This window comes from Callospermophilus lateralis, unplaced genomic scaffold (assembly GCF_048772815.1).
Source record: "Callospermophilus lateralis isolate mCalLat2 unplaced genomic scaffold, mCalLat2.hap1 Scaffold_1118, whole genome shotgun sequence".
NCBI lineage: Eukaryota > Metazoa > Chordata > Mammalia > Rodentia > Sciuridae > Callospermophilus > Callospermophilus lateralis.
The window spans coordinates 87,803-159,891 of record NW_027511439.1 but is presented as its reverse complement, the minus strand read 5'-3'; the positions used below and the strand labels follow the sequence as shown (position 1 = coordinate 159,891).

The following is a 72,089-nucleotide window of genomic DNA, read 5'->3' as shown; positions in this document are numbered from 1 at the left end:
TGTGAATTGTGCTGCTATGAACATCGATGTAGCAGTGTCCCTGTAGCATGCTCTATTTAGGTCTTTAGGGAATAGACCGAGAAGGGGAATAGCTGGGTCAAATGGTGGTTCCATTCCCAGCTTTCCAAGAAATCTCCATACTGCTTTCCAGATTGGCTGCACCAATTTGCAGTCCCACCAACAATGAACAAGTGTACCCTTTTCCCCACATCCTCGCCAGCACTTGTTGTTGTTTGACTTCATAATGGCTGCCAATCTTACTGGAGTGAGATGGTATCTTAGGGTGGTTTTGATTTGCATTTCTCTGACTGCTAGGGATGGTGAGCATTTTTTCATGTACTTGTTGATTGATTGTATGTCCTCCTCTGAGAAGTGTCTGTTCATGTCTTTGGCCCATTTGTTGAATGGGTTATTTGTTATCTTGCTGTCTAATTTTTTGAGTTCTTTGTATACTCTGGATATTAGGGCTCTATCTGAAGTGTGAGGAGTAAAGATTTGTTCCCAGGATGTAGGCTCCCTATTTACCTCTCTTATTGTTTCTTTTGCTGAGAAAAAACTTTTTAGTTTGAGTAAGTCCCATTTGTTGATTCTAGTTATTAACTCTTGTGCTATGGGTGTCCTATTGAGGAATTTGGAGCCCGACCCCACAGTATGTAGATCGTAGCCAACTCTTTCTTCTATCAGACGCCGTGTCTCTGATTTGATATCAAGCTCCTTGATCCATTTTGAGTTAACTTTTGTGCATGGCGAGAGAAAGGGATTCAGTTTCATTTTGTTGCATATGGATTTCCAGTTTTTCCAGCACCATTTGTTGAAGATGCTATCCTTCCTCCATTGCATGCTTTTAGCCCCTTTATCAACTATAAGATAGTTGCAGTTTTGTGGATTGGTTTCTGTGTCCTCTATTCTGTACCATTGGTCCACCCGCCTATTTTGGTACCAGTACCATGCTGTTTTTGTTACTATTGCTCTGTAGTATAGTTTGAAGTCTGGTATCGCTATACCGCCTGATTCACCCTTCCTGCTTAGCATTGTTTTTGCTATTCTGGGTCTTTTATTTTTCCATATAAATTTCATGATTGCTTTCTCTATTTCTATAAGAAATGCCATTGGGATTTTGATTGGCATTGCATTAAACCTATAGAGAACTTTTGGTAATATCGCCATTTTGATGATGTTAGTTCTGCCTATCCATGAACAGGGTATATTTTTCCATCTTCTAAGATCTTCTATTTCTCTCTTTAGGGTTCTGTAGTTTTTATTGTATAAGTCTTTCACCTCTTTTGTTAGGTTGATTCCTAAGTATTTTATTTTTGGGGGGGATATTGTGAATGGAGTGGTTGTCCTCATTTCCATTTCAGAGGATTTTTCACTGATATACAGGAATGCCTTTGATTTATACGTGTTGATTTTATATCCTGCCACTTTGCTGAATTCATTTATTAGCTCTAATAGTTTCTTTGTAGACCCTTTTGGGTCTGCTAGGTATAGAATCATGTCATCTGCAAATAGTGATAATTTAAGTTCTTCTTTTCCTATTTTTATGCCTTTAATTTCTTTCGTCTGTCTAATTGCTCTGGCCAGTGTTTCGAGAACTATGTTGAACAGAAGTGGTGAGAGAGGGCATCCCTGTCTTGTTCCAGATTTTAGAGGGAATGCCTTCAATTTTTCTCCATTCAGAATGATGCTAGCCTGAGGCTTAGCATAGATTGCTTTTACAATGTTGAGGTAAGTTCCTGTTATCCCTAGTTTTTCTAGCGTTTTGAACATAAAGGGATGCTGTACTTTGTTGAATGCTTTTTCCGCATCTATCGAGATGATCATATGGTTCTTATTTTTAAGTCTATTGATGTGGTGAATAACATTTATTGATTTCCATATATTGAATCAGCCTTGCATCCCAGGGATGAATCCTACTTGATCATGGTGCACAATTTTTTTGATATGTTTTTGAATCCGATTCGCCAGAATTTTATTGAGGATTTTTGCATCTATGTTCATTAGAGATATTGGTCTGTAGTTTTCTTTCTTTGAAGTGTCTTTGTCTGGTTTAGGAATCAGGGTGATGTTGGCCTCGTAGAATGAATTTGGAAGTTCTCCCTCTTTTTCTATTTCCTGAAATAGCTTGAAAAGTATTGGTATTAGTTCCTCTTTAAAGGTTTTGTAAAACTCTGCTGTATACCCATCCGGTCCTGGGCTTTTCTTAGTTGGTAGTCTTTTGATGGTTTCTTCTATTTCCTCAATTGATATTGGTCTGTTTAGGTTGTCTATATCCTCCTGACTCAATCTGGGCAGGTCATATGACTTAAGAAATTTATCGATGCCTTCACTATCTTCTATTTTATTGGAGTATAAGGATTCAAAATAGTTTCTGATTATCTTCTGTATTTCTGAAGTGTCTGTTGTGATATTGCCTTTTTCATCCCGTATGCTAGTAATTTGATTTCTCTCTTCTTCTCTTTTTTAGCATGGCTAAGGGTCTGTCGATTTTATTTATTTTTTCAAAGAACCAACTTTTAGTTTTGTCAATCTTTTCAATTGTTTCTTTTGTTTTGATTTCATTAATTTCAGCTCTGATTTTAATTATTTCTTGCCTTCTACTTCTTTTGCTGTTGTTTTGCTCTTCTTTTTCTAGGATTTTGAGATGAAGTATGAGATCATTTATTTGTTGTTTTTTCTTTTTTTTAGGAATGAACTCCAAGCAATGAATTTTCCTCTTCGAACTGCTTTCAATGTGTCCCATAGATTCCGATATGTTGTGTCTGTGCTTTCATTTATCTCTAAGAATTTTTTAATTTCCTCCTTGATGTCTTCTATAACCCATTGATCATTTAGTAACCTATTGTTCATTCTCCAAGTGATGCATGTTTTTTCCTTCCTTCTTTTATCGTTGATTTTCAGTTTCATTCCATTATGATCAGATAAGATGCATGGTATTATCTCCACTCCTTTATATTGTCTAAGAGTTGCCCTGTGACATAATATATGATCTATTTTTGAGAAGGTTCCATGTGCTGCTGAGAAAAAAGTGTAACTGCTTGATGTTGGGTGGTATATTCTATATATATCAATTAAGTCTAGGTTATTAATTGTGTTATTGAGTTCTATAGTTTCCTTATTCAACTTTTGTTTGGAAGATCTGTCCAGTGGTGAGAGAGGTGTGTTGAAGTCTCCCATGATTATTGTATGGTGGTCTATTAGACTCTTAAACTTGAGAATAGTTTGCTTGATGAACATAGCTGCACCATTGTTTGGGGCATATATATTTATGATAGTTATGTCTTGTTGGTGTATGGTTCCCTTGAGCAATATGTAGTGTCCCTCTTTATCCCTCTTGATTAACTTTGGCTTGAAATCAATTTTATTTGATATGAGTATGGACACTCCTGCTTGTTTCCGAAGTCCATATGAGTGATATGATTTTTCCCAACCTTTCACCTTCAGTCTATGTATGTCTTTTCCTATCAAATGCGTCTCCTGTAGGCAGCATATTGTTGGGTCTTGTTTTGTGATCCATTCTCTTGGCCTGTGTCTCTTGATTGGTGAGTTTAAGCCATTAACATTTAGGGTTATTACTGAGATATGGGTTGTTCTTTCAGCCATATTTGTTTATTTATGTTACTAAACATGGTTTGTTTTCCTTTTTGATTATTTTTCCCCCCTTTACTGTCCTACCTCCCACTGCTGGTTTTCATTGTTATTTTCCATTTCCTCTTCCTGTAATGTTTTGCCGAGGATGTTTTGAAGACATGGTTTTCTGGCTGCAAATTCTTTTAACTTTTGTTTATCATGGAAGGTTTTAATTTCATCTTCCATCCTGAAGCTTAATTTCGCTGGATACATGATTCTTGGTTGGAACCCATTTTCTTTCAGTGTTTGAAATATGTTATTCCAGGATCTTCTAGCTTTCAAAGTCTGTGTTGAAAGATCAGCTGTTATCCTGATTGGTTTACCCCTAAATGTAATCTGCTTCCTTTCTCTTGTAGCTTTTAAAATTCTCTCCTTATTCTGTATGTTGGGCATCTTCATTATAATGTGTCTAGGTGTGGATCTCTTATGATTTTGCACATTCGGCATCCTGTATGCTTCTAGGATTTGGGATTCTGTCTCATTTTTCAAGTCTGGGAAGTTTTCTCGTATTATTTCATTGAATAGGTTGCTCATTCCTTTGGTTTGGACCTCTATACCTTCCTGTATCCCAATGACTCTTAAGTTTGGTCTCTTTATATTATCCCATATTTCTTGGATGTTCTGCTCATGGTTTCTTAACAGTTTTGCTGAGCTGTCTATGTTCTTTTCAAGTTGAAATACTTTGTCTTCATTGTCTGATGTTCTATCTTCTAAGTGTTCTACTCTGCTGGTAGTATTCTCAATTGACTTTTTAAGTTGGTTCATTGCTTCCTGCATTTCTAGGATTTCTGTTTGTTTGTTTTTTATTACCTCTATCTCCCTGTATAGTTGATCTTTTGCTTCTTGGATTTGTTTATGTAATACATTGTCAAAGTGGTTGAAGTGATCTTTCTTTGTCTGATTTTGCTGTTTAATGTCTTCCTTGAGACTCCAAATCATCTGCAGCATGTATATCCTGAATTCTTTATCTGAAATTCCATCTGCTGCAGCTATTACCTCTTCTAAAGTTGAGTTGACCTGCATTGCTTGTGGTCCTTTCTTTCCTTGTCTTTTCATATTGCTCGTGTTTCTTTCTGCTTGATGAAACTGTTGTGTTTTTGAAATTTTCCCCCTATATATTTATATTGCTCTTGTATAGTTGAAAAGTCTCCCTTGCAGGGGCGGGCGGCGGCTCTGCTCCTCCTCCAATTGGGGTGATCTGTCTACCACGCTGGCAGGCCGCTGGGACTGTTCTGCCAGTCGGTCGCAGGTCTGCCTATCTTGGAGGCGTGGGCAGCAGCTCTGCTCTGCCCCTCCTCCAATTGGTGTGACGTGTCTACCACGTCCATGAACCCCTGGGCCTGTTCTTCTGGTCAGTCGCAGATCTGACTACCTTGCAGGCGCGGGCTGCGGCTCTGCTCTGCCCCTACTCCAATTGGTGTGACGTGTCTACCATGTCCGCGAACCCCTGGGCCTGTTCTGCCGGTCAGTCGCAGATCTGACTACCTTGCAGGCGCGGGCGGCGGCTCTGCTCTGCCCCTACTCCAATTGGGGTGTTGTGACTACCATGCCTGCGGGTCGCTGGGCCTGTTCCAGAAGCGGGAGATGGCTCTGCTCTGCCCCTTCTCCAATTGGGGTGACGTGACACCACGCCGGCGGTTCGCTGGGCCTGTTCCGGGCATGGGCGTCTTTCTATTTTTTAATGTAGAAAATCAAGCTATAAATTTTCCTTTCAGAATTATCTTCATACAATCTCAGATATTTGGTATATTGTATCTCTTCTCTCATTTGTTTAAAAAAAAATCTTTTTTCCCCCTTGATTTGTTGTGGGTAAAGTCACTCAGAAAACATTCCAAGTCCCAGTTTTGCCCAAATTGAAGAGTCTTTATTTGTTCGGCCAGCTGTGACTTCTCCCCACAGGACCCATAACTGTTTCTAAAAGCAATAGGAGCCTGATCATTCTAGCATATTTAAAGACAAAAACCACATCTGAGTTGATGTAGCTGCAATCAAGCAGGTACAGAAGCTGGAATGAGCAGTTAGCAAGACAATGCAATGGGTACATTGGTATTTCCTGTGGGACCTATCAGGTTTGCATAGGAGCAATCTAGCAGAAGGGAAGTGGGTCAAAAGGACCCTAGTTGAGTACAAGTTTGAGAAAGGTAGTAATGTCTAGACAATCAATATCTGACAGGGTACATTGCCCAGGAAAAATGGAAACCAAGTCAATAATTTTACAGTGTATAAGAATTTTTATTTTGTGTTGCCAAGTATGTTATGCTAGGTAAGTATTAATGGGTACATAGCCAGGGATTTCCTATGGGAGAACTTTTCTTGCAGGATATGGAGTCTCAGGATAAATGGAGTATGTCTGGCCATTGCTCTATAGCTTGACCCACAGCAGGTATTTTTATTATTTATTCTTCTTTCGAATGTGTACAACGTAATCTTCAGGTGTTATAATGATTTCTGCTTTCAATCTTGTTGTTTTCTAATTTTATTCCATTGTGGTCTGATCAGATGCAAGGAATTATGTAATTTTTGTATTTGATAAACTTGCTTTGAGCCCTAAAACATAATGTATTTTAGGGAAAATTCCATGTGCCTGAGAATGAAGTGAGAGTGAGAATGAAGTGAATTTGGATGTCAGTGCATGAAATATTTGATGGATATCTGTTGGATCCTTTTGATTAATAATACTTTTTAGTTCTTTTTTAGTTCTGAAGAGTCTTTACTCAGGATGGCCTATCTAATGGTAATAGAGTTGTGTTGAAATCACTCAGTATTGTGTTCTCTGATTCTTTATATTGAGAAGGGTTTGTTGTATGTATGTAGTTACATGGATGTTTGGAGTATAAATATTTACAATTGTTATATTTTGTTGGATGACTTCCTTAACCAGTATGAAATGGCCTTGGCTCATGTTAAAAGTGCTACCATAAGGGAGGGAGTGCAGGCATCTCCTTGATATAAATCATTTCCTTTGAATATGCACCCATTACTGTTGTTGCTGAATCCTCTGAAAGTTCTACTTTCATTTTCTAAGGAACTCCCAGCTTTTTTTTATAATTGCTATACTATTTTACATTCCATCCAACAGTGTATAAGAGTCCCTCTTCTTCAACAGACTTGTCAGTGTTTGTAATAGCATTGTTATTAAAAATAGCCTGGCTATTATTATTAAAACTTGCTACCCATAATTAGAAGAGTAGAACAATACTCTTGTCTCTCACCCTATGCAAAAATCAACTCAAAAAAGAACAAAGTCCTACGAATCAGACCAGAAACTATGCAATTCCTAGAAGAAAACATGGGGTCAATAGACCAGCATACAGGCACAGGCAATGACTTTTTCAATAGGACACCCGAAGTTCAGGAAATAATGCTAAAAGTTTATAAATGGGATGCCATCAAATTAAAAAGCTCCACACAAAGGAAATAATTACTAATGGTTTAAAATATTTGCTAGGTACTCTTCTGACAGGGAATTAGTATCTAGAACATATGAAGAACTCACAAAACTTATTAGCAAAACATTAAACAACTCCATTAATAAATGGGCAAATGAATTAAGCAGATGCTTTTCAAAAGAAGAAACACAAATGTCCAAAGAATATATGAAAAAGAATCAAATGATTTTAATATATGAATTGAATGTTCCTGTCTCAATTCTCCCTTGTAACCATCTTAATTCTAAATACAAAGTCTACTACCAGGTTCAACAAATACAAATGAAATCACTTAAAGAGTCCTTCCTACATCATGCTGGGCAGGAGCATTCCTAGGACTATGCACCACGCTCAGCCCTGGAGGAAGCAGGATCCTGCTTTCCCAGCTCCCAAACTCAGCACTCAGGTTCACCACAGACATGGCCTGTGGGGCACAGAAGTGCCCTGTGTGCTTGAGTCTGCATTCTCAGTGACCTTGCCTCCTCCACACCTTTAGTGTCTGCTCTCCCCTCCCCACTGGCAATGCTGCAGCTGAGTAATCCAGGGTCTTCTCCCAGAGCTGTGCTGCTCACCTCCTAAACAGAAGCTGCTCTGTTTCTTCTAGAAGTGAGTCACCATCCAAAGCATTGTTCTAACACTGTGAAGGTATTATGACTCCTAAAAGATCACCCTAACTGTAACATGTTCCTTGAATATTGTCTCTTTCCTGATGAGGTTTCCATCTGTGGAAACTTTACAAGCTTAATATCAAATATTTAGGATTTCTTATATGTTATCCTTTTCTTCAAGTAAGCAAATTTCACATGATGAAATTGACAGAATAAATAATATACAATAATTACATTCTATAGTCACAGTGGCAAGCTAGAAGTGTGAAAACATTTTGAGAGCTGTCAGGTTGACAAGCAATGAGAGTGAAAAAGGCACCATGAGGAAGCCAACAGGAGTAGAGCATCACTGCACCTGAGAACTGATGGGATCACAGGTCCCTGTGCATCCAGCATGGTGTCCAGACAAATCTCCTGAGCCTACAGAGAAAGAAAACCACAATGTCCCCAGCACTGAGATGCATTCATCCCTTCAAAATGTGCTCACTGCTTCTGTTTTGTGACAGTGCTGCTGGGTTTGATTTGCTTTAGCAGTTTAATTATACAAGATTTCACAACCTGGAGTTGATCCTTAGTGGTTGACACAGACAATAGAGTAGTAGCTCACACATGCTCTGAGGTGACCCAGCCATTCATATGGGAAGGAACCATAGATCAGGGAGGAAGGACAGAGGGCCAGCTGGGCAGCAGCACTAAGCACCAATCCAAGGAGGTGCTGCTGGAGCCCTCAGGCTCCGGACCACTCTGCACGAACTGAGGAGCAGGACCAGCCCTGGGGGAGCCTGCCTGGGTCATCAGGGCAGCAGCAGGGACAAGAGGGCTCTGGAAGCTCAGGCCCCAGGGCAAGGGTGTAGGGAGGGGAGGATTCAGACTCTGCTTTGGACCAGTGAGAGGCCAGTGGGTGTGACATGAGGTCAGGTCCCTTTCTGGAGCTCACACAGGAGGATCTGGTTGAGGAGAGAGCTGAGAGGAGGAGCCCAGGGCAGAGACTGGGCAGTGGGCAATGAGGACAGCTGGGGCTACCCTGGGTTTAGCAAAGGAAGCCAAGCATGCCAGGGACCCCTGAGGCCTGGGCACATCAGCACAGTTGGGTGCCATTTAGGGACAGGGTGGGACACATTGAGTCCTCTGTCTCTGGTCCCCATCTCAGGGGCTATTGCATCATAGGCTCTCAGCAGATCTGCTGATTAAACCAAATGTGATCCTCAGAGTTAAATTAGCAATATAGATCAAACAAAGAAAATGTGACTAGATAATTTCATAAATCAATCTTTGACATACACACTCTGCAAATCAGGACATGATACTTGCTGGATACTTGCTTCATTCCTCAGTTTAGACCTATTTTAACTTCAGAAAGGGCCTAGCAGCCCTGGCAGTGCCAATCCCTGAACATACACTCTGCTGTACGTTTATGACTTCCTTGGGCCAGTCATTCTGAAGGCAAGCATTCTGTGGCATAAGATGTCATGAAAATGTGTTGATGGTAGTTACTACATTTTTTTTCTAAGTTGAAATTTTTTATTTTGTCAGGTAACTGATTATCATAGTTATTTTCCAGTCCCTGTAAGTCTAGGATTTGAAGTTTTTAGGATCCAGAACATTGGCTTTAAACATGGAACCTATTTTCACTGATGGAGAACAACTTTCTTAATTGAGTATGGGTCATTACTTCATGCATCAATATCCCATGAAACAGTTCCCTTTGGTTACATTATACCTTGGAGAATATTGTTCAGTGGCTACAAAGGGGGTCTAAAAATAGTGTTTCCCTCAATTTGCCTATAAGGCACATTGCTCAAATATACAGAGTGGAAAAAAGTCATTAGATAGGGCTTATTACAATAGGCATAGCAAATGTTGGACCCCAAGTTTATCTTGCAAAGATAAAAGTATTACCCAATTTTTTAAGTATTATGGACAACCAGCCCAAGAACAATAAGAAAATTGTTTGCATCTCAGCTAAATTAAACTCAAAATATTTTATGAAAAATCTAGAGATGGAAGTAAGTGAACTCTGTGTGTCTAGCACATACAGAGTTCTGAATGTGTGCCATTTCCTCTCTTCCTTCTATACTTTAAACACTGAGAATACTCAGAAGCAAAGTAATCACTGCCTCAACTAGGGTTGCACCCCTGGAGAACAGCACCTTGTAGAATCGTACCAGGTTTACATCACTTCATGTTTATACTTTTAAATTTTATTTTATTGGTTTTTCTTAGTTATGCATATCATTAGAAACCATTTTGATAGTATTATACAAGCTTGGAATATATCTTATTCTAGTTAGAAATATAGTCTATGGATGTACAGTTACATTAGAGCAAGAATAATTGCCTTCTACAGTCTGGTCAGTTTCCAGAGGAAATTGTTGGTGTTTCTGACAGAATTATATTATGCTATAAGAAGACACTTTCTTGTATTTGAGGAACAGTTGGTTCATGAAAATATAATGCAGCCAGCAATTTAACTAAAGGGGAAAGTAGACTCAGAGGTCTTTTGATAAAATGAGGACTTAGAGTCAGAGAGAAAAGTCCAGCCTGCCAGATCCAACCTGACTAGGAAAATGTTGAGACAATTTCATAAGACACTAGTTTTTTTTCCAAATCTTTAAAATAAGACTCATTGGAGGGACATTCTGTGACCTAACTGGACATATGCATGCCAGTGCCTGCAAAGTGTCTGTTTCAGGAGTAGGAATGGACAGACATGACAATCTCTTATTATCTTACTAAACTACAGATTGGTAAAACAGAGAATGGTACATTTCAGGTTGTTTTGGGTACTTATCTGTGATGTAAAGAGTCTTATCATATCTTATCTTGTCAAAAGATAACTTAAGGACATTGTACACATACATATCAGTGACCCATTATATTGAAATATGATGAAGTACAAAACTTAATAAATGAGTTCCATTGCTTCAGATTTCAGTTATAAACACACAGAGATTTTTTATTGCCATTGTTCATCTTTTGTGGATATCTCCTGTCTCCCCCTTTTGCAGAGTTGTACCTATTGTGTCTACAGGCAAAACTCCAACCCAGCTAATACCCACTTACAGTTAGTCACCAGGACTACAGAATCCATATGGAATAATGAAAATGACAGAAGAAGAGTACAAGCCATACTGATGGATCTAGATTCAAACTTAGGAAAAAAAAACATTTTTTGTGTCTTTGGCATGTCACAGTATTTTATTATTCTCTGAAATCTAGTAATGCAAGCCTCCTCTGAACTCAAGTCCCCTTCCAAGGGCTGGAAGTGGCCCTGCTCTTGCACCAATCCACCGGTCCACTTTTGCAAGGGTCCATCCATCTCTTCATCTCCTCTTTCCATTGTTTCTCAGCTGGATTGTTCTCACCGGTGAGTAAATGTGATTTTTTTAAAATAGGAAAAGTATGGGTATATGTAATTTAATACTCTTCTTCAAAACAATGTAAAATTGAAGACTTTGATATTAGGTTGAATTTCCCCTTTTGTGGAGAAGAAAGTTCTCATCATAAGTAATGATGATTGATGAGTAATGGTGACTGTTACCCGTTTTCTTTGAGGACACAGTATATTATTCCAAAGGTTTCTGACTTTTAGGTTCTGGGCTTCGAAATCAGTAGAAATTCTCACTGACGTACCTCTAAATTTGATCTGCTACTTTTTCCTTGCAATTTAAAAATAATGAATCTATTCTTATCCTGTTTATTAGTCATTTTAATCAGAGTGTGCCTTGGAGAGGATTTTTTTTTTAATCTTGTCTATTTGGGTTTCTCCATAGCTCTTGTGTTTGGATTTCTACTTCATCCCTAAAATTTGGAAATTTAATTTTTTTTTAATGAGAAATTCATGCAGTGATTTTATTTGTATTTTGGAGTATTCTCCATATTTCTCAAATTTGGATCTTAATGCTGTCTCAATGTTGAACATTTTGGTACTGGTCTCTTAACACATTTTCTTTGTTGTCAACTTTATTTTCAAGTTAATATGCTTTCTCTTACAGACCTGAGAATCTGTCTTCAGTGTGATCTAATCTATCAGTGATGCTTTCAATGGAATTTTTAATTTGATTTATTGGGTTTTACACTTCCTGGATATCTGTTTGATTCTTTTTCAGGAACTCTGTCCACATTGAAATGATCTTTCACTTCCTGTATATTCTAAGTTCATTTCTTACATCTTTTTTAACTCATTGAACATTTAACAATGAATTTTCAGGAATCTTCCTCTGACATTGCCTCTACTCTGTTGTCAATGGGATCTGTTGCTGAAGTTTTGTGAGCTGTTTGTTTTGTTTTTGCTTCACAATGTCTTTATGTTGACCCATATTTTTGGAAGATTATCACTTCTGTTTTTGTGGAATGAACTATTTAGGGAGTTTGTTTCTATTAACTACTCCAGGCACACAATTATCCAGGTATTGATATTTGCATTCAATGTGTATCTTCTCTTGTTCCCGGTGTCAGCAACATTTTGAGAGAAGACACTAAACCCTATTGACTGTGAACACTTTAGAATATAATGACATACTAACAAAACTTACAGAAACAACAACAACTAAAACAACAGCAAATTTGTTGAAAATATTCTTTATAGTTCCTCTAATCTTGGTATAAAATTGCAATGATATTCTGGAATAGGTTGAGAAATTATTTAGTAAAGATTATAAATTACCATTATAATATGTAGGGACTGGAAAGGTGTGGGGAAAATAACAGGCAAAAAAGAAATAGAAAGTAGAAATTGAGATAAATAATATAAATCAAAGTAAAAAAAGGAAAAGAGGGGCTGGGGTTGGGGCTCAGCAGCAGAGTGCTCACCAAGCATGTGGGAGACATTGGGTCTCCACTCCATCATTTAAAACACTAGAAAAAATACAGTCAAAGGGGCTGAGAGGGTAATATAAAATGATAGGGAAGCATCCATCAATTTAAAAAGGAAAGTAGTACATGCAAGATTAAAATCATAATTAGAGTTATTTACAATAATCCATGCTGAGATGGAGAAATTTCTTATTGACTCTTCCTGGTTTGGATAGTTCTGGGCCCACAACTATTCAGATTTCCCTCCATGCCTCCCTGAGTGGGGAGAAGGTGACCACACCAACCCACCTCTCGTGCCACTCTAGGAGACCTCTTCAGTCTTTGGTGTGTCTAGGTTGTCTCCAGCTTTCTTTGGGGCCAGAGGAGATGTTCCCAAATTGTCTGGGACTGAGAGGCCTGGTTACTCCTGTTATAGGTTCTAGTCATGTGTGCCCTTTGAAGAATAGCCCCATGTATCCAACACTGTGAAATCCTTGTGGGCTACCCTGTGTGTATTTTGGAATATGTGGGGTGCAGAGGCCTGAAATAGAGGAAATGTAGTTCACTTGACGTGGCATTAGGTGGTCCATTGGGGAGAAGAAGGGCTTCTGCCTTCTGCAGTGTGCAGGTGGCAGGTCATTTATTGGCTGGTATGAGGGCTCACTGGTTGTTGACTGGTGTCTGTGTGGAGTTCCTCTGTAGGCCCCTTTGTGGGGTGTACTATCCTGCATATGTGTGTGTGTGTGTGTGTGTGTGTGTGTGTGTGAGTGTGTGTGTATGAAGACATTTTAAAAGTTGAAAAAACATACACTCATGTAGCAGACACAAATGCAAATACTGAATTTACTAGAATTCTGAGGGCAAAAATGAGTGGGAATTTTGGTGATCTTAAGAGAGGAAAAGATGTCTTAGATATTACAACAAAGGCACAATCAGGAACAATATTTTATAACTTTTTATTTATTATATTTTTGGTACCAAGAATTGATCCCATGGGCACTTAAACACTGAGCCATGTGCTGAGCCCTTCTTCATATTTTATTTGGGTACAGGGTTTTGCTGAGTTTCTTAGAGCCTCACCAAGTAGGTGAAGCTGACTCTGAACTCAGAATGCTTCTGCCACAGCCTCCCAAACCACTGGGATTAAGGCATGCAATAGCACGCCAACAAGAATAGAAAATATGATAACAAATACCTCATCAAATTTTAAAAATGTTCTTTAAACACCATAAAGAATATTAAAAGTCTCTAGATTTAAGCATTACAAAATGTGTGCATACATAAAACATTATTAACACATAAAATTACTGTTATATATTATAATTACAAATGTAATTTTATGTGAAATTATTTTTTACAAACAAGTTGCTCAATAGGAGAAAATATTTCACATTCCATCTTTGATTAGTTTCTAATATCTAGACTGTATAAGGAAATCCAATGAGTCAGCAATAAAATGAAAGTTTCCCAACTAAAAGATGGATTCACAATTGTGAAACCCTCATAGTGGCTGCTGCCTTTCATGGTGTTGCTGAGGATGCCGATCAACATGCCAATAGTTAACCTGTGATTCCCGATCATGGGGATGATCCTACAGGGAGGCCGCCCCTGTCCTGGATCAGGACATGGTGCCTGCAGGGTTGTTTTAACTCACCTGTTTTCCCAAAGTTGTTGATATGCTCTGTGCAAATATGGGGCCCCTCAGAAGCCTGGGGGATCTGAGGTTCTGTCTCCTCTCCCTGCTCAGGTGACACATTCTGAGGCCAACATGGACTCACAGTGGTGCAGCCATGTGATCCTGCAGGAGCCCGGCAGGGGGCGCCCTTCCCACACACATCACACTTTTTCAGATTTCTTAATTAAACCAGGACTGATGGAGTCTGAATCTCATTTACGCTTTCACTGCAAGTGAAGTAAGAAAACAACTGTAAGGAAAATGAAAGGAGACAGAGCAAAGTGCAGAGGCAAAAGCAAAAGCTGCTCACCTGAGCTGCTAGCTTTGTTTATATCAACAGGTTACTTCAGGTCATGGGCACCATTAGTACATATTGTTCGAGGTATCACCAGGCATGTTACAGACTTAGCCACATCATGCAGCCTATTCCTCAGTCACATACTAAGTTGCAATGTGCAAAATTAGGAGCTTTGTGTATCTCTCAGGAAAGTCCATTGTATGAAGTTACTGTTATGTGGACAGGTTTAGGCTCAGTGAAACATTGTGGTTGTCCAACAGGAGTGTTCCTTTATTCCCAGGAGCTGTGGGCCTGAAATCAAGGTGGAGGCTAGTAAGACTCTAACACAGAGCCTCCTCATGAAGGACATTTCCATAGCAGTTAGGCATCCTGTGTCTCTGCACAGAAGGTTTCCTAGCAGTCAGGTATTCTGTGTCTTTGCACAAAAACTTCCTAGCCACCAAGCATGCCACAGGCATGAAACTATCAGTGACCTCAATCCCAAAAACAGAGCCCTTAGAAACACCTCCAAATCTATAAAGGATAAATTTTAGTATCATACTCAACTCTAGCATTAACTAATTATAAAAATTAGGGCTAGGGCTGGGGTTCAGTGGTTTCACACTTGCCTGGCTTGTTTGAAGCAGTGGGTTTCATTCTCAGCACCATGTTTAAATAAATAAAAATAAATATTTATCCACAACTAAAAAAAATTATAAAAAATAAAATGTTTCTCACCTTTACCAGAATAAGAGGACCTGAGGAAGGGCTGTCAGTGATGCGGGAAAGGGACAACAGCTCTTTCTGTAAATTTCCTGGAATCCCAGGAAGAGGCTTGCCATTTTCCTGTCTTATCAGAGCCAAAGGGCCTGATTGGAGCTCCATGGGCCCCAGATTCAACCTCCTGTTGACGAAGAAGGTGCCACTGACTTTGTGTGAGGTGGAGGTTCTTCCACTGAAAGGGCTCTGACTTGCAGGCCAGGAGGTTGCACAAAAGGTAGGGTCTCCACAGGGCCTCCCTCAGAGCTGTAGGCCAGCCTCCTCACCCACATTGCCCAGTATGATCCAGCTATGGTCACGTGACAGTACACACATGTGAGCCTGTCAGATGGAAAATGTCCCAATCATCATATGCACACAAGTAAAAGATGCCACAGAATCATTTAGCTTGGGAAATCAGGAGACTAATTTCCTGAGACTGAAGCCATTTTGCATCTGTGGAATAGACACAAAAGCTGGTAATGACCACAGAATGTTATGTGATCTGCCCTTATAGCCTCCTTCGATATGGCTTATTTTGGGTTTCTACATTAGCAAACCCAAACCAAATTAGAAGAACTTAATTCTAAACTCTGATTGATCTCAAACTAAGGACTTTCTACCTTTCTAATAAAATATTTCAGTTTTTTCCAGGCATGGTCATACATGCCTGTAATCCCAGCCACTCAGGAGGCTGAGGCATGTATATCTTGAGTTCAAAGCCAGTCTCAGCAATGGCGAGGGGCTAAGCAACTCAGTGAGACCCTGTCTCTAAACAAAGTACAAAATAGGACTGGGGATGTGGCTCAGTGGCCGTGCACCCTGAGTTCAATCCCTGTTAACCCCCTTCCCCCAAACAGAGGCCCTCCTTCCCTCTGATGGGCAGAATCAGAGCCTCGGGACAGAAGCCCCTGTGCTGCCCCTTTACGAATCACTAAAAATTCTTCTATCTTTTTTCTCAAAACCGAGTCCTCATTATTGGATTGGCATTTGGTGCAAGGATGGAGCTTTCAGTAACACCTTAACTTCACATTTCCAAGCCTCACAGCTGTTATCTATCAATACATTTTTGGCTTTGAACAATTTTGCCAGATGTTAGGAGAGGAGCTACAGACAGCTCACTCCTCTGCCTGTCTGCATGGTGGATGGTTCACTATTTTGATCTTAGTCTCTTTATACATTTGCCTCCCAACAATGACTCCTGTAGATAGCACAGAAGTGGGCCTTGTTTTCATTTTATCCAAAGACCTCTACTTGGGACAGAGTCCTTCAGTTCATATTTAACGTCACTGTTGATGTAGTGAGGTAGGTCAGCTGCTTTACTTTCTCCTATTTGCTCATGACTTTTTTATTCCTCTATCCCTCTTCACTGCATATGTTTTGTTTTACTGGGGATTGAGCCCAGACGTGCCCTAACACTGAGCTACATCCTCTGTCCCTTATAAAGTTTTATTTTGAGAGAGGGTGGGAGGCTAAATTCCTGAGGCTGGCCTAGAATTTCTGATTCTCCTGCCATGGTTTGCACTACCATTCCAAGCTCCTGCTCTGTTTTTTTTTTTTTGTTGTTGTTGTTGTTTGTTTGTTTTGTTTTGTTTTGTTTTTAGCTCGTTGTTGTTGATTGCTAATGAAAAATGTCTTCAATGAATTTTTTCCTAGTTTTTTTTTTATGTACTGGTGTAGTGATGAGTTACCATGTGTGAGAAATGTGCTCACTGTTTAAACCCAAACAACGGACTTATTACAGAGCTGGGGCCTTTCAAGAAATGGAGGCACTGCAAAGACTCCCTTCAAACTCTGATTCTTGCAATCAAATCAGAAAGAGTTGAGACATGTTGCCCAGTAATAGGAATGAACTTATTGAAGAGAGAAGAAAAGGGAAAGGGGAACCTGAAGTGAGAGAGTGGGTTCTCTCAGAGAGGAGAGGACACTGGGCTTCTCCTACACTACAGTTTTATTGGGATCCCAGAGAAGTTTTCAGAGAGTCCTACCCAGGTCTACCTCTTGACTTTTGACTGACAGCAAGGTGCTAACAGACTTTCAACTTCTCAATGTCATGGCAAGTCTATGTCACCTTGGCCCATGCTGAGCATTCTAATTGGATTCTTAACAAAATTACCCTTATCTTCCAAAATCTGGCCTGTGAAAATGTTCACTAATTCTCCCCTGCAAAATAACATGGGTTCCTACTACATTGTTTCCTGTTGCATTTCTCCTGCACATAACAGGTAGTTTGCTGAGGAATGTGACATCTCCTGTCCACTTAGGACAGGCAGGGCTGCAGTTAAATTGCTTTATGGCAAAGAAAGCATGTGGGGGTCAGCACATGGGCCTATTTTATAGAATTATTCTTTTAACCTTGTGTTCCCACCATTGTCATCTGTGTGTCCCTTAAAACACTGAGAGACAAATGTTCAGAGAATGCATGGCTTTTACTGATGGTCTTACAAGATGGAACATCTGAGGGACCAGGCACACCCAGGGCAGTTATGATCAGCATTTTATCCTCTGGTGCACAAGGCTCCCTACCCACCCCAGTTCCTCAATGGCTAAGAACTATGGGTTGTACCATCTTTTAGACCATCACCTGGGTTTTGCTGTCATTTAATATGCTACTGTCACAATGGCACATGTCTGTAATCCCAGGGGCTTGGGAAGCTGAGGCAGGAGGATTATAAATTCAAAACCAGCCTCAGCAATTTACCAAGGCCCTAAGCAACTTACAAAAACCTGCCTCAAAAGAAAAATAAATAGAGCTGAAAATATGGCTCAGTGTTTTAGCACCCCACAGTTAAATCCTTTGTATCAAAAATTTTATATATATATATATATATATATATATATATATATATATGTGTGTGTGTGTGTGTGTGTGTGTATATAATATATATATACGTGTGTGTGTGTGTGTGTGTGTGTGTATATATATATATATATATATATATATATATATATATATCATTGCTTGTCCCCACCACCCTTTGTTCTCTGTGGCAGGAGAGCCTTCTTGGATTGAGTGCATCTTGGCATGTAGACAGTTTCTACTTCACCTTAATTAACAGCTGTTTCTATCTATGTTGGTCAGGTTGGCCCCTCCCCCACCTCCGGTGTGTCAAGCGGGGTTCAGATGCATGGACTCTAGATCTGCCATATCTACAGGCTGTGGTACTGTTCCTGTAACCTCCCATTCTTCTCTATTTCCCCTCAGACTGCTCTTCTTACCCCGCAATGTTACATTTAAGGCTAAACACTGTATTCTGAAATGGATCTCTCAACTTTTTGTTTCTCACACCATGAACATCTTATCAGAACCCATCCATACATTCTTACTAACTACTCCAGATAGAGAGAAACATTATTCTACATAGCTCTATATTTTTCTACACATAGAGCTGTAAATCCTTTTCTACATGCCATTTTGGCATATTATTTTGATTCATATCATATCTGTAAAAATTACAAATCAAACAGTAACTGTCTCAAGTAATTATTGCACTGTGTAATTCTATGTCTTTCGAGGAAGTTAAAGAAAAACCAATAACATAATTCAAATTTTTTTTTTCTGTACCAGGGATTTAACTCAGGGGCATTCGACCACTAAGCCACATCTTCAACCCTATTTTGTATTTTATTTAGAGATACAGTCTCACTGATTTGCTTAGAACCTCACTTTTCCTACAGCTGGTTTTGAACTAGTAATCCTCCTGCCTCAGTCTCCCGAGCCACTGGGATTACAGGCATTCGACACCATGCTGACCTAACCTTCTTATTTGTTATTTTCTTCATTTGATTGATAATAGATTGGAGTCACCACCTGGAGTTAGTTTCTCAAACCCATTACAGGTATGTTCCACCCACCTTTTTTGTACCACAAAGAAAAGGGGGTGGGGATGCAACTCAGTGGTAAAGTGCACCTGCCCTGGGTTCAGTCCCTAGATCTAGGGAGAAAAAAATAATAACTATGGCAACAAAAGCACCTGGAGGTCAGCCCTCAGCCCTGGCAGATATGTGGCCTCTGCTCCACATCTGTGGGGATATGAGCTCCCCTTGCCTCTAAGTGGGAGGGTGGGTTGTTACAAAGCAGCACAAATGAGAATATTCTGAGAAAATTATGTAGCATCTCTTTAACTGAGAGAATTCTAGGATTGTATTACAACTAGATAAAGAAAGCAAATGTTGAAAAGTTCTCAGATACAGAGAAAGCACCTTGTCTAAAGTGGTGGAAAGGAACAGAAAATATGGGAAGCAGCCAGTGAATGGAGGAAGAAAGGAGGTGGAGAGGCCAGGGAGAAGGAAGGCAATCAGAGGACACCAAGCCCAGAAGGAAAGACTGCAGACATTCCAGGTTTCATTCCTTCCAGAGACTGTAAGCACACTTCAGGACCCAAGGAAAAGCAAAGGGTCTGGACTTAGAAACACAACCATTGGGGATGCAGATGCAGGACATTAAAAGTAAGATGGGCTCGTCACACAGGCACTAGCTCAGCGGCTAACTGTGTAGCCTCAGTCATGAAGCAGAATGCACTGTAAAGCACACATGTTGCCAGATATTAACTGAATCTTATTGATACTATAAGGCAGGTGTTATCAGTCTGCCAGCTGTCCATATGTCTGTCTGTTTTCAGATGGGCTCACTGCTCCCCTCCAGATGTGCTTTCTAGCAGGTGACAGATGACATGTGATACCCATGACCATGTGATACCCATGACCATGTGATACCCATGACCATGTGACAGTGTCTGTCCTTATGACATCCCAGTGCTGGCCCCAGTGATGGGTTGGAAGCTCTGCAGAGCAAGTCAAACAGATCCTCATTTCCTTCTCTCTCTCTGCTTCAGCGGGGCATGTTGGCTGAAGTTGAGACTTCCAATGATTCCAATTCCCATGAGAAAGACTCACATCACAGTCCCAGACCTCAGGCCTGAGAGGCTCAGGAGCTAGGCTGCCAGTGCCCCTCTGCTTCCCAGGCCTCGAAGCTCCCGTGCCCCTTGTTCCTGGGTGAGTCATCTTGCATGGCTCCCTGGTCCTCATGCCTTCTTTTACTCTCTCTCCCTCCCGTGATTTCTCTGGGTTTGAAATTCCCGCGTGCCTTTCAGTCCCTTGACCTGATTCTTGGGGAAACTTCCTGATTTCACCATAAGGAGAGCACGCGTAAGAATGTTCAGGTTTGGAAAGACTCGAGCTGCCCAGGGCCTTTTTTTGCCTTATGCTGAAAGAAGCAGGAGGACAGTCAGAAGGAGCATCTCTGCCATCCCAGGCTCAGGACTGGTGGGAACACTGGCAGCCCCAGGGAATTGGCACTCAGACCCAAGGCACACAGATGCAGGCACAGAGTGTGTTAGCGGATCCTCCCAGGAGACCAGGAGCAGGCAGTGCCCACCTGGGAAGCATGGCTTACCAACCACTCACCATCCATGGGCCATAGGGGCTTGATTCAGAAAATGACTTCGCAGCAAGGAGAGCATTTTCCATAATTGTCCTGGAGATAAGGCTTTTACAAAAGGGAGGCTAAACCAAAGGAAACAGCCAAAACAGTGATGAAAATGAAGGTGGGAAAACTTTTCCAAAGAAGAAAATACTGTCCTTATTTTTGACGTTCCTCATCCAGAATGCAGAAGGTGCTCACATATTCCCTCAGGGATCTGGGACTGGGCAGCCATGATGTGCGGGTTTCCTGTTCTCACTTTCCCCAGGAGTGGGTGCTGCTGTCGAGGACTCTACAAAAGGTGCCGTGTGTTTGGTCATCAAAGAGAGAGCCCCCAGCCAGCTCCACTTGGGGATCAAGGGCCAGAGCCAGGAAGCATTAGGCTTATCAGCAGGTGGGTGCCACCCCTGGGTGATGGTGGGAAGTGGGAAGAGGCCACAGTCAGGAAAGGGGAGAAGGAGCAGTGTGGACATATGGGATGTTAAATGTGGGGGAAGGAGGAGAACTCATGCTCAGGGTACCATTTTGCCTGAGTGGCTGACAGGGTGGAGTACTGGTGGAAGCCAAGACAGAAACAGTCCCATCATGCGGTTCCCTGTGGAAGTTCCTTGGTAACACCTGTGCCTGGAAACAGCAATCATCATTTTGACTTCATCATCATTGAGCAGAAATGCTTTTGCCTTTCTAGCTTCTTTTTCTCAACCTCTTTATAAAATTTTACATGCTTCATATTTTCATGTAATTATTTTTTTAACTGATTAGCATTATACTACATGAATATATAACAATCATTTTTATTCTGGCATTGAATATTTGTGACTATGAAGAAAGTAACAGCCATGAAGATTTCTATGGTGATCTGTTTTGCTTTTTTTTTTTTTCTGATTAGTGGACATATAATCTCAGTCATCTTGGATATATACTTGTGACTAAAATTGCTTGGTTATGGGTAATGTCTATTTTTAAAAGAAACAGACATTTTCCAGAATAGCTTTAACACCTTATATACAAGTCAATGACACATCAGAATTCCCCAGTGCCCAAGGACAATGATAAGTCAGTACTTTGCTGAAAACACTGGAGTGAAGTTGTGCAGAGTGTGATCCAGCAGCTAATAAGCACAACCTGGCTGCAGTCACAGGGAAGAAAAGACACATTTGATGGAGAGTCCATGACGAAACCTTTATACCCACTGTCAATATTTTTACTCATGGGCATGTGCAATGGCTTCACCTTCATAGCTAAGGGAAAAACATAAATTCCCTATCAACTATACAATTTTTTAAAAGGGGGATTTTTCTCCAACTTACTTCCTAAATTCATTCAATATTGCCCTCCATTAAATTTTCTCAGTGAGTCAGTGTGTGTGTGTCCACGTGCACACTGCAGAACTTTTAATCATGTTAGAGAATAAAGTAGCTCCAAACAGACTTCATTTTTCCAGTTGTCTTCCAATTCCACAAATGAAATTGTTTGTGCTATAGAGTAACAGAACTTACTTAAAATGTGATAATTAAGTAATTATTATTGTTGAGCAAATACAGGTCAATAAAGCAAAATAGGTCAACTACAATAGAACTCATACCCTGATTACTGACTTAAGACAAAGGAGGCTGTGGGAAAACTCTTGTCTTTATGTGGAAATCAGCTGACTCAATTGAATATCCACATACACTTAAAGAGACTTATTTTGTAGCTAATCTCTAAAACCAGGTAGCTTTTTATCTTAACATTTAAGGTACAGCAATAATTTCAAGAAGATAATATAGGCAAATGTTATCAGGGTTTAGGTAAAGAAGTATTTTATATTTGAAAAAAAAAACACCTTGCCAAGCATGAAGAAAAATATTGATAAGTTAGAGAAAGATTTACTTTAAACTATACAATGCATTGAAATGCAAGCAGCTCAAACCAGCTGAAATAGCCACGTAGCTATGCTGTGAAAGAATCTCTACATATCTAGATTATGTCCCAGAGCTCAGTAAACAAGGCCAATTATCTTTTTTTTTAAATTTTAATGTTATATATGACAGCAGAATGTATTAAAACTCATATTACACACATAGAGCACAAATATTCACATCTCTAGTTGTACACAAAGTAGGGTCACACCATTTGTGTCTTCATACATGTACTTAAGGTATTGTTGTCCATCTCATTCCACTATCTTTCCTACCACCATGCTCCTTCCCTTCCTCTCCCTCCCGCTTTTCCCTTTGCCCTATCCTCCCATGCTCCCCACCCCCTTATGGCCACCACAGCCTTAAATCAGAGAAAATATTTGGCATTTGTTTTTTGGGGGATTGGCTAACTTCACTTAGCATTATATTCTCCAACTCCATCCATTTACCTGCAAGTGCCATGATTTTATTCTCTTTTAATGCTGAATAATATTCCACTGTGTGTGTGTGCGTGCGCGCGCGTGTGTGTGTATGTTTGTGTGTGCGTGTGTGTGTGTGTGTGTGTGTGTGTATACACATACCACATTGTCTTTATCCTTTCATCTACTGAATGGCATCTAGGTTGGTTCCACAATTTAGCTATTGTGAATTGTGCTGCTATAAACATTGATGTGGCTGTGTCCCTATAGTATGCAGTTTTTAAGTCCTTTGGGTATAAAACCAAGGAGTGAGATAGCTGGGTAAAATAGTGGTTCCATTCCCAGTTTTCCAAGGAATCGCCAGACTGCTTTCCATATTGGGTGTACCAAGTTGCAGTCCCACCAGCAATGTATGAGAGTACCTTTTTCCCCACATCCTCGCCAACACTTATTGTTGTTTGTATTCTTAATAGCTGGCATTCTGAATAGAGTGAGAAGAAATCTTAGAGTAGCATGGATTTGCATTTCTCTAATTACTAGAGATATTGAACATATTTTTCACATATTTGTTGATTGATTGTATATCTTCGTCTGAGAAGTGCCTGTTCAGTTCCTTGACCCATTTATTGATTAGGTTATTTGTTTTTTGGTATTAAGATTTTTGAGTTCCTTATATATCCTTGAGATTTATATTTATCTGATGAGCATGTAGTAAAAATTCGTTCCCATATTGTAGGCTCTCTATTCACCTCACTAATTTTTTCTTTTGCTGAGAGGAAGCTTTTTAGTTTGAATCCATCTCATTTATTGATTCTTAGAATTAATTCTTGTGCTTTAGGAGTCTTATTAAAGAAGTTGGGGCTTAATCCTAGTCCAATCATCTTGAAGCGTCACTTCACAGCATTGTTAGTTAGTGTTGGAAAGGTCCTCAGCCTAGCAGACATGAGCAAAACTCAAATGATGTCCACTTCAAACTCAGAAGGTCTCAAGTTAATAAGAGAAAATAACAAAAATTGCCCCATACATAAAGGAGAGTCTTTTACAGCTGGTTGGGAAAGCCATTGTAGGAGACATTTTTGTATAATCTAAAAAATTAAACTCCACATTCTCTTTGTCCTGCCAATTTCACTTCTACATATAGATGCCCCAAATTTGCATAAATATTTACTGAACACATGCACAAAAGTGTCTGGAGAGCATCATTTCTCTCATCACAAAAATGAAAACTAGTCTAATATCTACTTACATTGGAACAGAATGAACAGGTAATTTTGCACCAAATCTAACATTTAGGTACCTATTATTATATGGATGAATTTCAGAGATACAATTCTGGAGAAAATAAAAGTAAGACAAATGTAGCACATGCTGTCTGATCCCATTGACATGTACTTCACCTTATTAGGGAAACTAAAGGAAAAGTTAGTGCTTGCATTTTCACAGGAGAGGCAGAGTTCTCAGAGGTGTACTCATTACCCTCCCTGCAGCAACCACCAAGGACATGGCAGGGATTGACTGCTATGGCCTGGCTCACCTTGGGCAAACTTTTCTTGGCCTTGTTGACAGATTCCTGTGATTGCTACATGGAAGTCTTTGTGAAGCCATTTTCTGCCTACCATGTTGGCATTAAGTTAACTTTGCAATTTTAAATAAATTCAAAGCCAGTTTTTAGCAAGACCAAAGCTCAATTGCTAATCCCCCCTCAGCTCTGGATGCCTCAGGCTGTGTTCTCTAGCCATGAGTACTCCATTTCTCACCTCGACAATCTGTACAGCAATTGGTAGGTGAGTTTACTTTGGCATATGCAGTTCACTATAGCAGTATTGATTCTTTCATTTCATTCATTTATCTATTCAATGAAATTAAAATTGAAACTACTTCAATAGTTACTTAAATCACATTACAAATATTTCAGCAGAAATAAGGAGATTTGACTTTAAAAGCAGACTGTACCCATGTGCTCTGTCAATCACATTCTGCATCTGATTGGGATTGGACACTTTGCTAAAAGTCAACATCTACAGGTAGGAAATGTGAGAGCTCTCCTCAGCACTGTTGCTGTTATAATGGATGTTGTTACCTAGACACAAAAATGCAAACATACACATAAAATAAAACTCTCTTTCATAAATGCAAATTGGCACCTGTACTTTAGCATTGATTCTCTTAAATTTAGTTAAAAAAGGGCAAAAAAATTAGCTGAATTCTACCCTTGGCTTCATTTCATTCCAGTTATAGTTTTTGACAGTGGTTGGTGTCAGTGGTTTAGTTTTTAATCTTCTCTTCTATTGGAATTCAGAAAAGAAATACCAGGATCCTATAACTTCACCCATAGATGTGTTTTAAAATCATGACCTTTTCCTAGGACACTTATTTACATTTTCTTTTTACTCCAGAATGAGCCTCTATTATTTTGTGACTCATAGCTTTCTGAAGCATACAAAGTATGTCAGAATCCTGGGAATCTTTAAAACACCCCTGAAATCTAAACCTCTTTGACCCTGAGGTGTCTCATCACATGGCTCTGGCTAATGAGAGTGCTTCCAGCCCCTGTGGGTACAGGTCACACACCCTGTAGCTGTGCATGGGCACTGATATACTCCAGCTGGACAAAGCAGCAGCAAGTCACTCCTGCAGCCCGAGGGAACTGTGACCATGCTTCTCACAGAGGACGCAGATGCAGCCTGCTGCAGTGAGTGTCCCCTCACGTGGGTAGGGGATGCCAATCCTAGCACTTCATGCTCAACAAGTTTGAGAAAATCCTCTGTTCCTTGCTGTGCTTGTTACCCCTGGAGAGCTGCAGTGTGTGCTAGCTGGTACTCACCAGCTGGATTCTTTAACAGCCCATTGATTCCCTCAAATAAAAGGTCTGTATGATATTATTTGTTACAGAAGATCATCTCATTACACTGGGTAAGAAACTTAACATTTTAATATCAAATTTTGGCAATGAGTCTGAAAAAAGTATAGAGCTTTGTAATGTTTTGAACAACTAATAATAAAAAAAAATGAAAAAAAATGTATTCTGCTCTCATATATACCTAATTAAAATAAATAAATTTAAAAAAATGGAAAAAGTATAGAAAAGAAAATTACAGGCACTGCTTTAAATTTCCCATGATTACCCAAAAGCTTTTTAAAAAGGAAGAAGGGCAGGGGAATGCTGTGCTCCTCACAGCATTGCAAAGACATGGAAAAAGCAACCGTTTTCACATCACTCTAAGAAAAAGCTATGGAAGCAGATGGAAATGTGGGTAAGAAATCTCCAAACCCATGAAGTCAGAGGGAAGAAAGAAAAAGGAAATCTTTGTTTTTCAGGATAATACATTTTCCCAACCCTGGGATTTGAGCTTCCTTTCCTCCTTTTAATGGCATGTTGTATTTTATTTGCCAGCAGAGTTAACACTTTATTACTCTTTTAGCAACACTTTGTATCCATGATCATCCTTCTAGAAATGAGTCCCAAATAATTCTATTTGCATAGCTTTGCAAGTATTTTTGACTAGTGTCAGCTTACTTCATTTGTATAATATAAATATATAGATAGTTAATTTTAGTAAAGTCACACATTATCATTTCTTACAGAAATAACTAACTGGGATTCATTTTATTATTTGGAGAATTCATTTGCTCTTTCTTTGAATTTAAATGCTATGTAATGCTGACTGGAAAATTACATTTGTAATGGCAAATCACATTTATATACCCATTCTACCTTCAAAAAGTATATAATAAATCCCAATCTCCTTTGAAAAGTTAAGTGTTAGTGATTTTTATTTTAAAATGATTTAAACACAAGTAGAAACTTTGTAATGAACTGAAAAGTAATGAGAGTTGCTGAATTTATTCTCTAAAAACTCATAAACCTCTCTTGCATGACTTAAGCAAAAGGATCACTGAAGTTGTCCTATTTCATGTGACATCTTATCACTTTATTAAAGTAAAAGCTGTAACGTCTGCTGTCAAATGTCCATTAAAATCACATAAATGCTCAGGAAAGTGTGTGGAAGTGCAAGGCGGCCACTGAAGTGTACAGGAATAAGCAAAGTATGCTGCCCACAGCCAGTGGGGCACTAGTGACCCTCAAGAAGGAGGGAACTCTGACACACCAAGCAGCACCCTGGTGTCATGGACACCAGGTAGTGCAAACAGACAAGGGTAGGAGTAACTTCCTCTAGGTGCACTTCCTAGAGTCACCGATTTATGGAGAGAGAGAGAATGGAGGCTGCTAGTGGCCTGGGAGAAGTACAGGGAGTTCTCTCTAATGGTGCATGGTTTCATTTTGGGGAGTTGAAAAGAGTTTTCAAGGTAGACACTGGTGAGGATTGTACCGATATGTGAATAAACTTAAGGTCACTGTGTCACTGTTCACTTAAAGATGTTTAATACAGTGCAAAAAATTAAAGGAACTTGCCCAACATCCTAGAGTTACTGAATTACATAATGATTTCTAAACAGGTCTAAAGCTTAGTCTGTCTTTAACACGGAGAAGTTGGAGTAAGGAAGAATGGGTTAGGGTTTCCTCCAGCCTTGGGAAGCCAGTGAGAGCCATGGCCAGGGTTTTCATGTGGTCACCAGGCACACAGATCATGCTTCAGTGATTCAGGGGTGTGAAGAGCACAGAGATTGGCAGGTGAAGACATATTTGACAAAGAACTATGTCCACAGGGTGGAGCAATCCAAGGCAGGATGCTCTCCAGTCATGACTAGCATTTGGACTTAGGGTGGATCTTGGCACTCCCTAAGAGCTGCACACCTTCTGCCATGTGAGTATGATGAAACAAGCAGCATCCCTGAGGACAGACTAGTAGCCATATCTGTCCAGTTCTGGGCTTCTTCATCTAGTTCTAGCAGGAGAAGATCAAAGAAAAAAATTGATTTAAAGATTTTGATTCTATGGGGAATGAGGAAGAAATTAATGTTTCTGCACACTTTTGTAATAAAGAACCAGATTTTTCCTTACCCAATAGATAGTGCATCTTTGAATCAATACAAAGCACTGTTGAAGGATTAATGAGAGAGTGCATTGAGCAATAGATCTCCACCCTAACTAACAAACTCAAATAACACTGATTACCTTAAGTTTAAAACTGTGGAAGTGACTAAGGTACTACCAACTTCACATGAAGTTATGCTTCTGTCTGCAGACTCTGTCCTCCTGCCTTCTAGATCTGAGAAGGTAAGCCCTCCAGTTTTAGAAAGGGCTTTCCAGATTCAGTCAGCGTCAGGGAAAACATCATGATTTTGGTAGTTTAACCAAGTTTCATGTGTTTTAGATTTGGAATCTTCATTATTAAGTATATCATTTTTTGAAAGTAAGATATTGATAATTCATCTCTAAGAATATTGATCATGCAGGACACCATTAAAGCCTCAATATGAATGACACACGTACAGCATTTCCTGCTCACCTATTTATTTGGGCACCAATTAACTAAAAAAGCCTCTCTTGCATGTCAGTTGCAACTTCTCAAGAATTAGGATTTGGTTTGCCAATTAATCAACACTCAACCTATGAGGCATTTATCATGTGAAACTTCAAAATGACAAAAAAAACCTTTTAGTTAATTTTATCTTGACTTAAACATGTTTAAAAAGTAGATGAACCCAGGCGTGGTGGCACATGCCTGTAATCCCAGCAGCTCGGGAGACTGAGACAGAAGAATTGCAGGTTAGACACCAGCCTTAGCAATGGTGAGGCACCAGGGAACTCAGTGAGACCCTGTTTCAAAATAAAATACAAAACAGGGCTGGGGATGTGACTCAGTGGCCGAGCACCACTGAGTTCAATTCCCAGCACCAAAAATAAAAACAAGAAGAAAAATGAGAGATGAAAGATTTGAAATAGGTTCCATTATTACACATGTGATTATTTAGAAGGATATAAATAACAAGGGGCATTTTAAAACATTAATCTCTCTCCTATGTTTCCACTGACAGTGTCTCTTCTGTTGTTTGAAATCATGGAAAGTGGGAACACCAGTTCCGACTTCATTCTCCTAGGTCTCTTGGGCCACTCCAGAGCCCAACAGTTTCTCTTTGGGATGGTTCTGACAATAGCTTTCACGGCTCTAGTGGGCAATGCCCTCATGATTCTCCTTATTCAGTGGGACCTCCGGCTCCATACGTCCATGTACTTCCTTCTGAGCCAACTGTCCCTCATGGATGCCATGCTGGTTTCCACCACTGTGCCCAAAATGGCTGCTGACTACTTGACTGGAAACAAGTCCATCTCCCCTGCTGGCTGTGGCTTGCAGATCTTCTTCCTTCTCACTCTGGGTGGTGGGGAGTACTTCCTCTTTGCAGCCATGTCCTATGACCGCAATGTGGCTGTATGCCACCCTCTGCGCTATCCCATGCTCATGAGCTGGCCACTGTGTCTGAGGATGACCATGGGGTCCTGGTTCCTGGGAGCAGCTGACAGGCTGATGCAGGCAGTTGTTTCCCTGGGCTTCCCATTTTGCAGCAGGCGAGAGATAGACCATTTCTTCTGTGAGAAATTATATATATATATAATATATTTATATATATTATATATATAATATATATATTATATATATATAATGTTAATTCCCATTAGTTAAAGATGTGCATGAAATATTTGGGAAAAAATTTTTTTATCAGTCTATAGAAGGAGTTAGTGTAGAAGTGAAAATAAAACACTTGCATCTTCATTTTTAAAAACTTCACAAAGGTGCAAAAAACACAATGCTTTCTAGACTCATATGGGCAGATCAGAACTATTATGTCTAGTTTTCCTAGATGTACTATCATCTCGTGGCCGTGCTTTCTGCAAAATTGACATAGCAGCAGTTCTCTTGATGTCTACCACAGCATCCAGCTCTGTGCACCTGGTAGGGGTTTGTGGAAGGGGAATGGTAGGCGTTTTTGGAGTCTGAGGGTTCACAGAGTCACTGCCACCTTCCAAGTCAACCTGCATGTAATTGAGCTGCTTGTGTTCTAAACCTGGGCATCTGATATCAAAGTTAAAGACTGTCGGTGTGTACAGTCCCAACTCCTTGAATATTCTATTTTGTGAGTGCTTCCTGGCACAGTTATATTCTCTGTATTTACATTATTATGCATTGGATCTAGATTATCATGGTAGCCATTGAGACATGGGATCTTTGGTCCTAAATTGTCATCTTCATCCCTACTTAGCTTGCTGGCTTCCAAACTGGAGGCAAAGATGGCAAATTTTTATAGTTTAATAATGCAGCTCTTCCCTGGGCTGAGTTTTATATTCAGGGTATCTGAGGTACTGATAGATGTCAGATGACCTCTCCTGACCCCTGAGGCTCTAGGATAGACAGCCCGATTATATTTTCATATACTAGTTTGTTAACAGAGGTGCATCCCTTCAGTTTTTCACTGTCATAGCTAGGATCCCATTCTGTGTTATTTGCATCAGTTGCTTAGTGCCTCACAGTTACTGAGGCTGACTTTGAACTCGCAATTCTCCTGCCTCAACCTCCTGAACCACTGGGATTACAGTGCCTGGCTCCAACCCCAATTCTTTATCCAATGTTTTACATTATTAAAAGCATTTGCCTCGGGGCTGGGATTGTGGCTCAGCATTACAGCACTCGCCTAACACGTGCAAGGCACTGGGTTCAATCCTCAGCACCACATAAGAATAAATAAAAATAAAGGTATTGTGCTCAACTATAACTAAAATATATATATATATATATATATATATATATATATATATATATTTTTTTTTTTTTTTAAAAAAAGCATTTGCCTCAATAGCTTTGTGAGCTCAATTTCTAAAAGAAATTGTGGCTTCTGATTTGAGTTTCAATCAAGCCAACTGCATCTAGAGTCTCTAATTGTGGCAGATAAATGGGAATTTATTGCACATTTTTCTCATCAAAGGAACTTAAAAAAAGTAGTTGAGAAATTATAACAATAGTCTCAAATTTGCACAACAGAGACTTCCTCATGTAATAACCTGGAAATAAATAATTTCATGTGGCAAGATGTGGAGAAAAACCTAAAAAGGTGAACAAAAATATTAATTAGACTTTGGGGTAATAAGCAGGTAGAGAAGATGAAGATAAAGGGAAAAGAAAAAATCCAGAGAGTTAAGTTCGGCATTTGGGGACCTCTTGCTTTGGGAGCTTTTGCTGCTTATGCAAAAGACTGTTCTGGAGATACAGCTCAGGGGTAGAGCTCTTCTCTAGCATGTGTGAGGCCCTGGGTATTCAAACACCAGCACTAAAAAAAAAAAAAAAAAAAAAAAAAAACCCAAGAAGCTGAGTTGATTGAGTGTTGCTGTTCATAGCTCAACATAGCTCATAGACTACAGCGAAAATGTTGGAGCCTAGGGCCTGCTTTGGGTTGGGATTCTGAAAAAGATACTTCAGAAGTAAACCAGCCCTTGAAGGGTTGGTTTTATAATCCAACTTTCAATTATCTGGGTGATCCAGGAAATCCTAATCCCTTATAAATTTAGAAAAATCCTGATTCTGGTGCCCCTGTGTGCCTGATGGAAGCAAATAAAACTTCTCTTTGAATAAGGTAACATCACCCAAAGTCTCAAATTATTTCAGCAAAAAAAACCATTTTCCATATTTTTATTGGATGCATTATAATTATACATAATGGTGGGATTCATTGTTACCTATGTAACAATATAATATGACTAATATCATTCCCCAGTATTTCCCTTCCAATTTTTCAGATATATTGCTGGTACACAGTCACAGGTATCTAGACTCATGAGATGAGACATTAGAAACAAGAGCCAGGAAAAACAACAAATAATAGAAACAGACACATGGGAGTGAAACATGGTAGTCCCTGCCTGTACCCCAACTATTGTACTCCCAACAACTCAGAATGCTGAGGTAGGAGGATTGAAAATCTGAAGGCCAGCCTGGGTTATTTAGTAAGACTCTGCCTCAAAATAAAAAATAAAAAGCACCAGGAATGTATCTCAATTTTAGAGCACCAGTAGGTTCAATCCCTAGTACCAGGAAGAAAAAAAAAAAAGAGAGAGAAGAAATAAATAGTTACATGAAATCTACAGATAAGATCTTAGATACAGATTTTAATGAAATGCTTTTAAAAAAATTTTGTTCAAAGACATAAAGGTTGGGACTGGGGCTTTTTTGGCTCAATGGTAGAGTGTTTGCATAGCACATGTGAGCCACTGGGTTCAATTCTCAGCACCACATAAAAAATAAATAAAATAAACTTATTGCATCCATCAATTTAAAAAAAAAAGAAAAAAGATAAAAGACAAGATTGAAAATTTGGTCAAAGAACTGGAATCAATAAAAATCAAAAGAGTAAATATGAGAAAGAAGCAAACAGAAATTCTTGAACTGAATAATAAAAATGAATTTAAGAACTAAATGGATTGGTAAAAACAGTTGCAGCTGGAGAGAGAATTTGTGAAACAGAAGAAAAATATCTGGAATTAAACATGCAGAGAGGATAAGAATAATAACAGAATACAATAAAAAGGTTTACCATGTGTTTGGGCAGAATACCAGAAGGGGAGAAGAGAGAATATAGTAGAAAACCTAATGGCTGGGCTGGGATTGTGGCTCAGCAGTAGAGCGCTCGCCTAGCATGGGCAGGACCCAGGTTCAATCCTCAGCACCACATAAAAATAAAGGCATTTGTTGTGTTCATCTATACCTAAAAAATAAATATTAAAAAAAAAAGAAAACCTAATGGCTGACAATTTTTCTGAAATGACAACAGAATCAACCCACCAATTCAAGAATCACTGTGAACCACAAGCGAAATAGATAAGAAATCCATGCATATAAGAAAAGGTCAAGAAATAAAAAACAAAGAAAAAATAATAAAAATTGCTAGGAGTAGGGGTAACATATTACCTTTAAAGAACAACATTCAGACAGGCAGATGATTTTTTTTCAACATCTGCAATGGGAGCTAGAAGACTGAAATTAAATCTTCAATTTGCTATAAAAAGTAACTACCCAGGCTGGGGTTATGGCTCAGTGGTGGAGTACTTGCCTGTCATGCTTGAGGTACTGGGTTTGATTCTCAGCACCACATAAAAATAAATAAATAAAATAAAGATATTGTGTTTATCTAAACACAATAAATAAATAAGTAAATAAGTAAAAAAAAGAATTAAAGTAACTACCAATCTAGAATGCTATACACATCAGAAATATATTTCAATGCAAAAACATTTTCAAACAAAAACAGAAAGATTGTCACCAGCAGATCTTCCTAAAGGATCTTTTAAAGGATTTATTTCAGGCAGAATTAAAATGAATAAGATGGAGAGTGTTAAATGCAATGTATTATAAAGAACAACAACAACAAAGTGGTATGTGGGTAAATATGAATAAACATTAAGTGTAATCAGTAATGATAAAGTTACAAAAGTTAGCCAACTACAAAGTTAGGGATTACAGTCCACACCCTCATATTTAACTGTAAATTAAGTGGTTTCCAAGGCTTCCCTTAGATATGATAATTTGCCAGAAGGACTCACAAAAATCCCTGAAAGCTGTTGTACTTATGAAATTATGATTTATTATAATCAAAGGTTACAGGTTAAATAAACCAAGAGAAGAAATACATAGGATAGTGTTCAAGAAAGTACCAAACAGAGAATTTCTGGTTGCCCTCTCCCAGGGAAGCTTACCCGAACTTTGATGTCCAAAATCTTTGTTTTTGGGGTTCTACCATTTAAGCACAGTTGACTGCCCATAAAGATGATCAATGTCCAGTCCCTCAGGGTGTACCCTGCATATTATTAATCTAGCTGGCCCAAGGTCAGTAGTCAAAACAAAAACTCTCCCACCAGGAATAACTTCAAGGACCTAGAAGCCAACAGCATAGGCCAAATCTCTCTTTGGGCAAGGTGATTTCTTTCTTCCCTTTTCTTTCCCTGGGCCTCACAAATGCTATAAAGTCTGTCTACCACTGAGCTACATTCCCATCCCTTTTTATTTTTGAGATGGAGTCTCAATAAGTTGCACAGGATGACCTTAAACTTGTGATTCTCCTGCTTCAGCCTCAGAGTAGCTGGGATTACAGGCATGTACCACTTCACCCACTGGTTAAATCCTTTCTACATAAACATCTAACAGGTTTTTAAAAACTTCACCAGTGTGGCAGCCCCCTGAATCTTTGTAGGGCTTATATTCCACCTTCTGTCATATATGTCTGGCTACTTTATCTAGAATACCTGCCATTTTCTTGATCATTGGGTCCAATTAGTGTGATGTCATCAATATAGTGTTCCAGTATGATGTTTTGCAGAATGTCCAATCAAGGATTCTTCAAGCTTGCATTGTCTAATGTGGTAGCTATTAGCCTGAAGATTGTGGGCACTTGAAATGTGTCTAATTGAATTAAGATATGCTATAAATGTATAGAATACACACTTATGCCTTTGCCGTTCCATGCACTCTGACCTGACAGTTTCCTATTGCAAATGTTTGTGGCTCTTTGTGAGCTTCCTCTACCACCTGTAGTGCACTTGGCTTGTGCATAGAGAAGGTTGGGAGTGCTAGAGTCCTAACAACCACAGGTCATATTTCAAACTTGAAATGAAAAAAAAAAGAATGTAAAAATGTCTCATATTTTCATACTGATTACAGTGTCTGTTACATGGTCCCATAAGGAAATAACTAGAATGGAGAGGTCGATGACTTGAATCAGGACTTCATAAATCTTCACTCTAAGCACAGAAGCACAGAAGGTTTTGGTTCTCTTGTTTCAATCAGTCATATCTCAGATCCCATCTCACATAGTTCTTGAAAATTCCAAGCTTAGTTACCCTGGAAAATGATCTCAGCTCTTTCGGGGAAAATATTTATTATATATCCTTCTCATAGTTTCGTGAAGTCCTTCCTAAGGAGACCTGGCTTTCTTTTCAAATGATGTACTCTGGCCCTGAAAACTAACATCTGGGAACTTGGGAAGGAATGTGATTTTCCACTGTGACAGCTGACTTCTGATAAACTATTGATTGAAAAGAAATTATTTTATATATCAAGAATGCCCTAGTTGGCTGTCCATCTTTCTTCCGTTTAGGAATACTATGATCCATTAACCATATTTTATTTCCCTATGGGTCAAAGAATCCTGATAGGCTATTCTGCCAATACAGTTTGAGTATCCTTTTGGGACCAAGAGCAGTTTGGATTTAGGATTTTTTTCCCCAGATTTTGGAATATTTGCATATACATAATGAGATATCTTGGCAATGGGTCCTAAGTCTACATATGAAATTTTATTCATGTCTCATACACATAATATGAAGGTAATTTGAGGCAATATTTTTAGTGTACCTGCATTTTAATTGTGACCAATCATGTGAGGTCAAGTGTGGAAATTTTTCTTCTTGTGAGGTTAGGTTGAGCTCTCCCCAGGGCCTTTGCCATTCCAGAATCCAGTCATTCCCGTTGCTAGTAGCACCTCTCACTGCTCACTCAACCATCAAACCTCTCACAGAGGCCAGTGTCCTCTGAAGGCTTCTCAGGTCTTGCAAGTAAACAGTTCTAACATTCCTGACTCCTTAAACTTTCTGACCTCTTTCTTAAAACAGTGTCAAGAAAGTTCTGTCAATTCCTTCCTCATTTACTTTAGGCCAAATTAAATCCAAATAGTGTAGTAGGAGCCAGTTCTGGATATTCTGGCTGAAGTACAAGATCTTGAGTTGTGGGGCTGAAGTTGTGGCTCAGTCGGCAGAGCACTTGCCTAGAACATGTGAGGTACTAGGTTTGATCCTCAGCACCACATAAAAATAAATAAGTAAAATAAAGGTATTATGTTCATCTACAACTAAAATAATATTTCAAAAAAAAAGAACTTGAGTTGTGAAAGAAGAAGGCCCCCAAATGGAGGAGGGGGAACCCAGGCTTATATTTCAGCCCACTACAGTCCAGCTGTTTCGAAAGCAACCTTCATACATGAACCCCTGGTTTCTCCCATACACAGCACATAGCTTCTTTGACCAGTGTGATATTTTCTACCATAACATGGACTGACTTCCTTGCTTAAGTTACACTGAAACCTAGAAACAATCTGGAGTGAAAAGTCTACCTCCAGCAAGCCGAATGGCATCTTACATAATATCTATCTCCTCTGGGGAGAAAAAGGAGTCTAAATAAGCCTGTTAAGATTCAAGCTTTTCAGGCTTATCCACCTCATTGTCCCCATGTCACATTTCAGTCCCACTCATCCATCAGGGCACTAGCTTTGATCAGGAGAGCAGTAAGACTATATTGCTTTTTCTTTTTACGTTTATTTATTTATTGGTACTGAGAATTGAACCCAGGAGCACTTCACCACCAAGATATATTCCCCAGCCCTTTTTATTTTTTATTTTGAGGTAGGGTCTCACTAAGTTGCCCAGGCTGGCCTCAAACTTGCAATCCTGCCTCAGCCTCCTGAGTTGCTGGGATTACAGGCAGGTGCCACCACACCTGGTTTAACTCTCTTGCTATAACAGTGAGATTTTGGGTCTGATTGTCAGCACCCTTTCTGCAGCTACTTCCTAAATGCTTCAGAGAGGTGGGTATATAACTCAGTTGTAGAGTGTATATTTGGTGTGCATGAAGTTCTGGGTTCAATTTCTAGCACACATGCACCATCCCCTACACACACACCAAGAAAAAAAAAAAAAAGAAAGAAAGAAAGAAAGAAAGAAAAGATGCCAAATTAGCTCTTTGACTTTCACAATATATTGGCAATTGGATACTCTGAGCATTACATTTAATTTATCTACCAGAAGCCAGACTACTAGTCCTTAAAATTAACATTACTTTCCAGCTTTGTCTGTTCGGGCTGCTATAACAAAATACCAGAGTCCAAAGGGCTTATAAACAACAGAAATTAATTTCTGTTAGTTCTGGAGGCTAAAAGTCCAAGAGCAAGTTGTTCAGAGATTTGGTGCCTGGTAGGGATCACTTTCTAGCTCACAGATGATACCTGCTTGCTGAGGGCTCACATGGTAACGGGCAAAGACCTCTTGGGGGACCTCCTGTAGAGTCCCCTTCCTGAAGTCTCCCAAGGGCTCTACCTCCAAATACATCAGATGGTGGTTAGTATTTCAACATATGAATTTGGGGACAGGGGATGCAAATTTTCAGGTCATAGCACTTCCACCCAACTTAAGTGGCACAGATACAACCTATCCCCAAGCTTCTCAATTAATTATAACATATACCACAGGGAATTTCACCTTTATATATGTGTAGAAAGCACCAGTCAAAAGTAAATGAGTGAAAAGACAATGGAGGAGGGAGGAGGAGAGGGAAAGTGGGGGATTAGGAACTGAAATGGAGTAAATCAAGTTCCATGAATGTATGATTTTGTTAAAATGAACCCAACTGCCAGGCATAGTGGTTCTTACCTGTAATCCCAGCAGCTCAGAAGGCTGAGGCAGGAGGATCACAAGTTCAAAGCCAGCCTTAGCAATGGCAAGGTGCTAAGCAATTCAGTGAGACCCTGTCTCTAAATAAAATACAAAATAGGGCTGGGGATGTGGCTCAGTGATAGAGTACACCTGAGTTCAATCCCTAGTACCCCCCCCCAAAAAAAACCTCTCAATTTCTATGTATAACTCTAATAAAAAAATTAATCAAAACTGACAGCCTAATTACTTTTGATGCTACTTCTTGCAAGAGATTATTTGTACCTCTACTCACCACCAGTAATAATAGTCTTACTGCTGTCATACTGATTGCTATGGTCTAAATGTTTGTATCCTCCCAAAATGCATGAACTAAAACCCATATAAGAGAGGTCCCAGAGAGACCCCTTACTATTTCCACCACAAGAGGACACAGATGCAAGGTACCGTCTATAACCCAGAAAAGAGACTCCCCCAGACACAATCTACCAGCACTTTGATTTTGGAGTCCACAGGTCCAGAACCATGAGGAATAAATTTCTGTTGTCTACAAGCCATCCAGACTTGGTATTTGGTCATAATAGCCTAAGACACTGGTGAATAGACTAAGACATAGGTGAATAATCTAACCTCCAAATCCTAACCCTCTTTTGGAGCCACTTAGTGCTTAAGTACCTAAGTGCCCCAGAAAGCAAAACCTAAGATAGAGGGCTCAAAGCAAAGCCATGTTAAGAAGCCAAGTCCCAAAGAGAAGGAAGGAGAAATAAGGGGAGTGAGCCAGGCAGGAGGGAGATGCACAATAGTTATTGAGTTGGTCACCACGAGGTGTAAAGATTACCGGATCTGCAGGAATGTTCCTCAACAACCTGTATAAACCAGGAAGTGTTTATCCACCAGCTCCCATTGATCAATGATTTACCCCACAGGGCATTAATTCTTGCAATTCACAGGTAAAAATATACCTCATGACCTGTCAATATGGAAGTCCAGAGAAGGGGAGACATACATAGTAGGGGAGGGAGGTGAGGTACTATCAGGTTACCCCTTCATGAAGCCATGTAGAGCCAATACAGAGTTGGATACAGAACCAGATGAGATAGAGGGAGAGGAGTGGGAACAGTGGGCAATACTCCCACTCCAAACAGCAAGTTCAGGGTGTCCCTGAATGAAGCCAAGGGAATATGTTTGTAAAAATCACAAGGTTAAATGGATTCCAGGGATTGAACCCAGGACCTTGTGCATGCAAGGCAAGCACTCTACCAACTGAGCTGTATGCCCAGCTCTCCAGGGAATCTTTGCAGCTCATGAGTTTGCCATATCTTTCACATGCTTCTGGGAGACAGGGATCAGAAGAAGCTGAGTAAATGAAATGTTAGAATAATCTGTCTTGATTGTTATGTTTTATACACACACAAGGGACAATTGAGTCCTGCCTAACTTATCAGGAATTGCTGAGTTTCCAAAGTCAAATAAGTTGCCATGTTTGTAGTCCTTGCATGGTCCTTTTCCCAGGATGTCTCAAATATATTTCTCTAGAGGACACTAGAATGAATGATTGTCAAAGCTAGAAGAGATCTTAGCAACAGTCTCACATAATTACCACCATCTATGGATCAGAAAACTCAACCCTTTCACACATAATGATAGCAACAGTAATGACCACCACAGTGATAATAGCACCTGTCACTTGGGGCACCTGCTAGACATAGTTTTGTTTGCTGTTTTAACTTAATCCCTACGATAGCTTTCATTTTGCAGATGCAAGAGTCTCAAATAGGCTTTGGTCTAATCATTCTGGGTAATTATAATGAGCAGCAGTGTTAAAAATGTAGATACGAAAGTCTAAGTTAGTGTTTTATTCGATTTTTTTTCCTCCCTAAAAGCAGACTACTGAGCCTAAAGCTTTATAATCCACCCTCTTACCCGCTCCTTTACTTGCCCACGATCCACAATTATATTAAATGACTCTGGATGGCATTTCAGCAATATTCTATTATCAGGATCATTTCTGAGATTCTAAGTATCCACTAAAAAGATAGAGAGGTAAATCTCTCCTTGTCTAGTGCACACAATATGCCAGATATTGTCCAAGGGACTTTTCATTTCATTAAACATAATGTTGCATTTAATTCTAATGACACCTGGGATGGTAGATATTATTATTTGCCTCATTTCGTGAATGAGAAAACAAGTCTTCTGAGAGGTTAAATAAATTGCCTAAGATCTTACAGCAAATAAAAGGAAGAGCTGAGGATTGGAATACAGTTCTATCTCCAAAGCCCCTTTCTTTATGCCATACTGCATAAAGATTTGGTTTGGCAAATCTGGTGGTTAAGGGACTGACATTTGATGAATGACATGTGTAAAATAGGAAAATCATCTACCTCCTAGGGTGGTGTTCCATATAAAAACAGTATGTAGGAAGTTCCTAGAACAGAGTTTGGCCTTTTAAAAGGTATTCAACAGATGGGAGCTGCTATTGCTGCTATTGTTGAAATGGTTTTATTACTTTGGTTATTGATTTATATCGAAGGTCTACCCCCACTCCATGCATGCAAGGCCCTAGGGTGAATGCATAGAAGATTATATCCTGTTGCTGCCCTTAAGAAGTACAGATTAGTAGAGGAGGCACATACCTGAACACAGAACTATGCTCAGAGGGTCTGATAGATAGGAAGCAGCCACAAGCCTAGGGCTCTGAATTTTTCACCCGGGTCAATACTAAATCAGTCCTCTAGGTGGCAGCAAAAATCCCAATATAAACCTCTGCAGGGAGCTGGGTCCTTTTGTTGTTAATGACAACAGCAAACAGAAATACACTTGAGTTACTTAAGATCCAGGCAAGTAGCAATGGCAGTTTATTTCATTTTTTAAAGTTAAACAAATTTACATACAATAATTGAACATGTTTATGGGGTACACTGGGGTACTTCATTCATGTACACAATGTGTAATAATCACTTCAGAGCAATTGACATACCCATAACCTGATCATAACCTTCTGTTCATAATCTTCAAATCCTCTCTTCTATCTGTTTTGAAATCTACAATTAATTGTCAACCATAATTAGCCTACTGTGCTATAGAACATTAGAAGTTATTCATCATAACCAACTACACCCTGGTCCCTACTAACCATCATCTAACTAACCATCATCTACATCATTCCTCCCCCATCCAACACCCAGTCCTTTAGTATTTGAATGTTAAGATATATATATATATATATATATATATATATATATATATATCAAGGATGGAATCCAGAACCCCAAGCTTCCTTTTTATATTTCAATGGTTTATTTCAGTGCAAGCTAAATGTACCAAAGTGTTATTCCTATCTTATTGCTGTGATTGTTGGTCCCAAATTTAAACTACTGCATTGATTTCAGAAAGGTCTTAGATTGTACATTCTAGCCTCCTTTGAAGTGCAGATTTTCCCCTCAACTAAACTAGACGTGCACTATAACTTTAATATCTTTGTATCCTCAGTCTTTGGTCCAGAGCTTGTTGAAAAAATAAATGAATGAGTGAATTACCACAAGAACTACTTAAGGGTAGGCTAGGCATTGCCTGATTGGAGAAAGGATTTAAGTGTATGGAAACTTCAGTTTCACCAAACTTATTGCTTTCAAGCAACAGAAATCACCTTTGGCTCCCTTTAAAAAAATTTTAGATGTTGATGGACCTTTATTTTATTCATTTATTTATATGTGGTGCTGAGAATCCATCCCAGTGCCTCACACATGCTAGGCAAGTGCTCTCTACCATTGAGCCACGACCCCCAGCCCATCTCTGGTTCTCGTAAGCACAGAAGGAATTTACTTGAATGGCATGGAAATAGAATCATGAGGAAATGCTCAAGACTAGTACTATAGCACATATCCCTTGAAGGACCATGTATTAAAAGTTTGATCTCAAGTATGGCAGTACTGTGGGGTGGGAGAACCTTTGAGAGGTTAGGCCTAGTAGGAGGTCTTCAGGCCATTGGGGATATGCCCTGAAAGGGATGTTGGGGGCTGGAGATGTGGCTCAAGCGGTAACGCCCTCGCCTGGCATGCGTGCGGCCCAGGTTCCATCCTCAGCACCACACACAAACAAAGATGTTGTGTCCGCCGGTAACTAAAAAGTAAATATTAAAATTCTAAGAAAAAAGAAAAGAAAGGGATGTTGGGACCACAAAGCCTTTCTTTTGCTCTCCTTTTCTCCCTGTCCATGAGATGAGCTGTTTTGCTCGGTCACACATTCCCACACAATGCACGGTCACAGGCCCAAGCAATGGGGTCCAATTGATCATGGACTAAGACCACTAAAAGTGCTAAGCATAGTGGCACACACCTGTAATTACAGCTACTTGGGAAGATAATCCGAAATTTGAGGTCAGCTCAAACAATTTAGCAAGACGCTGCCTCAAAGTAAAATTTTTTAAAAATTGTTTTATTTTATATGTTCTTTTTAGAACATATATTCATGAGAGTAGAATATATTTTGGCAAGTTGTATATACGTAGAGTATAACTTACTCTATTTAGGATCCCACACTTTTGGCTGTACATTTTGCAGAGTACCCTGGTCGTGTATTCAAATACAAGGCTAGGAAAGTTATGTCAGATTAATTTTACTGTCTTTCCTGTTCCCCTCCCATTCTTCCCTTCATTTCCCTTTGTGTAATCCAATGGATTTCTGTTATTCCCCTCCCCAACCTCCCGTGTATTGGGTTAGCATGCAAAAATCAGAGAGAACAGTTGGCCTTTGGTTGGGAGGACTGGTTTACTTCATGTAGCTTGATGGTCTCCAGTTCTATCGACTTACTGGCAAATGCCATTATTTTATTCTTCTTTATGGCTGAAACTTGATGAGGTACTAAGTTAAGAATCTAAAATAGCTAGGTGTCTTTGCACACGCCTATAATCTCAGCGGCTTGGGAGGCTGAGGCAGGAGGATCAAAGCCAGCTTCAGCAACTTAGTGAGGTTCTGAGCAACTCAGCAAGACCCTGTCTCTAAATAAAATATAAAAATGTGGCTTAGTGCCCCTGGGTTCAATCCCCAGTATCCCACCCCCACAAAAATATAATCTAAAATACATGCTCATTCATCTGCTCCCTGTCCACTTGTCTTCCTCTCAGACTTTTCCTGTCCTGGCCCACAGTCCCCCACAACTTCAACTCCATAACCTGCAAATCCTCTTCAAAGCTTAAGCTCTCTGAGTAGCTCCCACATCTGCTTTGATTGAAACACAAATGTTCCTGAGGACAACTGAATCTGCTATCTTCTAAAAACGTAGAGCATGCTTCTTCTACACTTTTGTCAAAAGTTCTGCTTTTTTAAAACTTTAAACGTTGGACTTTATCACTCTCTCTTCTTCCTTATTACTTCATTATTCATTGAAATGTTATTCACCAGTGATGAAAAAAATGTTCAGCCATGTTTGTGACTGGTTTCCACATCCATGTGCACGACCTTGGCCACTCAGTGTATGCCACTCCTATATCCAGGGCAGCTTGGGCACTGCATAATCCATAATGGGTACACGGTGGCCCTAACTCTACTCCATGCTTGTTATTTGTCTGGTTGTCTGTTTGGATGCTGTAACAAAAACACCATAGTCTGGGTGGTTTAAACAAAAGAAAAGTATTCCTCATAGTTCTAGAGGCTGGGAAATCTAAGATCAAAGCATGTTTGGTCTCTGCTAAGGCCTCCATCCTGGGCCATAGATGGCACCTTCTTGCTATTTTCTCACTGGATGAAATGGTGAAGGGAGCTCTTGAGGTCTCACTAATCCCAGTCATGAGATCTCCACCTAATTACCTTGAAAAGGCCCCATCTGTAAACACCATTGCACTGGGAATTGGGTTATAACATATTAATTTGGGGGAAGGGGCACACCCAGTCTGTGACACCATCCATTCTCATCCTGACCTGGTCATCAGATACTATCCTGATTCTCTTAACAGAAACTCTTCTCTGGCTGGGTTTTTCAATTACTTTAATAAGATAAATTGGGCAACATCAAAATTCCTAGATTGTTGAACTAATTTCTCCCAAACATTTGGCTCTTCCCTTCCTTTATTTCTCTTTTCCATCAGCTTAGATCCCAGAATTCTGCCTTTGATTTTTTTAAAAGAGAGAGAGAGAGAGAGAGAGAGAGAGAGAGAGAGAGAGAATTTTTTTAATATTTATTTTTTAGTTTTCGATGGACACAACATCTTTATTTTATTTTAATGTGGTGCTGAGGATCAAACCCAGCGCCCCATGCATGCCAAGCAGGCATGCTACTGCTTGAGCCACGTCCCCAGCCCAGAATTCTGCCTTTGATACACACATACACACACACACACACACACACACACACACACACACTCCTAACCACCTCATGGATAACTTATACTCTTACTTTTCAGTGAAAATGCTATTGATTTTTTTTGTAGTTGTAGATGCACAGAATGCATTTATTTTATTGTTTATTTTTATGTGGTGCTGAGGATCCAACCCAGTGCCTCCTGCATGCTAGGTGAGTGCTCTGCTGCTGAACTACAGCCCCAGCCCTTGCTTGTTTTTTGAGGTACTGGAGATTGAACCCAGGGCCTTGAGCATGCTAGGCAAGAGTTCTACCACTGAGCTGCATCCCCATCCTTTTTAAATTTTATTTTGAGACTTTGGTCTCACTAAAGTTTTCCATACAGGCCTAGAACTTCCTTTCTTTTTTTTTTAAGAGAGAGAGAGAGAATTTTAATATTTATTTTTTAGTTTTCGGCGGACACAACATCTTTGTTTGTATGTGATGCTGAGGATCAAACCCGGGCCGCACGCATGCCAGGTGAGCGTACTACCACTTGAGCAACATCCCCAACCCCAGGCTTAGAACTTTCCATCCTCCTGTCTCAGCCTCCTGAGTAGCTGGGATTACAGGCATGTGCCACTATGCTGTTCTGAGAAAACTTCTCTGACTTTCCCCTATCAACCCCGCCCCCTCTTCTTTCATCCTTTCCTCCTTTTATAATAGAGTAGTTGTTGTTGCCTAGGCCAGGATTTCTCAACCTCACCACTCGTTGATGTTTTGGGCTAGATTAGTCTTTGGTGTGGGGACTGCCTTGTTCATTGTAGGATGTTTAACAGGATCTCTGGCCTCTATCAAGTAGATGCAAGTAGCATGGCCCCCAGTTGTGGCAACCAAGAATATCTTCAGATGTTGCCAAATGTTTGTGGGGGAGAACCACTAGCATATGCTCATGCTTCTACAAGTGCCTGGGACTCTATCACCCACTTCGTGCATACACAATAAGCTCAGGAGTCATGCAGTATTAACTATTATTTTCTCTCCAGGATGGTCAACAGCTCCCTCTCAACAAAATTATTTTCACAAAATATTTAAATATGCTGAAATTTCTCCATTGTAAATCAAACCCAAACCAAACCAAACCAAAAAACTCTCCTTCAATAGCACTTCCATATCCAGTCACCAGGGAGCCCCTCCCAGCCAATCTGGCAAGAGTTGGTTATGATCCTCACTCCCTCAAATATGACTCAAGATCCTGTCATTCTGCATCTGAAGCTTTCACAGAGGTACTAAGTGACTACCATGTCAATAAATACAGTGAACATTCTTCAGTCCCTGGATGTGAGGCCCATTGTAGGAGAACCACATTGAACTTGATCTTGACCTGGTTGAGTTTCAGATGCCTCAGAGGCATGCTCAAAATGTTGAGTGGACATTGGGGTAACAGAGCTAAAGTGAGAGGGGAGATCTAGGTGGGACATAAAGGCCTAGGTCTCCCATAGTGCCCAGGGACACACAGGTATATGTGTATATATGTAAGTAATGCCATAGGAAACATGAGTTCTTTGAGCAGGGTGAGGGGAATTTTAGTCAAGTTCTCAAACTTGAGGGTACATCAGAATCACACAAAGGGTTTTCAATAAATGCAGACTGCAGGGCCTCAGCTTCAGTTTTTAATTCAGTAAAAACCAAATAGGGGGCTGGGGATGTGGCTCAAGCGGTAGCGCACTCGTCTGGCATGGCGGGGCGCTGGGTTCGATCCTCAGAACTACATAAAAATAAAATAAAGATGTTGTGTCCACCGAAAACTAAAAAAAAAAAAAAAAAAAAAAAAAATTCTCTTTCTTTCTTTCTCTCTCTCTCTCTTAAAAAAAAAAATAGGGCTGCGGATGTAGCTCAGTGGTACAGGATTTACCTAGTATGCTTGAGGCCTGTGTTCAATCCCTAGCACTACAAAAACAAAACAAAACAAAAATCAACAAACCTTGGTGGGCTGGAGAATTTGTATTTTCATCAAGTTCCCACAAGATGCTGAAGGTGCTGGGCCACTTTAAGAACACTGGTCTAGAGTGCTGAAAGGGCACCCAGCCTCCCAATGAGACGCTCCAACATGGATTATCCAAGAGCGGAGGATGAAAGCTTGAGGAGACAACAAGAAGGAAGGATGGACCACCTGGTCAAGGCAGGCGGAGGGAGGCAGGGTACATCGAAGATGCTGAAGCCCCTGGACTACAACTCCCAGGGAGCATCGCGCCAGCTACCGCGCGCCCTCTAGAGGCGGCTGGAGGGGTAGGCGGGGTGGGGGGAAATCTCTGGGACCTTCGACAGAGCATCCGCGAGCGCGGTGAGCCGGGGCTGCTGCGAGGTGCAGCGGCACCGCGGAAGCCCAACAGGAACCTAAAGAGGTGGGTCAGTAGGGGCTGCGCCGGCTACTGGTTCCTTTAAGCCTAGTTGCGTTGTCTTCCCGATTTAAGCGGACGAGCGAGAGTCCGGGATTACGGGCGCAGGGACACAGGACTGCCCCTCTGGGAAGACGCGCTGCGTTGATAGCCGTGTGGCTCCGGTACCTCTTCGTGCAGCAGGTCCTGTCCCCAGTTGGAGAGGGACGTCATGCTCTGACCGACTCACTCTGGGAATGGAGGGACTAGTGCTGCAGGTGATAGTGTCAGGTGGCCGCCCCCTCCTCTCCGGGCTTGGGGAGGAGGTGGTTGGCATAGGATCCTCGGACTGAGGGCCAGGTGGCTCCCGAAGACTGTGGCCCTGGGAGGCATTCCTAACCCTTGAAGTGGTGGGACAGGTGCATGGGCGCTCCCGGCCTGGGATCCTGGGGCCCGGGAAGCCTCCTACATCCTCCTTGATGATGCCGGAGGTGTGTGTGTATGAGGAGGGGGGTATTGCCGTGTAGTGTCAGGATCTAAGACCTTGGCCATCCTCGCGTCCACAGAGCTCTGCCCCGCTTCCTGTCCCGTGGTGACCTCGGAAGGACGCCGGTGCCCGTCTCCAGGGTTAGATTGCGGTGCCACCGCGCAGTGCACCTGGTGAGCCCAGGAGGACCGTGTGGATGCTTGTGGGTGTCCCGGTAATGCGGAGCCTGTCGTGAGTGCAACAGTAACAACCACCATTCCCAAATGCCTTTAACAAAATTAGTTTTATGTTCTTATTTTTTAAAACATCAAGTTTGATTCCGAATATCTTAATTTTATTTTGTGGGAGCTCCATTTGCCAGCACGCAAGTTTATATAATAAGCAGTGTACGCTTTGGTGTGTGTGGGGGGAATTCCGGTGAAGGTGCTCTTCCTTGCCCTCTATCGGATGAATTATGTTGGACTGGTTGACAGGCTTATCCATTAGTAACTGCAGTAGCTGGAGGCAAGAGATAAAGTGTTTTTGAGTAGAGTCACAACTCAGCCCTTCAGAACGATTTTTGGTTTCAGCAGATTTTGGTTATCCAGTTTCAAACACTCATTTCAACGTTTAAGATGGGGATGGTGGGGGGGAATGAATTTGTCAATCCTAATAGCTTACTGTATAGAAAATAGCTTTGCATGATTAACTTTCAAAACAAGCAAGTTGAATATGTAGATCCGAAGCTAAGCCTGCATACTGAACTCTGCATATGTTTTAATACTAGTTTTTTTTTAAATTGGGATTTTTAGTTGTAGGTGAATACCATACCTTTATTTTATTTATTTTATTTTTCTGTGGTGCTGAGGATCGAACCCAGTGCCTCACACTTGCAAGGCAAGGGCTCTATCACTGAGCTACAACCGCAGCCCCTTAATACTAGTTTTAAGCTGATTAGTTTGGCTGTTCCAGTTAGATAATTTTGTTGTCTGGTAAGAGGCAACACCATATGTCTCTTTCTAATTTTTATGCTTCTTATTTCTTTTCTTCCATGGGTCATTCTCTCAACAGTGTTGACTTTAAAGGTTAAACAGGACATCTTCTTTGGCCTTAATTTTAGGGGAATGCTTCTCCTGTAAAATCACTAAGTGTGCTCTTATGTTAGTATTTATTCCTAAGTACTAAGAGTTTAAAACTTGGGGATGTGCTTTGGTCTTTTTCCAAATGCTTTTGTATAGCATTCATTGATATGACCATGTAGGCTTCCATCTTAAAATTACTAACATAAGTGATTATGCTGCTAGATTTTTTTTTTCCTCTAAAATCTTGGAATACTTTGAAGTGCACTTTTGGGTAGTTTGGTAGAGTCAATAACCTAACATTTTATTTAGGGTTGGCTATCTATATTTATAAGCAAGATTGGTATATAGTTTTCTTCCTTCCCCATTTTTGTGAGCTCATAATTAAGGTTTTGCTCTCCTTACTGATTAAGTTGGGAAACTTCCCATCATTTTCTGTGCTCTGGAGCAGAAGAATTATCTGTTCCTTGAAGTTTCACAGAACTTGACTGCAGACTGCCTGGGCTGCTACTTATGTTTTTTTTCTTCTTTTCCTTCTTTTTTCTGTTTTGGAGATTGAACTCAGAGCCTCACCCACGCAAGGCAAGCCTTTTACTACTGTGCTACATCTGCAGCCCTGCTGATGTTTTTTAGGAAGTTGATATCAGTATTTAACTTCCTTTTCATTTTTTTCCATAAACATTGATTTCTCAGGTTTTCTATTTCTTCAAAGTCAATTTAATACTTTCTATTTTTATAGAAAATCCTTAGCATTATTAAAATTTAATATATTTTAACATGATGTATGTAGTATTCTAGAGTAAGAAAATAAACTCGTGTATTTATGATGTTATCTTTCTTGTTAATATTAATGCTTTTTGGTGCTTTTTCCTCTCTTTTTATTGGTAAGACTTGCTTAATGATTGCTTATTTTATTAATCCTTTCAAATAACCAGATTTTGGATTTATTGATTAGTCCTATTGATTTTTATTCTTCTATTTCATTGATTTTTATTCTTTATCTTTCTACTTAATTTGAATTTATTTTAAGCTCTAATCTTTTGAATTGAAAGTTTGGACTAATCTTTTTGTATATATTTTATTTTTTAGTTGTAGTTGGACACAATATGTTTATTTCATTTATTTATTTTTATGTGGTACTGAATATCGAACCCAGGGCCTTGCACATGCTAGGTGAGCATACTGCTGCTGAGCCACAACCCCAGCCCCTGGATTAATTTTTTTTTTTAATTGTTTCAGGGCTGGAGTTGTGGCTCAGTGGTAGAGCATGTGCCTGGCATGTGTGAGACACTGGGTTCAATTCTCAGCACCACATATAAATAAACAAATAAAATAAAGGTCCACTAACAACTAAAATATATGTATATATATATAAAAATTTTAAAAATTTAGTTGCATCTAGACACAATACCTTTATTTTGTTTATTTATTTTTATTTGGTGCTGAGGATCGAACCCAGTGCCTCATACATGCCAGGCAAGTACTCTACCACTAAGCTACAACCTCAGCCCCAAGACATTTTGAGATAGTATAAAAACAAAGAATTTGTTGTCACTGAAGGAACTTCTAAAGAAGATACTTGAGGGAGAAGGAAAAGTGTTTTTGTTTGTTTGTTTGTTTTTGTTTTTTAAAGGTTAGATACAAGAAGGAAAGGAACAAATTTTAAAATAATTTTAAGCCAGGTGCGATGGTGCATGCCTGTAATCCTAGCAAAAAATTGTTCATCTACAATTTTTTTTAAAAGTTTTTAATGCCTTTATTTTGTCTGAATTCTTGAATTTTGGCTTCCCCATGTTTTTTTCCACTGAATTCAAATATATATATATATATATATATATATATATATATATATATATATATATATATATTAAAAATATTTTGTAACTGGAAAGTGTTGAGATTTCTGTTTTGCCACACTAATGAAAGAAAAATAAAGATTAAAAAAAGAAATCTGGGCTGGGGTTGTGGCTCAGTGGCAGAGCACTTGCCTAGCACGCGTGAGGCACTGGGTTCAACCTTCAGCACCACATAAAAATAAAATAAAGGCATTGTGTTCACATACAACTAAAATATATATATATAATATAATATTTTATATATATATATATATATATATTTGTAGTCTAAAGAACTGTCAGTTTTTATAACTATTCCCAGTACCCTTAAATTGGGTAGAAGTTTAAGTTTCTTGGTTATAGTTCATGTTCTCTATCTCCCTAATTTGTTTTTCCTCTATTTGACCTATTAATTATGAAAGTTGAGAGTTGTGGTAAAGATTTTCACTGTGATTCTTGTACATGTTTTGTGTTATGCTTCTATTGGCTATGTGCATACTGATATGTGTGTGTGTGTGTGTGTGTGTGTGTGTGTGTGTGTGTGTTCACCATGTGTATATTTTGATTCATTCTATTTTTTGTGTATGTAGTATTGGGGATTGAACCTAGATGTGCTATACTACTGACCTACACCCCCTACTCTATTTTATATTTTATTTTTGAGGCAGAGTCTCATTAAATTGCCCAGGGGTAGCCTCAAACTTGGGATCCTCTTGCCTCAGTCTCCCAAGTTGCTGGGATTACAGGTATATACCACCACATCCAGCTATACATTGTATTTTTGAAGCTGTGTTTTTAAGTGCTTCGAGATTCACAATTTTTATATCTTCTGGTTGAATTGTACTTTAAAATTTTTTTTATATATTTATGGACTTTATTTTATTCATTTATTTTTATGTTGTGCTGAGAATCAAACCCAGTGCCTCACACATGCTAGGCAAGTGCTCTAGATACATCTCATTTAATTATTTTGCTTTTACTTCTATTTTTTCTGGTATTAATATTGTTATGTTTTCTTTTTGTTAGCATTTATCAGGCATATTTTTTCACTTATTTATTTTAAATTTTCTGTTTTGTTTGACTTGTTACTCTAGTGATTAGCTTCTAGCTACATTTTTTGCTTTACTTATTAATCTTTTGTAAAAATTGTAAAATATATGAACACAAAATTTACTATTTGACCATTTTTAAGTGTATAGTTTACTAGTGTCAAGTATATTCACAGTGTTGTTCAGAACATTTTCATCTTGCAAAACAGAAACTCTATACCCATTATCTGCTCCTCTCGCTCTAGCAATTACATTTCTACTTTCTATAACCATCTATTTTAGATTATTTTTTTGTGGGGGTGGGTTACTCGGGATTGAACCCAGGGGCACTTAACCACTGAGCCACATTTTTATATTTTATTTAGAGACAGGGACTTTCTGTGTTGCTTAGGACCTCACTAAGTTGCTGAGGCTGGCTTTGATCCTTCTGCCTCAGCCTCCCAAGCCACTGGGATTATAGGCATGTGCCAGAGCACCCAGCTATTTTAGATTCTTTTTTTTTTTTTTAAAGAGCGAGTGAGAGAGGAGAGAGAGAGAGAATTCTCAATATTCATCTTCCAGTTCTCGGCGGACACAACATCCCTGTCTGCATGTGGTGCTGAGGATCGAACCCGGGCCGCACGCATGCCAGGAGAGCGCGCTACCACTTGAGCCACATCCCCAGCCCTAGATTCTTAACATAGTACCTCATCAAGGTTCATCTATCTTATATAACATGTAAGAATTTTATTCCTTTTAAGGCTAAATAATATTCCACTTTATGTATACATCACATTTGCTTATTTGTTCATCTGCCAATGGTGGGTACTGGTGCTGCTTCCAAATTTTAGCTATTGTGGGTAATGATGCTATGACCATAGATGTACAAATAGCTCTATGAGAACCTGTTTTCAGGATCATAAGCTAATTCAATTTTCGATTTTTTGAAGATTTGCCATAATGTTTTCAACAGAGGCTGCACCATTTTATACTTCCACCAGTGAGATATAGGGTTCTAATTTCTCCATATCCTGTCAACATTTGTTATTTTTTTTTTTTTTGAATCATCCACTTAATGGGTATAAAATATTATAAAATTTTATCTTTTTTTTTTTTTTTTGTGTGTGTGTGGTGCTGGAGATTGATCCCAGAACCTCACCATGCTAGGCAATTGCACTGCTACACACACCATCTGTTTTTTGTTTTTTAAATTTTTTCCAGTTGTAGTTGGACACAATACCTTTATTTTTATTTGTTTTTATTTTTATGTAGCGCTGAGGATCAAACCCAGTGCCTTGTAGGTGCTAGACGAGAGATCTACCGCTGAGCTACAACCTCAGCCCCTGTTTTGTTCTGTTTTTTTTTTTTTTTTTTTTTTTTTGAGACAGGGTCTTGCTAAATTGCCTGGGCTGGCCTTGATCTTGAGGTCCTTCTGCTTCATCCTCCCAAGTAGCTGGGATTTGAAGGGTACACCCCCAGGGCTGGCTTGAAATCTTTGTCTTTTAATAGGCATCTTTAAGCCACTTAACATTTATTTTGATTACTGATATTTGGGGGCTTATTCCTGTTGTTTTATTTCATTTTCTATTTCTTATTCCTTGCTAGCCTCCATTATGCATTTTTTGTTGGACTGAGTTTTTCTTGTTCCATTTTATATCTCTCAAGACATGTAAATTACATATAGTCTTCCTACTTGGCTGTGGTTAGATATTCATTTTTTTGGCAATTTTTCATTGAGAAACATATGTGCAAAGGTGTAAAAATTACAAATGTCTAGCTCAATGTATTTTGGTAAACTGAATATATATAATCAGCTTTCAGAATAAGAAGAAAACTTTTCCTATGCTCCCAAACCTGCTTTGTTCTGCTTACCACCAAGGATAACCACTATTTTGATGTGTATAGTTCTGTTTTAATTTTGTAGTGCCATGGATTGAACCCAAAGCCTCGTGTATCCTAGGCAGGTACACTACTACTGAGCTACACCCTCAGCCCCTCCATTTTGATTTCTAACACAATAGATTAATTTTGCATTTTTCTACTTAACATTAGAATTATACAGTCTGTATTTTTTTTTGACTCTGGCTTCTTTCCACCAACTTTACATTTGTGAGATTTGTCTATATTCTTGAGTGCAGTTGTGGTTAATTTCATTCTTTTTTTTTCTTCTTCCACATTTTTTATTGGTGCATTAAGTTGTACATAATGATGAGATTTGTCGTTATGTATTCATATATGTATGCAATATAGCAATATAATTAGGGCAGTATCACTCCCCAACACTTCCTCCCTCTCTCCCCCCCTCCCACCATGGTCCTTTTACTCTACTGATCTCCCTCTGATTTTTTGGGGGGGGTGGTAAAAGGGGTTGAACTCAGAGGCACTTGAGCCACATCCCAGCTCTATTTCCTCAGGGTTTCTCTGAGTTGCTCAGCACCTTGCTGTCCCTAAGGCTGGCCTTGAACTTGGGATCCTGCTGCCTCAGCCTGCTGTCCTGCTGGGATTTTAGGTGTGCGCCACCACACCTGGTCTCCCTTTGATTTTCAAGAAGTGATCTCACCATCACCACCTTTCTTTTCCTTTTTCCTTTGTACCTTCTCCATATGAGAGAAACATAACTACTCTTGACCTTCTGAGTTTGGCTTATTTCATTTTTGATTAATTTCATTCTTATTATTATATGTATCCGATTGTGTATATATTTATTATGTATGTATTCATTTTACCTCTATTGGCATTTGGGTTGTTTGCAGTTTGGGACTTTATGTAATGTGCTGTCGTGAACATTCTAGCACTTATCTTTTGTTGAGTGAATGTATGTTTCTGTGAGTTTATAGCCAGGAGTGCGACTTCATCATATAAAGGGTGTGTGTGTATGTATGTGTGTGTGTGTGTGTATATATATATATCTTTATTTTATTTATTTATTTTTATGTGGTGCTGAGGATCAAACCCAGGGCCTTGCATGTGCTAGGCGGGAGTTCTATGGCTGAGCCACAACCCCAGCCCTAGAGTGTGCATATCTTTTGTAGATAGCTTTCGTAGATACTGCCAGTGGCTTACAGTACTCAGAATGTAGTTGTGTTCATGGCCATAATTTTATTTGTTGTTTAATTATTTTTATTTTTAGTGATACTGGAGATTAAACTCAGGAACACTCTACCACTGAGCTACATTCCCACCCTTTTTTATTTTTAGACAGGGTGTCACTAAGTTGCCCAGACTGGCCTTGAACTTGTGATCTTCCTGCTTCAGCTTCCTGAGTTGCTGGGATTATAGGTATGAGCCACTAAACCCGGCTTTCATGACCATAATTTATTACAGTGAAAGGATGCAAAGCAAAATCAGCAAAAGGAAAAGGTTTATTATGGGGTCCACATCTAAAACCAGGCACAAGCTTCCAAGATTCCTTTCCCAGTGCAGTCACACAAGATGTGCTTAATTTTCCTAGCAATGAGCTGTGATAACACATGAAATGTTGCCAACTAGAGAAGGTCCCTAGAGAGTCAAAGCTCAGGGTTTTTACTGAGAGCTGATCACACAGGACCCCCTTTGCCTAGCACATTCCAGACTCCCAGAAAGAAAGCAGGTGTTCAGCATAAACCGAGTGTTTGCACAAATAGTTTAGGCACAATGAGTCACTCTGACCACTGAGGATAGTGGGAACCCCAGTTTCCAAATGCCTGCCAAGTTGGGTCAACCTCGGGTTCTTTAGGAATAGCAGCAATCTCAGACCTGCTATGTTTATGTTTTCCTTCAAAAGTTCCTTCTTATTTTTCTCAAAAAAAGATGGGCACTGTACCCAGAAATGACTTCTCCCAGCCAGATAAGTGTCTTTTGCCCTCTCACAAGGACAGAACAGCATTTATGTGAGTATTACAAAACAAACTGGGGTGGCATATGTCCAGCCTCGCGTGCCTGATGCCCCAGGTTTGCCAGCATTGTGGAAATACAAAATAAACAAACTGTGGTCAAAGAACCATTTCCTGTGGTCAAAGATACCAAAGCATGGCACGTGCTAAATAGACTTGAAGGTATAATCGTGAAAGAGCATAAAGGAAACACTCAAAAATTTACATTTATTTTTCCCCTTAATTGACGTTTAGTCACTTCAAGATGAACATCATCCAACATAGCCATCCCAAATTTCATTTACATCCTTTCCATAGAACCATCCTGATTGCAACCCCTTACTATTGAACCACGATGCAAAGAAAAGACCATTGACTCCAATTTAAACCAAATTAAAGCAAGCTTATATTGTGGACACAAGAGAGAGCTGGTCAGCAGCTGTCTCACTCAGAAAAACAGGGCCAGAGAACAGCAGCTGATCTGATTACAGGGAAGTTTTTATGGCACAAAAAGTGGGGTGCCTTGGGAGCTTACAGCTAACTGTGTTCTAGCAAGCGTGATACAAGGGCAGACAGAGCTTTATGATCTGCATTGTTTAACATCTCAAGATAGGAAGCAAACTCAGATTCCAACCTCAAAGTTAATGAGGAGTAGCTGGGATTTCAGGGAGGGTTGTTATCTGGTCAAGGAAAGCCGGCACGGATAAGTTCAAAGCACAAACAGGAATCCCAAGCAAGTTTTTAAAACATCAAATTATGGTCAGGCCAAATAGAAATCTTAGTATTTTACAGTAAAACAGAAATGAACCTTTCGTGATTTTGTGACGAGATGGCTCCCAATCTTAAAATGGAATTAGGTTGGGTTCATCACCTGCACCACTACCATTCCTGTAATCACTATTCCCCCAAACTCCTTCCAGGGTTCACATGACATTTCGTCACTAACTTCCCCTTCTGTGGTGGCATTACAGTTTTTATCACTTAACTTCTTGTTTGTATGAATTTGACCTCCCACCAGATTGAGGATTCCTTGAGGACCAAACAGCAAGTCATACTTAATTATACATCCTGTGTCTCCTTGGAAGGATGACATGCTTATAGTTGGTGCCTATTATCGAAAGAACAGCTAAAAGGGAGAAAGCAGTCTCTTCTCCATTCTATATCCCCTGCTTAACACGCAAATGAATTTTGTTCCGTGCCAAGGATGATGATACAAAGCACCGAGCTGAAATGAACTGCTTGAGTTGTCTGAGTTCTGTCTGCAGTGGGTGGCATAATGAAAGGTTTTTGTTTGAAAGACTTTTTGAGGTTATTGAACCTGAGCGTGGGCTTCCATTGTCAAATCATCTTTTCTGCCTTACTCTGTGGTCTGTTTCTGGTTTTAGACCTATTTGCTCCCTTTCCCCAGGCATGGTGTGGGGGGGCGGGCTGAGTTAGTTATATTCTCATTCTTTACTCTTTTGTCATCACAGGTCCGTGCAAGTCCCTCTCTTGCTTTGCTTGGTCCTGAATTTGTTGGTTCACGTGCCCTTTCATTCTGTGTGATCCCTACGCTCCACTCTCATTTCCTTCCTCTCATAGCCAACTATTCTGATGTGTTTCCTAGGTATGCTTTCATTATATGTATACTGTATTGTATGCATGTAATTTTAGTGTCATGTTATGGCCTTTTTTCTGTTTCTAAGTGGCATCACTCATCATCATGTTTATCATCACTCACGGTCCATTCCTGTTGCTTTGTGGCTCCCTGGTCTTCATATCTGCCACATTTTGCCTTTCTGCTCTCCTATGGATGGTGCCCAGATTTATTCCTACTCCCAGACACCACAAGAAATGTTGAATGAAACTCAAACATGTCTCCTTATGGGCTTATGTGAGAGTCTCTTTGAAATTTAGATCTAGGAGTGGCATTGCCTGGTCATAGTGTGTGCCTAAACAATTGGCCCTTCATATCTCTGGGTTTCGTGTTTACAAATTCAACCAATCATGGATGGAAACTATTTTTAAAATTTACATCTATGTTGAACACGTGTAGGCTTTTGTTCCTTCTGATTATTCCCTAAGCAACACAGTATAACAATTATTTGCATAGCATTTTACATTGAATTGGGAATTACAAGTAATCTTGAGAAAATTTAAAATACAGAGGAGGATATGGGAAGGGGCTGTGCAAATACAACACCACTTTTTGTAAGGGACATGAGCATCTGAAGATTTTGGTACCTGAGGGGCATCCTGGAACCTAGGCCCTGTGGATACTACAGGACAACCATGTACTGCCACCATGTTCTCCAGAGTGACTGCACCATCCTACATGCCCCCAGCAGCCCACTAGGATTTATTTTTTCTTCCTTCTTTTCTAGCTTAGGTGCAAGGTTATACAAAGTTTGAGTAACTCTTGTCTGAAACGCTTGGGGATTTTGGAATAATTGCTTAAACATGAGAGATCTCAGAGAGGGGACGCGCGTCTAAACAAAAAATTGATTCATGTTTTGTATACACCTTATACACATAGCCTAAGATAATTTTTTTTAATTTTTATTTTATTTTCAAAGAAAGAGTGAGAGAGAGAGTGAGAAAGAGGGAGAGAGAGAGAGAATTTTAATATTTATTTTTTAGTATTTGGCGGACACAACATCTTTGTCTGTATGTGGTGCTAAGGATGGAACCCAGGGTCTCGCACATTTGAGGCGAGCGCTCTACCACTGAGCCACAACCCCAGCCCCATTATTGGAGCATTTATCCGCACTCTCCAAAGATGATTATATAGCTTTTTCCTTTTATTTGTTTAATGTATTAGACGAACATACATCCAATTATCGGAACATTCAGGAAATTTCTAGACTAAAATCTATTTGGTCAAAATTTATTACTCTTTTAATGGTCTGCCGGACTCATTTTGTGCTTATATTTAGGATATTTACACACATATCATACATGAACTTGGTCTATAGTTTATTTTTATGGGCTTCTACTGTTCTCTACCTGGGTTATTTTAGCCTCATAAAGTGAGTTGGCATGCTCTCATGTTTTCTTATGTTTTCTGGCACATTTAACTAGCATGGGACTCATCTTCATCAACCTTTGATTATCAGCATTCCTGATTCTATGTCAGAATTTTTTCCCCATCCCTGTTGTCATTCCTGCTTCCTACTTTTGGGTTGCTTACTGCTCCAAGTCTCAATCTACCCTAATTCTCCCTTTCCTTGATACCACAAAACCATGATCTCCACTTTCCAGTTTTATTGGGCTAAACTCTCACCTCATAGATTTTGCAGATGAAGTATCAAAAAAAAAAAAAAAAAAAGGCCTTTGCCTCTTTGCCTTATCCTGGCTAACTCTTCTGCTCACTTTATTTAGCTACTGCCTTCTAAGAAATCTTATCTGACATGCCCTGCTCCCTACCCCTACTGCCCAGTTTTGTGCTCAACCCTTGTCATCCTTTCTGGTAACTGCCTGCCCACTCATCTGTCTCCCCACTCAAACATTAACTTAATAGACAGAATTTGCATCCTATTCCTCACAATAATCTCAGCACCTGATACACAATTGGTACTTACTATATATTTATCAGCAGACTGTTATACTGATTGAGCACCCACCTCTAAGTCCAAAAATCCAAGATCTGAAATGTTCCTAAATCAAAAATTTCTTGAATGCCAATATGATGCCACAAGGAGAAAACTTCACACCTGATCTCATATGTGACAGTGGCAGTCAAACACAGATGCACCAAAAATACTGTATAAATTATCTCAGGGGCTGAGGATGTGGCTCAAGCAGTAGCGCGCTCGCCTGGCATGTGTGCGGCCCGGGTTCGATCCTCAGCACCACATACAAACAAAGATGTTGTGTCTGCCAAATACTAAAAAATAAATATTAAAAAAAAATCCTCTCTCTCTCTCTCTCTCTCTCCCTCTCTCTTTAAAAAAAAGAGAGAATTATTTATTTATTTATTTATTTTTTTTTTGGTTTTCAGTGGACACAACATCTCTATTTTTTAATTTTTATTTTTCTGTTTTCTTTTTTCTGTCTTCCTATGGATTTTTTTTGAATATCTTTAGAATTCCATTTGGATTTTTCTGAAGTCTTTTTCTTCCTATCTCTTTGCATAATGTTATTAGTGGTTGCTCTAATTATTACTTTATATAACTTTTCAAAATCTGCAGGCATCAGTGTTTTACCACTTCAGTGAAGTGTAGAAACTTTATCTTTCTTTATTTTCCCTATTTATGAGTTTCTACATACTTTTAGGATCACAGTTATAATTTTTGCTTCATCCATTGAAGCTAATTTAGAAATCTTAAGATAGAAATTTCATTGTAAATACATAACTTTTTTTTAACATGTTATTTCTTCTGTTCTCATGTTTTTAAGTTCCCTCTTTCCTAATTTTCTTTCTGTTGAGGGCACTTTCTTTTGTGATTCTTTTACATTTTGAGGGGTGTTGGTTATTATATTTTTCAATTCTAAAATTCCATCAAAATATGTATCTTTTACTTCTTTATTATCACATTCATAATTGTTTTAAAGATGATGGCTTCTTAAAAATTACTATCAGATAATTCTGACATCTGTATAATCTCGGTGTTGGTGCTTGTTGATCTCTTCTCAATTGAATAACACTATACAACAGGAAGGGGAAAGGCTGCCTTCACTCTGCTGGGCAGGAGTGTGCTATGGTTTGAATATGCTCATCAAAACTAACTTTGCAGCCAGGCATGGTGATATACGCCTCTAATCCCAGCAGCTCAGGAGGCCGAGGCAGGAGGAACGCAAGTTTAAAGCCAGTCTCAGCAATTTAGCGAGGTCCTAAGCAATTTAGTGAGACCCTATCTCAAAACAAAATATAAAAGGAGCTGGGTATGTAGCTCAGTGGGTTCAATCTGTGGTTCCTGGGTTCAATCTTTGGTACCAAAACCAAACCAAAACAAAACAAAACAAAAATTCACTTTGCAATTTAATTTGTATCATGAGATATTAAGAAGTGGAATCAGCTGGATGCAGTGACACATGCCTGTAATCCTAGTGGCCCAAGAGGCTAAGACAGGAGGATAGCAAGTTTGAGGCCAGCCTCAGCAATTTACCAAGGCCATAAGCAATTTAGTGAGACCATGACCCAAAAAATAAAAAGGGTTAGAGGTGTAGCTCATTGGTAAAGTGCCCCTGGGTTAAATCCCCAGTACAAAAAAAAAAAAAAAAAAAAAAAAGGTAGGACCAGGTGGCAAAATTAAGAAGTGTGTTTGGATCATAAGAACTCTACTTGGATTAGAACATTAATGGGTTATAACTGGAGTGACTTTATTATAAAAACAAGCCTCTCTGGCTTGCATACTCTGTATCATTGTGGGATATTTTCTGCTGTATTAGGACCCAGCAGGAAGGCTCTCACCAGAAGCTGAACAGATGCTGGTATCAGGCTCTTGAACTTCCAGAACTGAGATAAATGAACCTCTTTTCTTTGTAAAGTACCCAGCCTCAAGTATTTTATTACAGCAACAACAACAAAACCAGACTAAGACAGATTGGAAGTACCAATTCCACTGATGCTGCTGGGAGGATGGTGGTGGAGTGGGTTCCTCATTCTTGCCAGCTTTTTCTGACATTGTCCTAGTGAGGCACTAGGTGCCTTGTATGTCTTCATGAAGGTGGAAGCCTGGAATCCCTATTCTCCTGTTAGAATGGGGGTAGGGTAAGGCCTAGTTTTTTTGTGTGTTACTGGACTGGAGTAGAGCAGTGTGGCCTAAATGGTTTCCATCTTACTAGAATGCCCCTTTCGTGGTCCTTTGGCCTGAGTAGGCTTTTCTTAAGGTTCTTTACATCTGTGCCTTTCAGTGATTCCAAATCACTTGCTTTTTCAGCTCCAAGTTTGGGGTAACGAGGCAATAAGAAAATTTATTGACTCATCACTGGGGTGTTCCTTGGGCTGTAGGTTCCCTAGACAGACAGCCTGCCTTCTTCTCCCCACCTTTCAGAACCTGTTTATATTTGTTCTATCTCCAATGTCCAGTATTTTTAACTGTACTTCAGGGGTGGAATAAGGAAAACCTTATCCACCTTACTGGTAGCCCAAGTTCATGCTATGTTTTTGTGAAACGGTTTTATTTAAGAGGCTAGGCAAGCAGTAAACTGTCCCATGTTCTGAATTTGTATGTCTTTCACGAAACTCATGATGAGCTTCAAAGGAATAGCGTTGACAAGCAGGCTACACAGGTGATGTTGCATATCTCCCTATGTCTCATGAGGAGGCCCATGATGTCAGATTGCTCAGCTGGGGGGGAAGGCAAGCTTGATCACATCTTCTTTTTTGTAATTAATACATTATCTGTGGGGTGAAACTTTGATATCAAGTGAGCATGCTTTTCCCCCAACCACTTTCTACTCAACACTTTTGACACATCTTGATCAATATATCAGGGTTACAAAATGGTAATTTCCTAATTCTATTATTTTTTTTTTACATTAGTTAACTCGTATTCTTTAGAGAAGAACTTTATTCCCCCATCCTTTTATTCCTTTTTTAGTATCAATGTGTGCTTAAATCATACTTAATAATTTATAGTCATTTTTATAAATATAAATATACTTTTGTGGTAGGGGCAGTGCAGGGATAGAACCCAGAACCTTGCACATTCCTTGCTCTATCACTGAGCTTCCTCCTTAGCCTGATTCAAGTATTTTTCTAATGTTCTGACTGAGTGGAGAATAGTTAGGTTGTGTGGATATGTTGGTAGGCTGTGGGCTAATAATTAAGTGTTTCAGAACTTGTTTCTCTTGTTGAATGGAAAGCATTTTATTGGCTTCAGCATATTAAAATGGCTATTATAAGGTATGAGACTGTTCTTCCCAGTGGATTAAGTAAGGTAATGGTGGGGATTCAGTTTGCATGCTTGTTGAAAGTGACTCTCAAAGGTTTAAGGGTTCACCCTAGAAGTGAGTAGTATAAAACTGGTGTGCTGAGCCTTTGGATAGGAGACCTGTGCTTTTTCTTTTATTGAATGACTCTCCTACTGTATTACTGTATGCTTTTGAAGTCAGTCAGTGGCTCAGTTTCTTTTCCTTATCTTCACCCGGAAGAGTATGACAGGATTCTAAACAAATTGAATTCAGATGAAAACATCACACCGTGATATATACAGGTATTGAACATTATATGGTATGGTACCCCATTCATATGTACAATTTTATATATCCATTAAAATAAAAATTTTAAAAGAGGAAATGAGAAAAACATAGAATCTTTTTATATGTAGTCATTAAATTAAAGATGAATATAAGCATAGAACTTAGTCATTAAAAGGAGCAACCAAGGAAGCCTCATGTCAGGTCCTAGGTTTGCTTTGACTTGAGGGAGTGGTAGTATAGCATTTTAATAATAGTTTCAAGTGAAATAATAAAAGGACTGTAAAGTTATAGTTATTTTTTTTTTCAATTTGCTCGAAGAAGTTTTAGGCAGAGGACACGGGAAAGTAGATTTATTTATAACCTGCATTTGAGTGAATAAATAGAACTTAAAGGGAATGACTAAAATATTAACCACTATATTTAACAAGTAAAATGTGTATAAATATAAAAAGACACTATTTAAAGAAATATTTTGGTTTCTAAATGTGATGTCTTCTTTCAAAAAGTAATTCTTAGCCAGGAGTGGTGGCCTGCACCTGTAGTCCCAGCTACTCAGGAGACTGAGGCAAGAGGATGGCTTGAGCCCACAAGTTCAAGACTAGCCTGGGCAACATAGTGAAATTTCATCTCAAAGAAAAGAAGAGGGACTGGGGCTGCAGCTCAGTGGCAGAGCACTTGCCCAGCATGTGTGAGACACTGGGTTTGATCCTTAGCACTGCATAAAACTAAACCAAAAAAATAAAGGCATGCTGTCCATCTACAACTACAAAAAAATAAAAAAAAATAAAAATGAAAATAAAGAAAAGCAGAAAAAAAGAAAAAAAGTAATAATTCCTGCTTGTGGTAAAAGTTGCAGATAATGTAGATGCTTGACATAGTGAAAATTCCCAATTTTCCTCCAACTGTTTTGTTTCTATTCTTTCAGATCTTTTCTGTGTATACAGTAAATTTTTTTTTCCTAGAAATTTGCTCATACTAACCTAATCATACTATCGCTGCTACACATATTTTTTTAATAGTTGAAGATGGACAGCATGCCTTTATTCGTGTGGTTTTTTTATGTGGTGCTTAGAACCCAGTGCCTCACACATGCTAGGCAAGCACTCTGCCACTGAGCTACAGCCCCACCCCATGCTACATGTATTTTTATGTCCATATGTGGACGTTCTATAAAACTCCTTTTTTTTTTAATGAGATTTTTCTATGTTGCTCTGGCTGGCCCTGAACTCCTGGGCTCAAGTGATCCTTCTGCCTTCAATTAATTCAATAAAATTATTTTGAAGGGAAGTCATGTTGGAAGATTTTAGTAGTATCTTAACAGTGAAATACTTTAGATAATTCTTGGGGCCTAATTCATTGTTAGGAGATGCATCCACTTACCTGATTTGAATTGATTTTGCTAACAGAAGTCAGTATTCTCTGTTGGTCACTCTACAGTATTTTACCCCAGCTCCCCAATGACACAAGAAATGAACTTGCTGATAAAGTTGGCAGAGGAAATTAGGATGATTTTTTTTTTTGGTCTATAATATATTGACATTAAATGGCCCAATTTAGGTTACATTTGATAGCTTCATCCTCCTTTAGCTAAATAAGCTCACTATGGATATTCTCCAAGAAAAAAAAATGTTACAAATTTTTAGACTAATGTATGCATGAGCTGGTAAAGAAGAACTTCTTAGCTACAATTTCAGACTAATATAAGCACATTTTTGTTATTATGATCTTACAAGTTTGCTAACTGCTTCACTGCTTTACTGAAAATAGTGTACATGGAAAAACCTAGTACAAAAATCATTTGGTTATTTCTTCAAGATACTTATTTAAATTTAGTCTTGAGCTTGACATATTATTTCTTTTAAACTGCTATATTTATGTAAACATTTATTTTAGTGCTTTTTCCACCTTTGGAATTTTTATTCATTTTTTTATTCAAATATGTTTTAATTTTTTTTATGTATCTTTATTTTATTTTTTATGTGGTGCTGAGTATCGAACCAGGGCCTCGCACGTGCTAGGCGTGCATTCTACTGCTGAGCCACAATCCCAGCCCTTTATTCATTTAATTAAATGAATATTTATTGATTACTTGCTTTCTCTAAACAATTTCCTGCGTACCGACATGCAGGGGGCAACAAAATAGACAAGAACGCTGTTCTCATTGAATTTATAATTAGTGGGGGAGTTAGGCAATAAATAAGAAAATCTCAGATTGTGATCAGTTCTTTTTTTTTAATATTTAGTTTGTAGTCATAGGTGGACATAATATCTTTATTTCATTTTTTTTAATGTGCTGAGGTTTGAACCCAGTGCCTCACATGTGCTAGGCAAGCACTCTACCACTGAGCCACAACCCCAGCCCCAGATTGTGATCAGTTCTAAGGAAAAATAATATTAAGGCAGGGTGATAGTGGATCACCTTGGGGGCAACATATAGTAGGAGGTTGATATAGTTAATAATTAATATTAATTACTATTTATTGGAAAGACATTGTGGCAAATGGGAAGCGTGCACCTTAGAGTTAGGTAAGATTCTGTATAAATCTCAAGTTATCTATATGCAAACTGTGTGGACTTGAATAAATTACCTTGCTCCCCAGTTTCCTCAACAGCTCAGAAGGAGAAAAATATTCCTATTCCATAGTGGCTTATGTGGAATTAAATATGATAAGGAAAAGTACCTAGAAAAGGGACCTATAATAGAAAAGCCTAGAAAAGTATGTGACTTATAAACAGTAACTAAAATATTACTAACTTAATTGCTTTGTTCATTAAAATTTTTCAAATAGGAAATATCCCCATAATTTCTATAGTTTTAATATCATGAGTTAGTAAGATGGTATGTTTCAAAGAAAACTTTAAACATTCACACGTGCTCATTGTCACCATGGTGACTGCTAAAATAGGGAATTGCTGGTATCAGCATATTCATTTCCAGGAATTGTCATCGTTTAATGTTCACCTGCTGTTTGGCCAAATTTTGTTGAGGTCATACCTAATAGAAAGGGAACTAGATTGATTGAACGTTGAATAAGAACAATTTTGAATAGACCCAAAAGGTAGTAACATCAGTGGATATACTGTTTCATTTGTTTCACACTGAAGAGAAACTAGAATTCAAGGATATTTAGTACCTTACCCAAACCAGGGAACCAGGCTGAGATCCTACTAGACCTCAAGCTGGGAGCAGGAACAACCCCAAGATACCAAGTCTATTGGAGCTGTGGATGGAGATTTCCACTGAGGAGATTCTGAGACCAAGTAGAAGTCATCACTTCTTAGATAAGCAGCCCAATGAAGTGGCATTCCAGGGAGGAGCAGGGACTGTAGGGAGGGTAGAGGTTGGGGTAGCAAGTCAGCCACCGTACTGAAACCTAGTATAGGCCAGAGAGATGAAACAAGGGTCTGCATCCAGTATAAGGGAAGAAAGGAAGATGTAGGTAACAATTAAACTGATTTCTCACCTATCCATTTGCTCTAGAGACAGAACCATGCTAAATAGCACTAATTCTTTCTTCTTTTTCCTTTCTCTCAATAAAGAGGTGTCCCCCCCTGGGCCTCAAGTTGACGGATGAAGGATTCTGCCCAGACCTTTGTCAATTATCCCCTTATCATTCATATTTTAATTTCTCCGTCTACCTAAAAACTCACTCATATGCCTCTTATCATTAAAAAGAACTGAACCAGCATCCTCTATTCTGCCTGTAACTGTTGACTTCCTTTCAGGGCTCAGTTTTTAGGAGAGCCAGACTCCATTTCCTTTACCTTTAGTTTCCTACTTAATTCTATCATCTTGCTGAATTCTTCTTAGTTGTGATCTTACCTTGCTGTGTTCTTGGGACCTTGCTGTGTTCTTGGTGAAGGCAACTGTTGAGCCTTTCCAGTGATATGTCTTGGGCATTTCAAATTCAGCATGAATTTTAACATGAATTCAACTCCACTTCCATAGTGTGATGCTTCTAAAATGTTTCCACAAATGCTTTGATACTTTGCCTTTTAAGAGGTGGAGCTTAATGTCCCTCCCCTTGGCCATGGACCAGACTCAGCATCTTCTTTCCAGCTAGTGGAATAAGACAGAAGTGATGGCATGAAGGGACTAGGCCTTTAAAGACGTTGTGGCTGGCTTCTTTCTGATCTCCTCTCTTTTGGGTCACTTGCTCTTGGAAAGCCAACCGCCATGTTGGTAGGATATTCTAACAGTGCTATAGAGAGGTTCACTTGGTAAGGAACTAAGACAGGCCACCAACAACCAGCTGTACCTTACCAGGCATGTGAGTGAACTTGGAAGTGGATCTTCCAGCTCCAGCCGAGCCTTCAAATGCTGGGGTCCCTGCTAGTATCCTGACAAGAAATCCTGAGCTTGAGCCAGCCGGCTAAGCCTCCTCCAGACTCCGGACCCACAGAAACACTGAGACAGCACATTTGTTGCTTTAAGCTGCCAATAGTTGTGGGTGATTTTTTACACAGCAATAGTTAACCAATATACACAGCAAACCTATTTTCTCAGTCTCAGCAAATTGAACCCAAACTAGGAAATTCCTTTTTTTCTTCCCTAAATCCAACCTGTGACCAAATCCTGTTATTTCCAAGAAATTTATTGGTTTAGACTGTTCTTATTTTCACTGTCACTCTCTTCGATCGTTATTTCTCATCTAGACTGTTTAAATTGCCTCCAGTTTTATTCCCTTATCGGTCCCCTGACTACAAACAGAGCCCTCATTCTAAAACGTGAATTTGATCATCTCTATTCTTTGGTTAAATTGTCCTTACTGGCTAGAGGTAACCTCACCTTAGCAGGGCAGGTAAAGCCATCCGAGGTTTGAGACTGGCTTTGCTTTCCAGTTCCGCCTCTCATGCCTCATGCAGTAGGAAGTGTAGCCATCAGAAATAGCTGATGGTTGCCAGAATCTCCCATGGCTCTTCCTGTTTCTGTGACTTAGTGTGTGAAGTCCTCTCTGCTTTTTGGCAGGCGTTCATCAACTCTCCAACCAAAAGTGAGACATCCCTCTCCTCTTCTTCCCTAAACCCCAGCAGATACTTCTGTAATTGCTGTGATCACATCACTGTAATTAATTGTTTCTCAATGTCTGACTCACAATTAGACTAGGAATCCCACTAGATTAAGAACTGAGCTTTATTCATGGTAGTGGTGCTTCTCTGAACTTAAAAAATTATTCATATTATCTATTTTTGCTATACTGGGGGATGGAACCCAGGGCCTCACACATGCTAGGCAAGCACTCTATCATTGACATCTTCAAACCCCTCCCCTTTAAAAAAAAAAGTGCATTTAAAAAAAAAATCCTACTACTTTTACGTTTAGATGTATCACATATTTCTGAATACATAGAAGGACTAGATATTCCACATAAGAACCTGTCCACTCTGCACACAGCACTGGAAAATAAAATTGCACACTTAGCAATGGTTATAATCTGAGGCACCTTGTAATATGACCATTTTGTTCTTGAACCTTTCCCTCCTCACTTCCTTCTCTTGACTTTCTTTTTTTTTAAATTTTTTTAATATTTATTTTTCAGTTTTCGGTGGACACAACATCTTTATTTTATTTTATGTGGTGCTGAGGATCGAACTCAGTGCCCCGTGCATGCCAGGTGAGCGCGTTACTGCTTGAGCCACATCCCCAGCCCCCTTCTCTTGACTTTCAATCCAGTGGGCAAGCACAGACATATGTAACACTTAGAGATGGTTGAACAAATTCCTACCCAGAAGTCTTTTACAGATGACAAGTTTTCCTATGAATTGCAACACAAAATGTACCAAGGTACCAACTTTGCTAACTACTTGGTCATATTAGCAACCTCTTTAACATCTAGAGACTGAATGTTGAACAATTGGGAATCATTTGTCCATTTTATATACTATATACACAGCAAAACAAAATGAATAAAGCATACAGAAAAATGATACCTGAAAATGGCCAAATATAAACACATTTTTTTTTATTGGATCTTGAGGATTGAATCCAAGGGTGCTTTATCACAGTCCTTTTTATTTTTATTTTTTTAAATTTTGAGACAGAGTCTTGCTAGTTTGTAGAAGCTAACTTCAAGCTTGTTGTACCCTTGTCTCAGCCTCCCAATTAACTGGATTACAGGTGTGTGCAATTGTGCCCAGCCATATTATTTATTTTATTGTGGTGAGAACACTTGACATGAGACCACCCCTTTTAACAAATTGTCACATGCACAATAAATTATTGTATTCTGGTGGAAACCCTGACTTTTAAGAGATACCTCCTATGAATTTATAGATGTATTTTAGAATATAAAGTCAAAATTATGCACCATAATCTTTAAAAATATAAATATTAAATGATTTTAAATTAATCATACCATATTTCATATATTTATAAGAGATATCACATTGTTTATAATCTTAAACTCTAGGACAGCTTTTCCACTTCTTTTCTTTCTTTTCTTTTTTTTTTTAGTTGTAGATGGACACAATATCTTTATTTATTTATTTTTAAGTGGTGCTGAGGATGGAATCCAGTGCTTCACATGTGAGAGGCAGGCATTCTACCACTGAGCTACAGCCCCAGCCCCTCATTTCTTTTCTTACCCTATTTTTGTTAACAAAAAGCCTAACTTAGAATTATAGGTCATCAAGGATGTTTAAAAGTGATTTGACTCTGATAGAGCTGTACATTCAGGGTAAATATGGACACAGAAATTATAGTAATTTCTTACTGAAGGTCACTTTCCACAGCTGAGGAAACAAGCATATTCTTGCTTAAAAGCTGGGAGGCTCTGCATTTCTCGCTGACAATGGTGAGTGGATCCCTCATCTACTCTTTGATTCTGGAAAATGTTTCTTTGTATCATTTTGCAGCATTTCAATGTAGTTTTTAAATATGCCAATAACATATCAAAAATTCATTTCCCCACTCTGTAAAGAAAACTGTCAACTACAAGGGAAGTCAAACTCATGGAGATTCAGCTATCTGCATGGCAGTTTGATCATTTCAAGTTATCCTGGTCTGGGGCTATAACTCAGTGGTAGAGTGCCTGCCTCACATGTGTGAGGCATTGGGTTCAATCCTCAGCACCAAATAAAAGTAAATAAAATAAAATAAAGGCATTGTGTCTATCTAAAACTAAAAAAAAAAAGTTTAAAAAAGTTCCTAAGATCTTGTCATTAAAAATCATGATGTTTTTGTCTAAGACTCAGGATGCCCCAAATATGATTACTAAAGTATACTACTTGAGTCACCTAAGGTCATAGAAATAGTCTTCATCAGTATTATTATTGTTATAAAGAAATCGTTTTATGTCATGCCTCATTTTTTTGTAGCTGTAGATGGACAGCATATCTCTATTTTATTTCTTTTTTTATGTGGTGCAGCACATAAAAAGGATCGAACTCAGTGCCTCACATATACTAGGCAAGTGCTCTGCCACTTAGCTATAGCCTCAGTCTCTCATTTCTCATTTTAAATATCTGTGTGAACACCTTTCCCCTTAACAGCCAGTGTACTTCGTCTGAGAAAGCAGACACTGGTACCCACTGTACATACTTCACACTGAAAAGATAGATTGGCCATAATCTGCAAGGTGGTTTTTTTTTTTTTTTTTTTTTTGTACTAGGGATTGAACACTCAGTTGTAAAGGCACACTTACCAGGGAGCCATATCCGCAGTCCTTTTTATTTTTATTTTGAGATAGTGTCTTGCTAAGTTGCTGAGTATCTCACTAAGTTCCTGAGGCTGGTTTTGAACTTGTGGTCTCCTTTCTCAGCCTCCTGAGTCTCTGGGATTACAGGTGTGCACCACCACACCTAGCTCCATAATTGTTTATTTTTTTTTTCAGTACAGTTGTCCCTAGGGTTCTAGGAACCCCCTATAGATACCAAAATCCATACTCAAGTCCCTTATATAAAATGGTATAGCATTTTCTTATAACTTATGCATATCTTCCCATATACTAGAAATCATTTCTAGATCACTTATAATATCTGATATAGTATAAATATAGTAAATAGTTATTGTACTGTATTGTTTGGGGGAATACTGACAAGGGGAAAAACGTCTGTGCATGTTTAATACAGGTGCAAGTTTTTGTTTGTTTGTTTGTTTGTTTTAGTTGTAGTTGGACACAATACCTTTATTTCACTTATTTATTTCCATGCAGTGCTGAGGATCGATCAAACCTGGGTCCCGCCTGTGTGAAGCGAGCGCTCTACCACTGAGCCACAATCCCAGCCCCAGGTGCAAGTTTTTTAAAAAATATTTTCAGTCTGCAGTTGGTTGAATCTAGAGATGCAGAACCCATGGCTATGAAGGATTGGCCATATTAAGTGAAGATTAGATTATCACAATCATCAACTCTTCTCTGAGGAAGATGTGGTGGCACGTATTGATATTAAATGCAGTATCTTTTATCCTACAGAGCTACTCCTTTTTTTTCCCCATCCACCATCAGTGTAGATCTTTGGGCTCTCTTTTCACTTTGTACTTTGATCCTCATAATGAGCTTCAAAAGCAAAAGGTGCTGATTGCACAGAGGGCTCATTTAGTGGTAAATTGAAATTAACTTCTAGTGTGCATATGCAATCACAGTGCCTCTTACATATGGCATGCGATTCACAGTCCTTCATGTTCACAGTGGTGTTTGATAGAAAAGCTTTTGCTAATGTCTTGTTCTTTGTCCTTTTTGACAAAAACAGCTATTATTAACTTAGAGATCTTCCAAGGAATGTTCCATTACTATGTGTTTTTTCAGTACCAGCTTTTTGTCTCTAAGGAATGCAACTTTGAATGATGTCTCTGTAGTTGAGGTTCTTTTCTTTTTGGTAATGAAATGGATTGGTTCTGCACTGAGAAACATTATTTTACCCTTAAGGGAAACCTTGAATGATTTACCAAAGGGGCCACTATATAGTCATGCTTCACTAACAAGAGGGACTAAGTCTGGGAAATGTGTTGTTTAGCCAACTTCACTGTCGTGCAAATATAATAACTAGTACTTATCACAAACACAATGTCACTAGGCAATAAAATATTGTAGGACCACTGTTATATATGCTGTCCATCACTGGCCAAAATGTTAGTATTCAACGAGTTGACTATACTTTGAAAGTGACTACAATTTTAGAAGTCTCATGAAAGCAATAGGGCACTGGTTTGATAAATCCCAATTTTTCAGTATTTTGCTATTATGCTTCCAGCATAGCACTGGACACATAGGACTTGTATCTCTGCAGCTTGCATTTGAGTCCTATTCAATAATGATCCTTACAATTGTTAAGATTTCATATTTATATTACTCTCAATGTGACTTTTATACTTCAAGGAACCATTTTGCTATATATCCACTTTTCTGAACTGATGTAGCATTACAAAATAGAAAGAGATGAAAACTGAATTTCAGTAAATATGATTGTAAACATAAATAACAGCACGTATATGTTATAAAAATAGATTTAGGGGTTGGGGTTGGAGCTCAGTGGTAGAGCACTTGCCTAATACATGTTAGGCACTAAGTTTGATCCCCAGCACCATGTAAAAATAAAATAAAGGTATTATGTCTATCTACAACTAAAGGAATTTTTTAAAAAGTATACTGTGAAAAAGTAATAACAGACTTGTCAAGTTGAACCACATCCTTTAAACCAAAGGCTAGCCATAGAAAAATGACCAGTATTTATAAGCTAGTATAAAATTTTTAATATTAATAGTTACATTAAAAGTATAATAATATTTCAGTGAATATAACTTTGCATCTCAAATTTGTGAAATATATATGAACAAAATTGTTTTGTTTCTTTTGAAACGGAAATTCCCAGCTTATCTTTTTTTATACCAGGGAATACCCAGAGAGGTTTAACCACTGAGACACATCCTTAGCTCTTTTATTTTTTTAATTTTGAGATAGGGTCTCATTAAGTTGCTGAGGCTGGCTTTGAACTTGTGATCCTCCTGCCTCAGCCTCCTGAGTTGCTGGGATTATAGTCATGCACCACCATGCTTGGCCCCAGCATATCTTTTGATATATTTCTGGGGGCTTCCATATGCTCTCCGACCAGGTTTGGGTCAAAATCCCCCAAAATGTTTCTGAACAACATAAATCCAAATGTTGAAGTCCTTAAGCATAAAAATCCCTAAATTCTCGAATTCTGAAAATATAATTCTGAAAGAAATAATTTAAAAATTCTTTGAAAGACACTTATATACTTTAAAGGAAATTTATTTGAGAAACACATAAAAACATGACTGAACACTTCATAGGACACTTTATACAATAAAAGTCTATACTAATGACAGTTATATGGGTATAATAGTTATGGAGAAATAGATCAAAAGCAAAATGTATGGACATATATTATTATATTGGGTAAGTTTGTACACCCAGCTTTATTGCTGTAGTCATTTGAAATACAACCTAAGTCTCAATTAAATTGCTCACTAATCCCTTCCCCAGAATTCACCTTTCTACCCCCTACTTTTTTTTTAAATATTTTGTTTTAGTTGGACACAATGCCTTTGTTTTATTTTTATGTGGTGCTGAGGATCAAACCCAGGGCCTCACACGTGCTAGGTGAACGCTCTACCACTGAGCCACAACCCCAGCCCCACCTTTCTAACTTTTTTATAATAACCTTTTATCCCTCCAATGAGAATTCAGGTTTTTAGAATTTCAGCTTCTAGGATTTCAATATTCAGTATTTTATTTTTGGGGGATTGTGATTTCTGGAGTTTTAGACTTCAGAGATTTTGATCTTGCAATGCTTCAGCATTCAGGATTAGGGCATTTG

General features: G+C 39.1%; 1 protein-coding gene across 1 annotated transcript; it reads left to right on the top strand.

Moving 5' to 3' along the window:
* Nucleotides 1-28,876: 28,876 nt before the first annotated feature.
* Nucleotides 28,877-46,282, top strand: LOC143640069 (olfactory receptor 2T33-like). Its single transcript, XM_077108017.1, has 2 exons — nt 28,877-29,405; nt 46,026-46,282. Exons 1-2 carry the CDS (start codon nt 28,877-28,879, stop codon nt 46,280-46,282), a joined length of 786 nt encoding a protein of 261 aa, XP_076964132.1.
* The last annotated feature ends 25,807 nt before the right edge of the window (nt 46,283-72,089 follow it).

Coding starts and splice junctions, on each gene's coding strand:
- LOC143640069 (XM_077108017.1), top strand. CDS start 28,877: ATGGAAAGTGGGAACACCAGTTCCGACTTCATTCTCCTAGGTCTCTTG. Junction 29,406..46,025: donor AGAGATAGACCATTTCTTCT/GTGAGAAATTAT, acceptor TCCCGATTTAAG/CGGACGAGCGAGAGTCCGGG.